Raw genomic sequence first — 72,089 nt, 5'->3', positions numbered from 1 at the left:
CTCTAAGTGCCCATGCACTACCATTGCCTTTGCACTGATCACCTGGCTCTGCTTTCTCTCACCTAAACTTAGTATTGTTAGGGGCAGTCTGGTTTTATTTGGAAGTCTCCACCGCATTCAGGTTGTGTCTTCCTAGAGAGTTTCTCTAGGAATTGTGTTTTGTCAGGGTTCCACCAACTAAAGGGAGATCTATGGGATGAGGCTAAGCCAACAGTCACCAGAGGTGGCCATAAGCCCACGTTGGGCATCTCAGAAGTCAACATGACTTCCACCCTAAACCTTCATTTGCCTTTTTCACTTTCATTCTTCTCCGAGGCTACCCTCGAGTTTCCAGAGACTCAACTCACTGCCTGTCATGTGGTCTTGAACAGATTGGATGCAGAGGCAGCAGAAACGGGAACCCAGCTGTCTTCTATCAAACTGAAATAAAAACAATTTGCCAAAACGTGGAACAATGCTACACTTCTCACTAAATTCTTTAAGAAAGTAGTTGTTTCTGTAACAAGTCAACATTACATGTTAATTTGTAACATTAGAATTCCTTTGAAATAAACTGATAAATACTAAAAGCTTTCTCGGTATTAATTTCCAATATAATATATATTGACAGTTATAGTTTACCTAAATAAAAGTTGTCTGGAGTCTTCAGTAGGTTTTAGATGTCTCTCTCTGTTTGTGTATGTCTCTCTGTGTGTGCATGTGTGTGTGTGTGTGTGTGTTTGTATGTGTGCCCATGAGCATGTACATGTTACTGGAGACAGGATGTAGAGGTTCCTGCACTTTAGGCAAGTATACTATGCTTGGCTAGATTTTTACTGTTTGAGACAGCCTCTCACTGAGTTGAGTTGGCTGGCATTGAACTCACTGTATATTTCAGGCTGCCCTTGAATTAATAATCTTCCTGCTTCAGCCTCCAAAGTAGCTGGGATTAAAGTCTATGCTACCAGACATGGCTAATTTCTAGAATTTTAAAAGAAAAGTTTAAAAACCACAGTCTAATCTGGTGACAGCTGTTGGCCATGTAAGTGACTCAAATTAGACCGGTCAGATTAGATTATGGAAGAATTTACATTCCCTGTCAGAGCAGAACTTTCTCTGTTTTCTCCGAGTGGATGTGAAAGCTTTTAGCTAGCACTGCCAATGGTAGCCAGCCTGTTGCGGTCATGAGTGTCAACATGGACACAGTGGGTAAAGGGTGGTGTCAAATGGTTTGAATGCAAAATGTCTCTTGTAGACTTATGCATTTAAACATGTAGTTTCCAGCTGGTAACAGTTTTGACTTGTGACTGTGGGGTCTAGCTGGCATATATAGGCCAGTAGGCCAGTAGGGCAAACCCAGAGGGTAATAGATTGGCCCCAATTTTCTTCAGAGTCCTTTTGTTTTCTGGTGTGCTGACATGCAAGACACCCAGCTGTAGGCCCCTAGTACTGTGACCTCTACCTCACCTTTTCCATCATAGTAGATTGGACCTTCTCAAACAGTAAGCCGAATGAAATCCTTTCTCATTAAATTCTTTCTGCCAAGTCTTCTGTCACAACAATGAGAATAGTAATTAACACGCACAAAAAGAGAAATGATCATGGGATATTGAGGTATCACCAGGCTGCATGTCCCATTGTCTGAAGCTACCCCACCTCTGCTCTTCCAACATGAGCAAGAGACTCTCTCATCCAGCTGGAGCTGGGTTCTTCATGACTTCCTTCAGGATCTCCCAAGCTGATGTGACCCTTGGAAAGTGAGGAGCTGGTATGGCCATATGGGTCTCACACTTTAGAGGACATTTTACTGTTGTGTGTAACCAAGAAGCCATCATAGTAGATGAGCCCTGGAGGTGTCCCCAAGGCCAGGGACCCACAGGGAATGAAGAAAGGGGCCCTGACAAAGAGAAGGCAACAAGTGTACACCGTGGAGGCCATCCTACATACAGATATAAGATAGATCATGCAGATAGAATGGGAGACAGACTATGAAATGTGGGTGCCATGGTGCTGTAGGCCTTGTCAGTTTTCCAATAGCTGGGCTCTATCAGTGATAGTCCTTCCCTGCACACTTTCTCCAGCAACCCCACTTCACCTTCAAGAGCTGTCTCCTTTGTATAACAAACTGTCCACATGTCTTGGGAAGAGAGGATTCATGGAAGGTTTGCTCCCTACTTGGCAAGTAGGGGACTCAATTTCACAACCCTGGGGCTGAAAAGCTGTCACACCTGAGGCTCATATGGCCAACTTGAGAAGCAAAAGGAGGCCTCATGGGTAGATATCTTTACTGCTTCTCAGGAAACCTCCCTGCAGTAATTTGAATGTAATTGGCCCTCATAAGTTTACAGGGAGAGGCACTATTAGGAGGTGTGGCTTGTTTGGAGTAGGTGTAGCCTTGTTGGAGGAAGCATATCACTGTTGGGTGGCCTTTGAGGTCTCATATATGCTCGAGCTACACCCAGTGTCTCAGTTCACTTCCTGTTACCTGTGGGTCAGGATGTAAGAACTCTCAGCTACTTTTCCAGTAGCACATCTGCCTGCACAGTGCTGTCTCACCATGAAGATAATGATCGAATCTCTGAACTGTAAGCCAACCCAATTAAATGTTTTCCTTTATAAGAGTTGCCATAATCATGGTATCTCTTCATAGCAATAGAAACCCTAAGTAAGACAGTCCCCAATATCTTTTCGGTCTGATGACAATTGTGTTGGCTTCTGACTTGCAGCTCTTTTCAGAGCTATCAAAGTATCTTGTAGGTACACTGAGGTAGGAGGAGGGGAATGTAAACAAAATATAGAATGACTTTGCTGCTTGTTAAAACTAGTCTTTTGATCTATTGGAACAGTTTCCTTCTCTGTTGGAAGTGAATTTGGTGTCAAGGGGCTGCCACCAAGGCCTCTGGTAACAGGGCTCTGAGCTGTGGATGAGCTGAGTGTCCACATTTACAGATGCTTCTCCACTGGAAACCACAAAAAGTTCAAAAAATACGTACTTGGTTTTTGCTTTCATCTTGACAGGCAGTAAGTCCCAAGAGAAAGCAGGAAAGGGATCCAGGGACCTTAAAGAACATTCCAGACTTCTCTCTAACAAGTTGTAAGGAAGACCACAAAGTACCTCTTGCTAGAAGGAGACCAAAGTTGAAGAGGAAAACCACTCGAACTTTTTAGAACAAGAATGGCCCAGAAGACACAAAACACACTATGCTGGGGATAAGACCCTGAAGAGAATTTATATCCAAGTTAAGATCATTGAAAAGAATTTAATCTTCCAGGTTCTGGAATGAAACCAAGGTTATAGTCAGCGATATGTGAAGCCAGTTAAGGCTAGCAAACGCCATGACCATGTTTAGTTGTTGATATCTATTCTCATTCCACTCTATGTGTTTTCATATTTAAAAATGTCACGAGTAACTATTTCTATCAGAGTTTAAAGATGTCATAAGGAACAGAAAAAACATTTTCTAATCTTCATTATTTACTTTTTTTGTTCTCAAGGGTCCTTGAAGCCAAAAAGTGTCTGCTAGAATTAGAGAAAACCACAGATAATTACTCTCTCAGCCTCCAGGGCACCATAAGTTGCTATTCACTGTAAGAATGCTGAGAAGTTGCCACAAAATTAAACCAATTAGGATAATAAGGGGAGAAAGAGAAGATTAAATTTATTTCCATCTGATTTAACTTATTAATTTCTCAGGGGAAAGGGATTTCCCTGCCACTGGCTTCGTGTTTTAACCTTTGAGCTCCACAAGTTCTCAAGACACATCAGAGATTTGACTCATCTCTGCCTCTGTCTGCAGTGTTAGCTTCTGTTATGGGGAAGGCTGAAAAATGGCGGTCAATGAATAAGTCAATACATTTTTTTGAAGCCTTTACTATAGCTAGTCGTGGTGGTACACACCTGTAATCCAACACTCGGGAAGCTGAGGCAGGAGGATTGTCAGTTCAAGAATCGGTCTGCCCAGTTTGGGCATATATTTAAGTACACACGCATGTATATGCATATGTACACACATACATATATATGGATATGTCTGTCTCAAAAAACCCAAATCAAACAAACCAAAGAAATACAAAGAATTATAAGAAAAGCTGGATATGAGTACACAATTGTAATTAATCATTGGGAGGCCAAAACAGGTGGTTCCCAAATCAGAGGCCAGTCTAAGCTACATAGTAAATCCATGTCTTACCAATACAAAAGGAAAGAAAAAAAAAAAAAGAACCAAACCCCTTCTATTTGCCCAGCATGTTCCAGAGTGAATAAGCAAGAGCTCCTGGCCTATAAAAACTGATACCCCAAAGGGGCAAACAAGATCGTTAAACATACAAGCAAATCCTCCAGTACAATGATCAACAAGTGCAGCGGAGAACAATGGAATAGAGAAGGGAGCCAAGTTACTTTCCAGGCTGGAGATGGGGCTCAGTTGGCAGAGTCCATGCCTAGCATGCCTGAAACTCTGGGGTTAATCCTCAGCACCACACAAACCAGATACAGTGGCACACACATGTAACCCCAGTCCTTGGGAAGTGGAGTCAAGAATTTGATGTCATCCTTGTCTATGTGGCAGAGTGTGTCTGAGAGAAGTCCTGGCAAGGCAGGGATGGGGAACATGGAGGTACCGTATGATTCTCCTCTTTCTTTACAGCTCTCTTGTTGCCTTTGCAACCGACATCTCCCACACTTTTCTCACTATAGAGAAAATGGTCAGGGAGGAATTGATCGAATTCTCATGCCTGCTAATCTGTCAGCTTCCCTTTCTCAGCCCCCCTAGGAACCGTGGCTTGAGAGCAGCCTCAGGGCTTGGCCCTGTCACAGTGACCTTGCTGAGTCACTTAGCTCTGCCAGCTGCAGCCAGTGTGAACCGCTCTAGGGTAGGCTGATGGAATATGAGATTCACAGCGTCACATCTGTCCCTCAGAGGGATGAAGATAATGATTCTAGGATGAACACCAAGGAACTGCTCTGCAGTGCAGGGTTCCATGAGAGCTGGCCCCTCTGCAGCATCTAATGTGGAGCACCAGTCCCAGAGGGCTGGCGGTCTACCTCTGCTCCATCTCTTTCAGCTCAGTGGGCATCTCTTAACCTCTCTCCCCTCACAACTCCATTCTGAATCAGAGTCTTGAGTGGTTACTCAGGTCTCAAGTTCCACCCCAAGTCTTTGCTGCAATGTAGTTTTCAGGAGGAAGAGCCTGTGGAACTGGACGGGTGCTGGGCAAGGCAATGGGCCAGCTTGCCACCCTAACCAAGTATGATTACTCTATCTCCACTCAACCTTGGGCCTCCTTCCAACCGCTCTCCTGTGGTGTTTAAGAAGGACGGCTGCAAAGCCGCAGTCAATTTTCTTTAACAGCTTCTGCAGTCAGGGTGTGTGTCCTCAGGCAATATTTGATCAGGACTGGGCTGGTTTCATCTGACCAAGGATGGGAGGAAGGGTTGGTTAAGAGAGATTGTACTCCGAGTCCTAGCTCTGAGGGAAGGACAGCCATAGTTGTCTTTGCTCACTTTTATAGCTGCTACACTAAACATGGGTCTTGACATATAGTAGGCACACGGCAAATATTTATTAAATAAACAAGTAAATGGGTAAAATTAGAATTGGGAGAGAAGCCCTTTGGCATTGAATATCAGGCACGTTCATTTGAGCCCATGTTTGTTTAACAAATGCTAATAACGCTTGCTATGCACTAAGAGCTTCACAAATATTAACTCATTTAATTCTCATAATTGCTTGATGAGATATGTGTTGTTATTAATCCCATTAAAAACACAAGCTCAGAGAAATTGTGTTGCTTGCCAAGGTCACACAGTCATTAAGTGGGAGAGCTAGAGGTGCATGGGAACAAGCGCTTCCTACTCTCTTGAGTTACCCAGAGATTTACTGGTTAACAATCTGGTGTCCTGGGGAGCATCCTGAATGTTGATCTGTAGTGAATTCAAGGTGCATAGGGCTTCCTCTTACATCTCCTATATCTTCTGCTCTGAGGCCTCTTCCAGACACCTCTAGATCTTATCTGCCTAGGTGTCTTCTTCCCTGTTTCTCTTCCATTCCAGACGGGCTATGTCGGCTTCTTGAAAGTCCCATGAGCCCCAACAGCCTCGATGAATTCCACAGTAGGGATGCAGCTGGGAACACCGTACACCTTCCTGGTTCAAAACAGATCTGGGGACTATGTCAACCTTGACTGATACAGCTTCCCCAAAGAAGCTTCCAGAGAGGCCTCAACAGCACGGGGTGACCATTCTATCCCTGCTGCACTGTTTGGTCCAGCAGACACTCTCTTCTTGGGTAATATGAAGGAAATGGATACTTGTAAAGCCAGATGGAGTTACAGCTTTGAGAAAGCCCTGGGGCCCAAAAAATGTGTGTCTGCAAATACTCTGGAGGGTTGATTCCTCAATAGGTACAGTCAAGATAATTTACAAAACACAGCACAACACAAGAGACAACTAACAGTTCTCACAGGTGAGGGGGCCTGTCAGACAGATGGGGAAGGAGTGACAGAGAGGAAGGGTTATACTATGGCTTCAGAGTGCTTCCCCTCCATCCCCCTGCCTCTAAACTCTGTGGCTCTTCCTAAGCTTATACCTCTTCCTGGTGATCGAATGTCCAACTCCATGTGCATCTGCTGCTAATGACAAAGAGTTTCCATGAGATTAGGGGACTGGGGATTTCTGCATCTAGAGAGAGCCCCACAAGGTTATAGCAGGCCTTGGAGTGCTGGACTTTTTTCTGAGTCTCAAAACTACATTCCCTGTTCATCTGTGTGAAGCATAGCTTTTTCTTCTGTGAGTTTTTTTTTTTCTTCTCCCTCTGGTGTTTACATGAACTGGTTGAACCCATCACATGGTGACTGTGTTTATATTTGCAGAAGCACCACCCGGGGGAAGTTCTGTTTGCATAGAGGTCACCCCATCTCCTGGGCTTGGCTGCAGCCCCGCACTGGGGTTTCAGTAGCAGAAGCTGAATGCCTGCCAGGGCCCCCTCCCTGTTCATTGTTCTCTCTGCTCCCTCCCTAGCCTCTCCAGTACGCCTAGAGAGGAAGAAGCAGCAGACTGGGTGTCTCAGTGATGAAATGCCATGACCAAAAGCGACTTGGGAAGGAACAGGTTTATTTCAGAGTATGACATGATCCATCCCTAAGGAAAGTCAGGGCAGGAACTCCAGGCTTCAACTGAAGCAGAGGCCATGAAAGAGTGCTGCTGGCTCAATTGCTCCACATGGTTCCATTATTCAGCCTGCTTTCTTTTTTCTTTTCTTTTTTTTTTTTTTTTTTTTTTTTTTTTTTGGTTTTTCGAGACAGGGTTTCTCTGCAGCTTTTTTAGAGCCTGTCCTGGACCTAGCTCTTGTAGACCAGGCTGGCCTCGAACTCACAGAGATCCGCCTGCCTCTGCCTCCTGAGTGCTGGGATTAAAGGCGTGTGCCACCACCGCCCGGCTCAGCCTGCTTTCTTATAACACCCAGGACCTCCTACTCAGAGGTGGCACCACCATCAAGGGCTGGGCTCTTTAATGTCAATCATAAATCAAGAAAATGCCTAGCCAATCCTATGGAGGCTTTTTCCCAGCTAAGATTCCTTCTCCTCAGATGCTCCTAGCTTGTGCCAAGTATAAAAGCTAGCCAGCACACTGGGTGATGGAAGGGTCACCGTCCTCCATCCTCTCTCCACCAAGCCTCATATCCCAGCTTTTGCATTCCCTTCTTTTGAGCCTCACTGGTCCCTAAACTTGGATGGTGGATGACCCCACCCTATGACCTGTGGAGAGCTGTGTGAGGCCAGCTGGGTTTAAGTTAGGCTGCTGCGTGGTCAACCTTTTCACTGGGCCTGACGACTCAGGAGGATCAAGACCATGGACTAGGCAGTCAGAGAAATGAAGATGGAATCATGCCTTCACCAACTCCTCACTGTGTTGCTTTGGAAATGCCACTAAAGTTTGGTTTTATCATCTTGGATGGATGTTGTATTGTCTCTGTCCCTTAAGATTTGCAGGAGGAATAACCTAGAGCAGAGGTACAATGTGTCTAAGGATGCAGCTACTGTGGCTGGTAACTATGGTAGAAGTAAGGACTGGCACCTTTCCCATGCCTGATCCCATCCTCAGAGAGCAGTTCATCAACAGTTTCTCATTGGCACACCAATAAGGAGCTTTGGTAGTTATTACCTGGAATTATTCTAAAGATGTTGATTTTTTTTAATTCCCTTGGGATGGTTAGGATGAACTGTCAACTTGATAGACTCTAGGATCATCAATTAGAAGGGCCTCTGGGCATGCCTGGGGAGATTATTTTTTTTCCTAGTTTAAAATTCTTTTTTTCCCCATGGTTTATTTTTTTATATTTAAAAATTTCCATCTCCTCCCCTCCTTCTCCCCCTTCCCTCCCCTCCCCTCCACCCATACCCCACTCTCCCTCCCTCTCCAGGCCAAGGAGCCATCAGGGTTCCCTATTCTATGTTAAGACCAAGGTCCTCCTAACTCCCCCCAGGTCCAGGAAGGTGATCAACCAAGCTGAGAAGGCTCCCACAGAGCCCGTCCATGCAGGAGAATCAAAGCCCAGCACCATTGTCCTTGGCTTCTCAGTCAGCCCCCACTGTCGGCCACATTCAGAGAGTCCGGTTTGGTCGCATGTTCCATCAGTCCCATTCCAACTGGAGTTGGTGATCTCCCGTTAGTTCTGTCCCACCGTCTCCATGGGTGAACGCACCCCTCACGGTCCTGACTTTCTTTCTCATGTTCTCCCTCCTTCTGCTCCTCATCAGGACCTTGGGAGCTCAGTCCGGTGCTCCAATGTGGGGCTCAGTCATTTTCTTCATCTATCGCCATGTGGAGGTCTGGGGAGATTATTTTAATTGAGACAGAAGAGTTGCCCTTTGAGGGCCTGAACTGTATAAGATGGGGAAAGGGAGCCAAGCTCTAGCTAGCATTAGTTCCTAGCTGGTTTGTGATTCTGCAGCGATCAGCTGCTATAAGCTCCTGCTGCCCTGGCTTCCTAGCCAGGATGGGGTGTACCTCACACTGTGGTTTAAGAGAAACGCTCCTCCCCTGAAAGTTACCTTTATCAGAGTCTTTTATTGCAACAATGGAAAAAGAACCCATGATCCTGTTTCATAGCTACCTTGCCGCATTGAGAACTGGAGGAGGAGGCTGTGCTTGCTGGGGAATCTGCAGGTGGTCAAGATTAGGGTTAGGGTTAAAGTTTAGGGTTATAACAGAGGGGCTGTAACTCCTGTATAGTCCTGGCTCTCCATAGAAGAAAGGCCAAAGACACTAAATGCTGGTCTAACAGAAGGGACCCACTGACCACAAGGGCAGAGCAAGCCTCTTCTTCCATTATGCCTGTTGAAGGTTCATCTCGGGATAGCTCTCGCTATCAAGAGATGAAAAATCAGGCCCATTGGCTGGAGTCCTTTCTTCCCCTGGTGTCTGAGGTTGTATGATGGCTGTATGAACCACTCTGAGATGGGAAAACAGGAAAGTGAGGCCTCTTTGAATGGAAAGGAGAGGAGGGTTCCTAAAGGAGGGAGGCTCTAACAACACAGAGACTTGGTGTTGGAGGGTGTGTGTGTAATCTGAGAGCAAGGGACAGACAGCTCAACCTGTGGGAGATGCATGGCTGCTTCATTGTTAGTGTGGTTCGCTTAAGAAACACTTGGTGAATGCCACCTTTTGGTATCTCTGTCAGGTAATTTCCAGAAAGAATTAACTGATAGGGAAAGACGATCCTTGTGAAAACTCAAACCTCTGATGTCTCCTCTTTGGAGTTAGGATGCCCACCTGCACAGCTTATTACAGTAGCCAAAGCATCTATTCCTTTTTGGTTTTTCATAATTCTTCAATAGCGAATGGCATGTCACCACAGCTTGGTGTGTTAAGCTGGTGGTAGTCAAGGAGTAGGAGGTGTGTGTGTGTGTGTGTGTGTGTGTGTGTGTGTGTGTGGTGTTGTTCCTTTCTCTGACAAAGAGTGGTAGTGATCTTTGGAATAGCATGGTTTCAAACACTTGGGGTGACCAGAGGGTAGACCTAGATGAAGCCTGCAACAGAGCATCCTGTAAGGATGGATGTAAAAATAATCTGTGTCACTGTTTTGTTTGTTTTTGTTGAGACACCATGCTTTATAGATCAGGCTGGCCTCGAACGCATAGCAATCCTTCCTAGGCACTGGCACTGCAGGTGTGTATTTCCACACAGGTGTGTATCTCCACACAGGTGTGTATCTCCACACAGATTCAACATTTGACCAAGGCCTGCAAATTCCTACCTCAGCCTGTGAGGGGACAGGGAATCTGGGAGGACTCTTGATGGCAGTCTTTTTAGCAGAAGTGTTATAGCTTGCAAGGCAAACAAGTGCTCAGATTCCCACCATTGGCTGGCAGTGTGGATTCTGGCTTTTACTTAGCTTCTAGATGCATCTTTTTAAATAAAAAGAAGTTTTTGTTTTCAGTTTTCAGGTTGCCTTAGCAATGTGGTGCTCAGGTTCTTTTTGGTTCTGACATCCTACAGAATCTACTTGAGACAGCCTTTAAAAAGTAAAATCAGTATTATTAATATTCTTGTTGTTGTTGTTGTTGTGATGGTGGTGGTGGTGGTGTGTGTGTGTGTGCCATGAAACACATGTGGAGGTCGCAGTAAAACCTTCAGGAATGGGTTCTCTCTTTCTCCAGGATCACTCTCAAATTGGCAGGCTTACATGGCAAGTGTATTTCTATTTCCCTGCCGAGCCATCTCACTGGGCCTGCCTGAGGTATTCTTCAGTCAGCCACATGTAGGGGATCTGTGCAAGAAAGTACATGTGCTTTGTGATTCTTTGAGGAGCAGAGCCTTCCCCAGTTTCCCCCATTAGCACTAGAAAGCACACACATCTCACACTCTCTGTGTGGGACCCTCTCACTTTTCCTTTCTTTCCCATCATTCACTTCCTTCCTAAGAGGCATTTTTTTTGTCACAATCCTCCCCTACGTTTGAGCCTCTACCTACCATGTGCTCTGCCGTTGCAGTCAGTGGGAAATAATGCTCATGCCAAGGGAAGAGAGTGAGGAAGGCAATGGCTTGCTGAGGCTCCTGGAACTTGGCACTCAATGTAATGGTGGGTGGGGGGTGATGCTAGCTCTGGCTTGACTTGCCATCTTCCTTTAGTCAGCTGACAACAAGGTGTCTTCATCAGGAAAGGGAGCAAATTCCAAGACAATCATGAGGTCTTCTTCCTTCAACTACTAATATGTGTACTTGTCAGTTTTCTGTTGTTAGTATAAAATCGCTGAGACACGGTGCTTGACAAACAAAAAGGTGCTTACTTATCTTGCCATTCTAGAGAATCAAGAGCATGACATGCTCATCTATTTGGTTCTCTGGAAGCTGTTCTACCTACATCACAATGTGGCAGATGGTGACAGGATGATATAGGAAGCCACAGAGCAGGGAGGAGATAACCTTGCTCTCTGTGCAACAAGTCAGGGACCTGACCTGGGCCCTGGAAGAGGGGTGTTAATCCCTTCTTAGCACGGCATCCTCAGTGACCTCCTTGCCTTCCTGAGGCCCCATTCTTAAAGGGGATTTAGATCAACATCACAGCTTTGGAGACCACACTTCCAGAGTGTGAGCTTTCAGGAAACAAAGCACACCAACATAGCAGCACACCATACTTTTAAAGAAATCAGCAGAGAGAATCAAATCCTGTTGTTATGGCAGGCGTATCTCATTAGCCAACCTTTTAGGACTTGGAAAACACTGTGTCTTTCCAAACTATGATCCACACCGTTCTGAGAGCAAGACTTTGATCTTGACTGGAGCCCTTGTTACAATGCTTCTCTATTGCTCTGTACTCCCATCTCCAGCCCCAACCCCATCTGCTTATCCACTTGCTCATAATCAGGAGAATATTTCCCTATAGGATGCTGGGTAAAGGAAGACCTCAATAACTCGGTTACTGCATGCTGACTCAGTTAGGAAGGGCTCTCCAAAGAAGGTAGAGGAAGAAGGCCAACAATTGATGGTGCCAGTCAGTCCTAATTATTATTGCAAAACTATGAATAAATTCTCCATTTTCCTCCCAGAAGAGCTCTCCACGTCCCCTGTTGGGCATTTTTGGTTCATTCATACATTTCCCTTCCTGCTTTCCTGTGTTCTAAAGGGTACAGCAAGAGAAGCAACTATGAAGTCCCACAGCACTGGATGTTTTTATCCTTTCCCACTCAGCTGGTGGCAATCAATGTCTCCATGGAGACTGGAGAGTGAGAAAGGGCGAACTCCCTTCCATCTTCATCTTTCTTACATCATCCCAGCCTCGCCGACTCCAGAGGTTTTGAATGACAAGGTAATGTTAGCTTTTTAGTCTAAGTTGGGTGAGTCCACTCCCCAGACACCACATTGACCACCACCTCTCCAGAGGTTATTCTTACAAACAAAGCAATGCCCGCCGCACCCAAGAACACCTTTTCCTTATTTAGCCAACACTTTTCTGCCCCACATGTTACACCAAGTTCTATTTTGGCATCACATTGTAGAGAATAGGAAGGCAGAAGCTGGGTTTTGCCAGAAACAAGACCCTAACTCTTGCTAATAGTTAGCTTTTCCAAACTCCCAACTTTAGAAGAAAGGTAAAATTAACAAAACAAAACAGGGTGCTCCCTCAGTGCACCCCAGTTGGAACATTCCCTGATCAGTGAAGGCAAGGAAGAGAGACTAAGTGTGTTCAGGACATGGGAAAGAACAGTTGTGGATGTGGCAACACATATGGATTTGTTTTACAAAGGAAATCAGTTCTTGAAGGACGGTTCTATTAAGTATCGTCAAACGCTAAATGCTTTTGGTAAAGAGGAATCACATCTGTATCTCTTGGCATCCAGAAAGAACTGACCATAATTTACCCCAGACAGAAAGATCCAGGAACCATAGTCGTTTATAATTTACCTTACCAGTCAGCAAAAAATGTCAAATAGCCTCAGTTTTCATTGCTCTTATTTTATTTGGACCATAAAGCAACAGAAAAGATCACCTTCTATGTTGTATTTGGAAGTGGACTCGAAGGAGCTCAAACCAGGTGACCTCAGTCTCCCTTTCCTGGTCGTGAATCATATGGAATGCTTTCAACAATCTATCCTCAAATTGGGCTTCGTCTTATAAGAAGCCTGCGTGGGAAGCATGTGTATGACATGAAGAAACGTGTGTGGTATAACAGGAGAGAAGTGGACACCACTGTAGGAGAAAGTGTGGGTTGTAGGGTGATGAAAACAGGAAGAAATAAGCCAAAATTCCACCTTGATGACATTGCCCTCATCCCACCATTAATTTGGATTTGCAGAACGTGTCTCTGTTGGAAGTGGCACAGGTGACAACCTTCCTGGCTACCAGACTTAAATTATACATTTTTCTGAAAGAAGCATCCCTAGTTGATTTTCTGGTTCTGTACTTGTTTTCTTTTTTATTTTTTTATTTTATTTCTTTTATTTCTTTATTTATTTTTTATTTCTTTATTATTATTTTTTATTTTATTTATTTATTTTATTTCTTGTTTTATTATTACTATTATTATTATTATTTTTGTTTTTTTTTTAGACAATCTCACACATCCTAGGTTGGCCTTGAACTTGCTATTGAGCCAAGGATGCCTTTGAACTTCTGATCCTCTTGCTGTCTACCTCCCCAGTGCTGGGATTACAGAGGGCATCTCTGACTTTTCTCATGTACATATACATGGGTAGGCACACACACACACACACACACACACACACACACACACACACATTTACAAGCTTACTATCTTCTAATTTAAGCTGTGACGAGATGGAGTTATGCCTCTGGGTGGGGGCCCTATACAGAGGCACTATGGAAAGGCCAGCCAGTTGGTCCCAACTGTCCTCTAGTCACTTGAGGTAGGACGAACTCAGTGGCTGCAGAGTTGGAAGTGGGCATCTGCCGGATTCACTGGATGATTGCTTCCTATTCTCCTAATCTAATTGGAGAGAGCAGAGAAGGTAATTTTCCTAAGATTAAGGACTCAGAGGTCCAAAATCCTTCTGACTTTGACTCTACTCTGAGGATTACATTGGGGGAGGGCAGGTGGGGAGGCTCCTAAAGAGGGTGGTGCCAAGGTTGTCCAAGTTCAGCCACATGGCTGCCACCCTTTCTCAGGAGCTGAAGTTACACTCATAATAGGACCCCTGTCTTTCCTGGCTCTGGGCCAGGTGACTCTCTCCAAATTCGCCTGTGACTCCTCCCATGTCACCTGTCCTCAGTCCCACAGTGGTGCAGTGATAAGGAGTCGAGGCAGGAGAAGCCCTCTCGCATGCATGTGTCTTCCTGAGTCTCCCCATTTACAGGCGAATCCTTCCAATGGTCAGGCTTTCTCCCCGGGCCTACAGACATTCTAAATGCCTGGTTTCCTGTATTTATGTGCTTAGTGATCTGAGCAAGAAGGCCAGATTCTGGATCCGTTTGCAAAAACCATCTATCCTTGCTCAGGTCTGTAGCTGTTGGCTGTTGCTTGTGGACTTGGCAGGGACTTTTGTTACTATGTGTGGCCAGTTGCAATGGCAATGGTAGCTAATGTTTATGGAGTGCTTGATAGGCATCAGGTGCTGTCTGAACAATCCACATGCTAACCCACTCAGTCCTCAGCTCTGCTCCACAGGGCGATTATATATTAGCTGTTTTGTAGTTTTGCAGATGAAGAGGCCGAGGCCCTTGCCCAAGGTCCCTTACGCCAAGAACGAGCAGATCCTGCTTCTGAATGCAAGCCACATGACTCCAGAGGCCACTTACCCCTGCGCTTCCGGAGCTGCTACTGCTATGAGAGGGTGGGGATGAGTCAAAGGAACATGCTCCCCAGTATCAGGAAACAATCCTCCAGCATGGCAGGGAGGAAAGGGGCATGCAGCTGGTGTGCCAAGGGAGGAAAGGGGCATGCAGGCCCTGCTGATGTACCAAGCCACCACCTTAAAGCAGCCCCACTGCTCATCTGTGTGTCCCGTTACCAGTGTGAAAGCAGACTCCAAGCACTGGAGACTTGGTTAGTTGGCTGTCTTATTGGGTTGGTAAGTACTTGCTGGAGTCAGGAATAGTTTCTGGCATTCATAAAAAGGTAGGTGCAGGTCTGTCTGTCTGTGGAGGATGCCGAGCATGGGGGAGGAGTTCTGGTTACGGTTCCATCCTTTTATATATCCTTGTCACCCTCCTTTCCCCTAGCACACACATCACCGTTCCTTATGGTTCTGCCCAAGGATGTTGCTCTGGCACTTAGTTCTAATTGATCTTACGTTCTTTCTTCTTTTATGTCTTGGTGTAGTTGGCTTCCCCAACCCATGCTCTGGGACCATCAAGCAATCATCTAGAGGCTCTCCAAGACCCCAGAACCAAGGCTTGAATGTTTCTGTACCCCTATATTACAAAAGAAAGAATGGAAAACCCCAGGCTGGGCTTCCAGAAGGTTATGCTGCTGTTGTGAATGATAATAAGAGTCCACACTCTCAGCTTACAAGCTGGGCCAAGCAGGAGTGTGCGGTGGTGTTGATGAGAGGACTTGGTGAGCATAGTGGGACCTTGAAAGCTGGTCAAATGGCTGGAAACGTGGATGCTTTGGACACCTGGCTTTCTTTTTGCCTTGTGCCAACTTAAACTAGCTGGACTCTATTAAAGGGACCATGACTACAAGCAAAGCAACTCTTACCCAATTTAGGCTGGCATGAGAGCAAACACATTGTCCTGGAGGCATACCCAGGTTGCCAACTCCAGATGATGGCAAGTGGTGTCCAGGGGCCCTGGCCTGGATAAGTGGGGCATTCCGGTTATTGACATGCAAATATGCAGAGTATAATATGTGCAGGTGGGCAGGAACATTGCCTACAGGGTTAGGGCATTCCCTGTGAGACTCAGTTTCTCTTGAAGGCAGTGGCCTATGACAAGGATAGCCTAGCATGGTGAGGCATATATGTGATCTCAGCATTCAAGAGTTTGGAGGCAGGAGGATCTCAAAGGTTTAAGGTTATCCTTGGCTACATACCAAGTTTGAGGTTGGCCTAGGCTATTGGAGACCCTGTCTCCAAAATAAAGGGTGGAGGGGGCGGCAGAATGGGACAGGAGAGGAGAGTTCCAAGAAAAGAGAAAAGAAAGTGGGCAGCAGTGGGAACCAGCTGCTAGGAAACAGTGCTGGCTCATGTTTCAGGGGGATGCTGGAGAACGGACTTGGCTAGACCTCAGATGAAACCTTGGCTGCCCAGGGTGCCCGTCAGAAAGCTGCCCCTTCCCTCTCCAGCTGCTCCCATCCTGGGATCACTGCAGGCACACTCTGGGCCTCCTGTTCCTGCCCCATTGGCACCCAGCACTGTGGCCGCATTCTCCTGGCCTCCCCGTCTTCTGTGGTTGTCTTATCTCCCAGGTCTGTGTCAGCAGTCTCAAGGTGTGCAGCGTTCAGTGGACCAGCAATATGGAGCATGGAGCTACATGAGTGTATCTGGTGACCTTCTTTTGGCCCAATGACCTGAGACAGCTCCCACAGTCTCATTGCTGCCCCAAATATGGCTTTCGAAGCAACTCTCCGGTGGGCCTGTTTCAGTGAGGGTAGGCCAAGCTACCTCACTCAGTGAATGGTCAATACCTTACTCTCAGTGGCATCATATGATAACTGTTTACCCTTGCCCACATCTCTAGAGGAGGCGGTGTAGAATGATAAGGGGTAGGGCTTGGGGCCGGGGGCTTCCATGCCACGGTCACCGGTTCTCCAGTGGATCTTTCCGCGGGCAGCCCTCACGAGCAGAAGCTGTCGTACCATGGTAGAGTGCTTGCCTGGCACACTCAAAGATCTGGTTCCATCCCCAGCTCTGTCACACACTCACACAAAATTGATGCAGTAAAATAAAACAAAACAAAACAACTTAGTTATAGTCCTGAGTTCTGTGCTGGAGTTCTGCTCAAATTGCAGCAGGGTGAGGGGAGAGAGGACTCTCTGGGAAGATGACCTGCCCACTCAGTCCCTCAGCTGGGGCTGGGCATGCACAGCCACACTGGACTGGAGGCTGGAAATGCTGGGCCTCGGAAGTTAGAGACAAGTGTTTAACGATCAGCTGGATCAGCAGTTTTCAACCTGTGGGTTGAGACCCTTTGGGGGTCGAGTGACCCTTTCACAGGGTCACCTAAGACCATTGGAAAAACAGATATTTGCATTATGATTCATAACAGTGGCAGAATTGCAGTTATGAAGTAGCAATGAAAATAATTTTATGGTTGGGGGTCACCACAACACAAGGAACTGTGTTAAAGGGTCGCAGAGTCAGGAGGTTGAGACCTGCTGGCCTAGATGATCTTGAACATAGACACTTGGACCAGTCTTTGGTGTCGGGAAGCCTGGAGGAGAATGGTTAGTCCTCAGCTCTGTGGTGTGTGCTCACAACCATAGAGATGCTGTTGGCTACCAAGGTTAACAACACAAAGCAAGTTACGTGACCAAGCATATGCTCTAACCCAGGCCAGTGTACTGTGTGGTTGACTCGGCTACTTGTTCTCTGGGCCTCCGGTTCTCCATCTGCACGCTGAGGCTAGTGGTACTGGATAGAGTGATTGTTTAAATAAACACGGCACACGGAATGTCACTGTCATCACTGCAAAGCATCCCAGGGTTGTTATGTCTTATTCAACCCTGCAGTGGAAGCTGGGGTCAAAAGGTTAAGCTAAGTAAAAACTAGCACTAGAGGGTCTTGTTGTTTTTAGGGGGAGTTAACATTGCGGCGTTCCTTCATGAAGACCATGGCCAGAGGGCTTGATCTTAGTGTTTTAGTGAGTTTGGAGATTGGTGGCCTCAGTGCAGTGTGCTATGAGGAGAGGATTTAAGAGACTAGAGAAGTGGGCAAAGGCTGTGAGTAGGGCTTAGCAGGTGGGAACGGCAGCAAGCATTGAGGCAGTAGACAGAGGGGCTGAGCTCTTCCTCTCTGGATGATGAGAAATACAGCAGAAGACGGGGCATTAGCTGGGGCTCAGGGAAGCGGCCCAGCAAGTCAAAGTGTTTGCTATTGAGCTGGGTCATCTGTGTTTGAGTCCCAGACTCACATAGGGTGGAGTGGGGGAGAGGACCAACTTCCATAACTTGTCCTGTGACTTCCACGCGTGTGTCATAGCTATTTGTCACATCTCTTGTCCAAAATAAACAAGTATATAAATAAGTGGCAGAGAGACACATAGAGAGACAGAGACAAATACACATACAGAGGGAGAGAAAGAGAAGGAGAGGGAGACAAAGAAGAAGGGATAGGGATGGGGGAGGGAGAGAGGGAAAGAGAGAGAGATAGAGCGGGGGAGAATAGCTACACAGATCAGGAAAACAGAACAAAACAAAACTTGACTTTGGCCTGAAGACATCAGTTGAGTCGTCTTGGCAACCTCCAGTCTTGCCTTTTGCTTCCCTAACACCAGCCTCAGCTTCTTGTCACCTTGAGAACTCTGAAGTCACTCTCCTGAAGTGGGGTGAGGGGCAGGAAGAGGGTGTGTCGTCCCCATGCTGAAACCTTCTAGACAATCTCTAGCTTTCCTGCGCTGCCTCTCACCCTGTTCTTTTCACTTTCTCCAAGCCTTTTGCTTTGCTCTGTTTTCCCAGTGCTGCACACAGTCCAAGACTCCTCCATCTGCTTGGAGCCCTCACCTGACCCCAGGGCCCTGCTTTGTCCCGTAGAAAGAGCCTGAGTGCTTCTTTGCCTTCTCTACGCACACTTCATTTCCTACGTATAACGCGTCTGCCTTCTTTTTACCCCTGCCCTCAGGGGTAAACTTATGTTGATTTCTTTTTCCTCCGTGTCAGAAATAGACTGACTGGGCCCCTACCTGCGGCAAACACAGTGTGTGGCAGCCGGCAGAGCTGTTTTCCACAGATACAGACTTGCCTTTCTCTCCTCACTTGAGCTTAGATGTTGCTGATGGCCCGCTCTGGATAATGAAACGGGAGAGAAGAGATGGATGCCACATGTTGTGACAGCAGGTGTGGGATATTGTCACCCTTGTTCCATTCTGTCCTATCTCTGACACTGGCAGTGTCTGAGCTGATGGGTGTCCCCAGCAGCCCGGACCCTGGACGGGGCAACGCATGCTTTGCAGCAGACCTACCAAGGGAAGGTTTTTTAATCCTTAGAGACTTTGGGGCTGTTTGTTGCAGAGCATAACCCACCTGAATGTCATGACTGATACACCTGGTCATTGATTTGGTAGGCTTCATTATTGGCAGGGGTCACATTCTCTGAAGATAAAGGCCTAGATTTCTGGGCACTGTCAGATGCTTTCTGAGGAGAAAGATGATTATCAGGTGACAGTAAGAAACAGACCTGCTGCCTAACAGGCTCACTGATGGGTGACTCAGGCAACAGCAGAAGCTGCTGTCCAAAGAACTGAGGGAGCAGAGGCCCTGACGGGTTGTCCTTGGATGGCAGCAGCAGGCGCTGCTCATTTCCCACATTCGTGCACTGTCTGTGTAGACTTTCTTTCACCCTCTGACTGTGCCAGGATACTTTACTGGAAGGGATGTGATCTTGGGAACAAACTTTCTGTGTGGATCAAGGACTATCTCAATTTGTGCTTTCATGGTACTTGGAGCAGATGGAAACGGCCACCTCATGTGACTGGAATACAGTAGAGGAGGAAACACAGGAGGTGATGGACTCACCATCAGTGCCCTAGGGCGCTCCAAATTACATCTATTTTGAATCCATCTCTTTCATTTGCTCATCAAAATCCACATGTATGGAGGATTGCAGGCCCTGAGCTCAATGCTGTGGATTTGAAGGTAGGTAGGATGTGACTTCAGGCCCCCAGGAATGCTTGGACAGATATGGAAATTCTTTTACATTTACTTGTGTGGGTTGTGGTGGGAGAATGAACATATGAAAACGTATGGTATGGAGGTCGGAAGTCAACTTGCAGGAAGTGGCTCCACAAGGTGGGTTCCAAGGATTGAACTTAGATCCTCAAGCTTGGTGTCAAGTACTTTACCAAGTGAGCCATCCTACTGGCTGGCCCTGTGAGAAAAACCCTTAAACTGCCGTGTACCCCTGGGACTTCTGCTATCTACAGTCTCGTTCCCCTCCAGAGGAAAAGTTGCTGGGTTACATAAACAGAACCATGGCGTTCACATGCTGTGTTATTATAGTAAGGCAGGTTGATTTGTTTATTTGTTTTTAGTGCAGGTTTCAAAAACAAACTTTGACAGCTGGAGATGGGCAACCCACAGATGAAGCAGATCAGGAGGGGAGGATGGTGAGCTACAGCTTCCTAGAGCTGAGAAAAACCAACCAGGTTCAGGCTTGCATGGCACAGGGGGAAGCCAACACTTTTTGTTTGTTTCTTTTACTTTGGCTTTGATACAGGATCTGACTATGTAGCTTGGCTAGACTGGAACTTGCTGTATAGACCAGGATGGCCTCAAAACTTGTGTCAGTTCTTTTACCTCTGCTTCTCTCGGGGCTGAGGTTATTAGTGTATGCCACCACACCTGGTTTTGAAGCTAAAAGCAAAAGATGAAGAATCTATGTGGATTCTGATTTTCTCATTAAATTTTCTTTTCTCTCTCTCTCTCTCTCTCTCTCTCTCTCTCTCTCTCTCTCTCCCTCCCTCCCTCCCTCATTCCCTTTCTCCTTCCTTCCTTCTTCATTTTCAAACAGTTTGCTGTGACTTATAGGCTAAAGTTTTGTTACCAGATCCAGAGGACCTTGCTTGACAATTAGGGAGGCTTTGGCTCCCTGAGGCGTACCACCAAGCCAGGAACTTCTTTCAGCTTCTGCCTCTGCCAGTCTGGTCTGGTCTGAGCCGGTCAGGCTTACACAGGCTTTGTACCTCGGCCAAGGAGGGACTGGATTGCCTACTCCTTTGGGGATGGTGACTCCAGCTCCAATTTAGGGGCTCATTGAAAACATCTTTCCAATAAGGCAACCTTGGGTTTTGTTTCTGGACGAATTTGGGTGTTTGAGGACGAGAAAACCATTTTTTTTCAAAGCACACAGGAGGATGGGCAGCTGGTGAACTCTGGGAGCTAAGGAACTGAGGATGACTCAGGTTTGTGCTCAGCCCAGAGCCTCCTCATTTCAAGATACCAGGCAGGCCAATAAAATGACTGTGTGCTGCCAATCCGGGCTCACTTTCCGCAGGGAGGCCAGCTGGATTTTCATCAGAGTCATGGGATATTCGGTCTTAGTGTTCTAAATATAGGCTGGGCTCTAGGATAAGAAGGCCCTACACTAGGCCACTCTTCTCTTCAGCAACACCTTCTTCTCTGGGTTCATATCTGTGAAATAACGAGAAGGCTGTTTCCAAATGATGGTATCATATGATTGCTGGAGCCTCAAACTCACTATGTAGCTAAAGATGACCTTCAAGTTCTAATCCTCTTGCTTCTGTTCTTCTGTGTTGGGATTCCAGGCATGCACTACCATGCCTGGTTTTATGTGGTGCTGGGGGTGGAACCCATGGTTCGATGCATGTTAGTCAAGCACTTAATAACTGAACTATATTTTTGGTCCCACTTTTCCATCTCTCTGTCTCTGTCTCTGTCGCTCTCTTTCTCTCTCTCTTTCTTTCTGTGAGTCTTTATAAAGTGTATTTTACAATGAATTGTAATGTTTCAATATGCAATACCATTTTGTTTTTTGAAACAAGACTTTATAGTCCAGTAACCCAGACTTGCTTCAAATTCTTTATCTTCTTGCCTTAGCTTCCTGAGTACAGGAAATATGGCCATAGGTCCATACCTAGTTGTTACATAATGCTTTTTAAGGGGACAGCTTGAAACACTGAAAAATTAAAAATTAAAAATAAGTTGGATTTTAAATGAGGGATGTGGGGAACCTATCCTGAAGGGGCAGTGAAAGCCTAACCACAGCCAGGAGGTTCAGCAAGAGCATCAGGAGTTCAAGGCCATCTTTGACTACATAGTGAGTTCAAGGCTAGCCTAAGATATTTGAGATCCTCTCTCAATTAAAAAAGTAAAGAAATTAATGAACAGTCAACAATCATGGATAATCTAAATAAATCATAATGTACCCTTCCACGAAAGATCATGTTGGAGAAGATATCCATAAATGACAGGAGAGATCATAAGAGAAAAGGAGCCTGGAGTCAGAGCAGTCCAAACAGATTTTACTCAGGACTACTGTTATAGGGGAAAGAGAGCTTAATGCTGAATTGGGCGCAGTCCTGGGGTAATTGTGATTTGTAGCCTAGGAGCCTAAATGGGAGTCGGCTTATGGCAGGGTTGGGGGGATTCTGACTAATGATACATGACCTGGGGCATTGGAAATATTTCAGTGGGTAAAGTGCCTGCCAGGCAAGTGTGAGTTCAAGTCCCTAGACCCAGTGGAAAGCTGGTAGCAGTAGCAAGAGTCTGCGATTTGAGTGCTCCTCTGACAAGATAAGAAGCAGGGACAGAGAATCCCTGGATGCTTTTGGCTTGCGGAGAACAACAGAAACACCCTGTCCCAAAGCAGGTGGGAGGCGAGAACTGACACCCAAGGTTGCCCTCTGACTTCTACCCACACCCCGTGGCATGTGTGCACCCTGCCCCTTCCCAGCCACACACAGAAAATACACTTGGTTGATTCCTGCTGAAGTAGGCCATGGTAGTTGAATATAAAAAATGCTCGAGGACTTTGATTAGCTATCAAGATTCTGGGCTTCTTTCTGAACTGACTTAGTGGAGATTGGCTATAGAGACTGGCCAAGGACTATGGCCAAGGTCAATGTGTCTGGGCTTACAGTATCTTGGATAAAGGTCCACAAAGGGTGATGTCCTTGTCAAAATCTTTATGCGCTGTTTCTACAACACCAAAGCAGGACAGATATTAGTAGATACACTAAGCTCCTGATTATGTTAAAATATTTATAGACCAGGAGAGTTTGGTTTCCCTGTGCCCTTTCTTCATTTTTAAAGTTTCTACAAAGAATTTGTGTTTTTATAATTAAAAATACATTGTTTATTACATATATTTAAGAGATGGAAAATTCTTTGTCTAGACTTTTTAGGATCAAGCTTATTCAAGTTTTATTGAAATTATGCATCCCTTAAAGCAAAAATTAATAGTCTTTGTAGATCACTACTTGAAGAAGGGCCATTGTCTCATTCTGTGTGTGTGTAAAGGTGATGGCGGTCAGCTTTGGCAAGAGGGATGCTGAAACCAGAAGCTACTGTGCTGTTCTTCTTAACAAACATGGCATGAACACAGCCTAGTTGCCTGGTCTCAAATAGAAGAATGGGGCCTCTCATTCTGTGATCCAGCGTACACAGCATGTGTTATTCACTCTTCCAGAGGATTCCTCATCCTGAGCACAGGGAGACTGAGGGGTTATATAGTACACACTTATGAGGTCATTTAGGGGTAGAAACAGGCTAAAGGTAAATATGTCCCTATGAGCAAGGGCATCCCAAGAAGAATACAGTAAACCATTGTTTTAGCACTTTAGGAAAGTATTTGGAAGGAAGCACACCTTATAGAGCCATTAATGCAGCCTTCAAGAGAGGGAACGGATGAGTGACATCAAAATCTTAAGTGAAGTTAGTAAGGTTGGGGTGTGTCCCCAAGTTGGTGGTTTCCACCCGTTTTGTATTGGTAATGTTTTCCTCAAGTCCTCTTGATATGAAACAAGAGTTGAAAGATGGTGCTTGGTGTAAACATTCCAGCTCGGTTGGAAAGGTATCCCAGCAGCTGGGAGCCAAGAAAGACCACAGAGTCACACTGCACAACAAACCTCACACAGGAGATTTATTGGGAGGGATAAAAGCCAGGAGGGCGGCTGCCTCTGCTCAGGTGAGAAACATGAGTGGAACTGAAAAAGGCACAGGGCTTACATAGAGTTTCTTGGGAAAGGGGTAAAGCTTTACAGGGTGGAACTTTCTAGGATAGGAATGGGTCAGATTTCAATACCTGAGTTTGGGCTTTTTCCACTGTGGAGTGGGGGAAGGGTCTAGCAGTCCTAATGGGACAGTAAGAGTAGTCTGGGATGGAACCTGGCAGCTGGAGGTCTGCAGGGGAGGGGCCTGGCCAGTCGTGTAGCTCCAGAGGCTTACACGTAGTGTCCCAGGATTCATAGGGTTCAGGCTCTTGACAAGGAATTTTACCTTAAGGTCTAGCACAGTGATTCTCAACGTGTGGACCGTGGATGACCCTTCCACAGAAGTCACTTAAGACCGTTGGAAAACACAGATATTTACGATTTAGAACAGCAGCAAAATTACAGTGATGACGTATCAGTGAAAATAATTGTATGGTTGAGGCTCACCACAATATGAGGACCTGTATTAAAGCGTTGTGGCACTAGGACAGCTGAGAACCACTGGTCTAGTAGCTATGAAGGCATTCACTTATCCCATGATTGGCTGGAGTACTTGTCAGTGCTCTGACCCTGATGACCTTCAGGGCAGACTCCTATAGACCACTGGTCACGTCCCCTTTGGCGCTCACCTCTGCCCTCTTACCTCTGTCAGGAAGAATCCATTCCAAGCCGAGGTACATAATGCAACCGCTTAAGAAGTCACAGGACTCTCACTGCTCAATTATGTTGCCACAAAAGTCTAGAATGCACCTTTAGATGGAAGACTGCCTTGTGAAGCTTGGGAGGATATTGATTTGGGAGTAAGTCTCCAGTCTGTGCCAATAGAGAGTTTGCTAAGCCTTGGTGGCATCTGCTCATGGGCTGCATGGTGGGGTGACATCTTCTATGCTTCTGCAGAACAGACATTTGCTAAATGGTTGCAGTGTTCATGGTGGTCTCGTGATCAGTGGGTGTTTCCTGTTTCTGTTTCTGGAAATCTTTGAGTGATTGACAACTCATCCATTCTTCTCAAGTTGCATTATAAAATGAAAAAGCAGCTAGGTGGGGACTTGGGGAAGACCACAGCCTTGGGAGCCTGTGTGTGAGCACACCAACAGCAAACACATTGTCTAACTGATGTGCAAACACAAGCATATGAAACACCTATTCCCATGTATGCAAGGCTGCATGAGCACACGCACATTTCTTTTCTATTCCATCTGTTATCTTACCTGAAGACTTTGGCATGAAATCAGGACCACAAAGTTTTCTAAGTCACAGGATTTTTCTAAATAATGGTCTTCACCGACAAAATCTGCCTTACCTTGAAGCAAGATAGAAAGATAAGACTATAGCAGGGAAGTTGGGGGTGGAGAGGTTTCTAAAAGATGTTAAGACAGGCGCTGACTGTGTGGCCCAAGCTGACCTTGAGGCAATCCTCCTGCTGTTGGAATCACAAGTGTGATTCCTGTTGCTGGGATCACAAGTGTGCTCAACTCAGATAGAGAGAATTAGTGGGACATGGGAAGAGATAGGAACCCTTCATCCTTGCTGCCTGAGACTCAGAAGACTCATAAAAATGTAGTATTCTGGAGGTTTAGAGTGTAGGAGAATTAGGAGTTCAAGATCAATCTCACATACATTGTGAGTTCAAGACTAACCTGGACTACTTGACAACTCCCCCCACTCAAAAAAGAGACTCTGACAAGCAAGAACCATACTTACACTCAAAAATATCTTGATTTCCTTGAGTTATATGTATGACAAGTATTCCTTTGGCCTTTTTGGTCTGTAGTTTTATCTGACCAGCCCATCATGTATCTCAGAAACCATCTGACTACCTCTTTTACTGAAGTAAAATTCTTTAGCTAAAAATGATTATACCAGTTAGGAGCAGTGGCATATGCCTGCAGTATGAGCACTTGGAGTCTGCCTCATGTTCAAGGCCACCCTAGGTTACAGAGTGAGCTCCCAACCAGGCAGGGCTACAGAATAAGACTCTGTTTCAAGACAACAAAAACTAGGATCCCGTCACAGGGATCCTTATCTGAGCCCTCAGGAGACAGACTGAAAGATCAAGTGTTCCAGGCTAGCCTTGACTTCACAGGGAATCTGAAGACAGCCTGAGTTACTTGAAACCTGTGTCAAAAATCAAATTAAAAAATGAATAATTATACCAAAAGTATATACAAAATACAAAAATCCTTTTACATAACATATTTGTTGAGAAACTATTTTTCATTCAATATATTCTGATTATGTTTTTGCCCTCCTCCAGCTCTTCCCAGATCCTCCCTACATTCCCCCCCCCCCCACAACTTTACTACTGTTCATTTGAGCTATCTCACTGAAAACAGATGCTAAAAACAAGAAACACACATAAAGACCCCAAAACAGAAACCAAAATATACAAACAAAAGACCAATAAAACAAACAAACAAACAAACAAGCACAACAAAAGCAATATACAAAAAGGCTACAAAAAATATCTGTATGGAATAGACTAAGTCTGCTGTGAGCACTGAGACTCCCTGATGATGAAGGTGCCGTGTAGGGGAAGGGCATATTAAAAGAGGCTTTGGAGAAGAGTTTTAAACTGTGCCTCATTAAATATGCAATTATTATAGGACCCAGGTACTGGCTCATGGACATTTACCATAGAGAAAGGAAGACTCAACTAAACACCAGGGCAAATGTTGACAGGACCCTAAACCCAGAAGTAACCCAGAAGTCCTTCAACAGAACAATGGCTAACCTGATGCCATCCATTCACACAGCAGAGTAATATTACTATGCCATTGAAGAGAATAAGCTGCTGGCGCACGCGATCTCTATTGAACTATGCTGGCGGAGTGGTCCTTAAGATAGGCAAGCAACATGTCCCATCGCTGAAAATGAGCACTCTCGAAAAAATACATGCGATTCTATTTATATTAATAGATATCAGCTCAGAGAAACAGCGCAGGGCTGCAGGAGTGGGCGTGTGGCAGGAAAGTGGATGTAGCTGCATAAGGGTGTGGGAGGGACTGGATGCTGGACATAGTCCACGTCACAGTAAATGGCACTCTCCCAGCTGTGACACAGTGCTGCACAGTTTCAGAAGAGCGTCTCACGGTGTGTGTGTGGGGGTCATCTGTATAATTTTTTTACAACTGTGTGAAAATTTACCATTTTCTTAAAACACAAACTACAATTAGCTATGTAAAGGTTGGTGATTACAGAGCCAACCCTGGTCCTGAAGTAATGCTTCTGTACCATAGAGATTCGAGTTGGTATAAGATTGACTCTGACTTAACATTGTGCCATCTTGGAAATAGGCCCTTTCCTCAGATTTAAATGTGAGCAATGGATTCACTTCCTCCAAGGCCCTGAAGGGTTTTTCTTGTCCTTATTTTGTTTGAGGAAGGGTTTCTAGCTCAGATAGTTGAAGATGACTTTGGACTTCTGATCCCACTGCCCCTATCTCTTGAGTGCTTGGGTTACAGGCATGGGCTGCCGTGCAGGGTTTTAATGAGGTACTAGGGGTTAAACTCAGGGTCTCAGAAGTGCGAGGCAAGCATGCTGCCAATGCAGCTGCATCCTAAACCCTGCTGAAGTTATTTTTAGCATAGCAATATCAAGCTGATGGCTCTCCACAGAGACTTCCCTCATTAGAGGCCTCATCTTTGTGAGACTCTGTGGGCTGTTCTCTTTTGTGCTGCCTCACACCCCACCTTCCTTCCCAGGAGTCATAATCCCTGCCTGGCACAAATCAGCCAGGGCCTGTGAGATGCTGAGTCCAGGAAGCCAGAGAAGGGTGACTGAAGGGTGCGGCTGTCTTTCCCGCTCCCCCTTCTCTCCCCCCCCACAACCACGTGCAGCCTGGGGTGGGAGGCTAGGTCAGGGGTGGAGGAGGGGTGGAACACTTAGGTCAGCTGCACCAAGCTGATTCTGCCTGGCTCCAGGGTTGACTTTGCTGGGGCCAGAGCTGTCAACTCTGCCCTTTAAAAAAAGAGAGAGAAAAACAAAAAGGAGAAGGAGAGAAAAGGGGTGGGGCAGACACAGACAGGGTGGGTGTGCGAGGTGGGGGTCAGCGCTGAGGAACAGGTGGGGACTACTTAAACAGAGGCCCTGACCCAGCCTTTCCTTTCACGGACTTTCTAAAGCACTGTTTGTTTTAGTCCCATAGGCGGTTGGGAGTGAGGCCAGGAGGGGAAGAGAGCCAGGCCTGGGCTATAGAGGAGGAGAACAGGCATCCACTGGACTCCAGACACCCCTCTTCCTGAGGACAGAGTTCGGGGGCCTCCATGGACTCTAGGTTTCTTTGCTGGACTTCTATCTAGGAAATGTTGGGATGGTCGAGGTTGGAGACAGTGGGACTCAGAAAGTGTCCATGAATTATATATGATACCTCTATCCCCATCTGTGAAATAATGACATATTATTCTAGAAAATGTGCAGATAAAAAGGAAAGAATGACAAGGGCCTGAGGGAAGGGAGGATGAATACCTACGCCTCCTGGGCTTGCTATTATAACGCACTTTGATGTTTCCAGAATTGAGTCTTTAGTTAACCCAGTTAAGCTCATAGACTGGGCAGAGATTGGGGTTGCAACTGTCTCCTGGCAAACCACAGCCACAAGCAAGTCTCTGGATGGTGCCTCCCTCCTATGTAGTGTTGGGAGCTCTCAAAACATCCCACCAGCTAGAGCCATGGGGGTTGTCGGTGTGCAGGGCAAGGCAAGGCTCTCCTGAGGAGGGGTGGAGAGGTTTTTCACTTAAGTCATTGAAATGAAAGCTGATGGTTTCAAAATGTTTAACTGGACTGGGTCCCAGTCAATATCAATGAATCAATGAAGCAGTTACAGGATTTGATTGATTTCTCTCCAGGGAGTCAGGCTCCACCTGAACTTAAGTTTAGAACAGTATTGGTCTAGAAGGCCAACCTGTGTCTAAAGCAGTGAGGAGGCCATCAGTCAGAAATTTGCCAGCGTGCTCTAACCTAGTGCAGCCTGAAAGGCTGTTTTTGGCCCCCTTTTTAGCAGGGTGGTCTGCAGGTCTCTGCTCTGTGTTGGGCTTCTTTTCTGCCTCCTCTCCTCTTCCCAACTGCTGTCTTTGCATTCCCCTGCTGCTAGAGGTAGCTCAGCCAGCCTCTGCCTGAGTTTGTCTAGTGTCAGGGGTCAGGGTGTCTTGCATTCCCTGTGCACAGAACCCAGCGCGGGGGCAGGTGAAGATGCTTGTTAATAAATATCTTTTGACTTTGATGCATGGAAAGGGAGCGGAGGGCTGTGGCCGACCAGCAATATTTCACCTGGTTGTTTTGTTGAATGTCAGACCAGAGTCAAAAGACAAAGCACCCGTGATTTTCCATATTTGACTAGATTTTCAATTCACACAGAGAAAGAAGTGTTCTCACATGAGAGTGTATGGGAATTAACATCTAGTCACTCTACCTTTGGGACAGGCACAGGGCACAGGGGCCACTTAATCTCAGCCCGCTGGTGACTCAGCCATGTGGCTTCTCTCTTCTGTTTTTAAAGATAGACAGGCTGGGTGAAATGGCACGTTCCTCTCTGGTTTTTTCCTCACTACTGAGCTACCAATAATCCAATTTTTATTTCATTATATGAGATCTATGCTGTGGGATATCTGTGGCCAGAGTCTTTAAGGATATTGTTTTATATGCCAGGGCTTTAGAATAAGAAGCTTTGCTCTGGAGACAAGTGGGACAAAGCACTTGTCCAGCATGCAGGAGGCCCTACATTCAAGCCCCAGTAACACACAAGCGCGTTCTTGAACACATGGACACACCTTAGTATCCATTAATGTACGAGATAACCAGTGCTCAACCTATAGAATTTATTTAATTCCAAGAAGAAAACAAAGATAACAATTGCTGATTGCTAATTCGTCTTTGAAACTACTATATATCCAGTCTTCTTCACCCTTACCAAACCTGTATGTACTGTATTGTAAGATATAGACGGCTGCGGTCCATTTCCAACGTGAAGCGTGATTAGAGTTTATCAGAGTGCCCGGAGGGGCCTAGCTGGCTGCTGGCGCCTGCTTATCTTAGACGTTGAGAATTAGAAAGTTTCAGGCTGTCCGTTACTTAACTGAGTTCAAGATGGGGAAGGGATTTGAGAATTCACACACACACACACACACACACATACACACACACACACACACACTGTCATGGGCTGAGCGTGGTGGCACATGACTTTTATCCCAGCATTGGGAAGGCAAGGGCCAACTGGATGTATGTGATTAAGACTAACATAGGCTGCCTACGTACCAGGATAGCCAGGAATACACACAGTGAGACTCTGTCTCAAAAACCAAACCAAAACAAAACCCACCATCGTCTTCTGTCAAATAGCATTCTAGTGATCAGTTTTGTTTTGCTTTTTGGCTTTTCTCCATGCCTGCATCCCCTTTCTGCAGAATTGCATATTAAAAACTGGTTTGTTTCCACTAGTCTTCTGAATTTGTTATTGTCTTTCCGCAACATATATTACCATCTTGAACATTACGCCGATTGACTGATTAATTAATTATACTCAGGGTCAGGAAAGTTGATTGCAGAGCTGGGATTTGAACCATGATTTAGCACACTCAAGACCCTTTTCTTTGTCACTAATGATGCTTCCTAAACACAAAAGTGCATTAGCCCTTTTAGTTTGTTGGTTTGTTGGTTTGTTGGTTTGTTGGTTTGTTGGTTTGTTGGTTTGTTGGTTTTCCTCTAAGGATGACATTTAAAGATAAACCTCTACAACTGGCTGATGTGACAGCAAATAAAATGCCCAAAGATAGAGACAAGCAGTAAGAGTTATAATAGATGCACTTTAATTTTATTAAAATTAAAAATACTTACACTTTAAAGAAGAATTTCGTCAAGTTTTTCCACTCACGATCCCGTTTAAGTCATGATATTCATATAATATGGGCATGCAGATGTAGATGCGCAGTCTGAAAACATCTCTCTGTATGATGGCAGGAATCCGCCATGTTCTCCCGCTCGCCTAAGCCCGATTCTGCCATCTGCCCAGGTGCAGGCAGGGAGCAGGGAGCCATTGGCACGGTCTCAGAGCACTCTTCTTCCGATCCCAAGCGGGAACACAAATATCCAGGCCCATAAAAGCCATTAAAATGCTTTAAAGCCAGAGTTGGCGCTGGTGGCACAGCGCAGGAAGCTGCGTTTTAAAATGACTCAGCTTTTTCTCTGTGGCTATTGCCGAAACAGGAAATCTCTCTACAGCAGTCCTAGCAAATAGCAAAAAGCTGTGTTAAACTCTCTCTCTCCTTTATTTAAAGCCCTCTCAGGTTTTTAAGTGGATTTAGTCACCACGTTGGAGCGCCAATCTGTAAAAGGAGTGGCGGGGCTGCGTCCAGCCACCTGGCCGCCGGCTAGCTTTATACCCGAAATAATTACACGGAAACTGTATTCTTTTAAACACTGCCTGGCCCATTATCTGTAGCCTCTTATTGGTTAATTCTCACATCTTCCTATAACCCATATTTAGTAATCCGTGTAGCACCACGAGGTGTGGCTTACCAGGAGAGATCTTAACCTGCGTCCATCTCAGAGAGGAGAATCATGGTGACTCACTATGGCGACTGCCTAAAGTGTCTCCCCAACTCTGCTTCTTTTTTCCCACAATTCTGTTCTCTCTACTCCGTCTACCTAATTTTCTGTCTCTTAAAGGGCCAAGGCAGTTTTCTTTATTAATTAACCAATAAAAGTAACATAGACAGATAACTCTCCTCCATCATGCAGAAATGGGGTTTCTTTCATGCCTTGGTTCTGTTTAATTCCTCCATTGTCCTCCAGGCTTTCAGAGGACAAGAAATAACTCGAGGTGGCAGGCCAGTTTCTGTGGGTTCCTGTAGTGCCAGTGATCACCGTTTGCTTATTTCATTCAGCGAAGTTAGCAAGAGGAAGTTCCTTCTTTTTTTTTTTTTTTTTGGTTTTTCGAGACAGGGTTTCCCTGTAGTTTCTAGAGCCTGTCCTGGAGCTAGCTCTTGTAGACCAGGCTGGCCTCGAACTCAGAGATCCGCCTGCCTCTGCCTCCCGAGTGCTGGGATTAAAGGCGTGCGCCACCACCGCCCGGCAGGAAGTTCCTTCTTGTCAGTCATTTCTGTCCAGCACAGGTATGGCTTATTGTTTATTAATTAATGACTTGTTGTCTTATTCATTTAATAATAATGATTAATCTTAATAATTAACTAATTATCGATCAACTTGCAGTTTAGCCGAAGTAGAAAGGCAGCTGCATCACAAATACTCTTTATATTTTTCCCCGTACTTCTTTTTGTTTCTGTTTTCATTTGTTACTGAGCGGTGCCCCTAAGAGTTCGCTTCTCTTTGTCTTCTTACAACCAGCAGCAGCCAGAGAGTGCATGTGAAAATGGGGTCACATTAACTAAGATGGAGTCAACTGAGCTGGAATGGGTGAGTCAGGTTGCTGCGCAGGTGAGGGGACCCTGAGCCTGCCGTGGGTATGAGCGAGCAGTCATGCCTTTCCTGCGCACTAAAGCAGGTCATTGAGCTAGTGAGAGACGGATGCGCTTGCCGGTGGAGGGAGTCAACAGCTCACCTTGTTCTCAGGAGACATCTTGAGACACTGACTCTGGAACTCAAACCCCATAGAGAATGAATGCTTCACTGGGGTCAAGCTTTGCACCCCCAGTGCTTGTCTCAACGATGGAAGGCGCTATGGCAGAGGACTTTTCTCCTCTTTACAAATGGATTGATATGTGTGGAAGCAGTGAGCATAACTGAGTACGTTTTTTCAAAGATCTGAAGGTGAATTTTGTGGCTCCTATTGTTTTAATTTACTAGGAGAAAAGACATTTTTGACCCTACCTAGATATGAAAACAAGATTTATTCTCTCAGTGTATAGTGCCTGGCACATCATATCCAGCCACAAGAATGGATTTGAGAAACTGTCTTAGATTGTTCTTCATCCATCCGTCTATCATCCATCCTCCCACTTATTCAGTTACAACACCTACCAAGCCACCAATCTATTCAGCAATATAGTCATCCATTTATCCTTTGTAAGTATGAGTGTATTCATTCACCGAGACACCATTCATTGATATCATTCATTCATTTACCCACCAGCCTATCATCTAGTTATCTACCATCCACTCAAACATTCACTTATAAAATTTATCAACATGTTCATCTGTCTACCCACCCACCCATCCATCCATCCATTTGTCCTCCTGTCTATCATCCCTCTATCTACCAATCTCTCATTAATCTAGCTATCCATCCCTGTTGACAGGCCTACTATGGCTGCCTGCCTTTGTACAGAACTTGAGGAGGGCCTTACTAGAAGCTGTGAAACTGTCCATGATCCCCAAAGAGCCTCAAGCATACCTGTTGGGTGGTTCTGTCTGGAGTGTGCCTGACTGGTGAAAGTGGGGTCAGAGAATGTCTTCCTTTCTCTCTTCTCACCATGTTTATCTTTGCAGACTCTGCCTAGTTCTAGTTTCTCCAGAGGTTTTGAACTCTTGACGAATGCATACGATGTGTGCAAGAGGGCCGTCCGCAGAGCCGACACAACCTTCCAGTGCCTGTGTTGGCGCCCTGTTATAGGGCCTCAGATTTTACAAATGTTCAAGAGGCAGCTATATTTTCCCTGGCTGCCAACAGGGGCTTCTATGGCAGGGCCTGAGAAGAACCCTTAAAGAGGGTCTTCAGAGATTTTAGATAGCTATATGGATGGCGGATTAGCACTCCTCATGGGAGTCTTTGGCGTAGAGACCTTCAGTAGATGTGGATGGGGCAAATGTGGGTGAGGAGAATGTCACAGACAGACAGATGCTCAAGCCTAGTGCTCGAAGTTACTGAGCTGTGCTTAGTGTCAAGTCCGCATCCCATGAGTCCTGCCTGCTCGCCTGACTGCAGAGTCCAGACAATCTGCCCCCACCGCCAGCCTGTTCTGGATGCTAACCATGTTTGTCAGTCAGGAGAAGCAGACCAAGTGCCAGCCTTGTTCCCCGCTAGCTCCGTGCCACCAGCAGGCTCTTCCACTTCCTGGCATAGTGGACCATGGTCTTTCCCCACCCTCCTTGTCCCAGATGATGAAGGTTTTCACTTGGTGACTGGCAATGTTGTCAGTACAGGAATTTTCCCCAGAACCCAGGCTTATTATTATTGTTGTTGTTTTTGAGACAGACTTTTGCTGTGTAAACATAGATGGCTTTGAGCTAATTCTACATTATCATTGGTTGGCCTTGGTCTTTTAATAATTGTCCTGTCACAGTCCCTTAAACACCGAGAGAACATACAGGTGAGTGTCCTTGCACCCAGCAAAGGACACGGGTCTAGCTTTCTTAAGCTTGACTCTTTCCAAACTTTTTTATTTTTGATTTCTGCAGTTCCGAGGATAGAACCCAGGACCCTGGGCATGGTAGACACTGATGCTGCCATGGAAGCCACATCCCCAGTCCTCAGAGCTCAAAGACAACGGGGAGGAGCATGAAGGGAGAGGTAGGTGGCCACAAGGTCAGGTGGCAGCAGAATCACCTCTATCTCAGGGTCCTTGGATGCTTCTGGATAGCTGTGAAGGGTCGGTCAAGTTCTTTGGAGGACCTGAGGACAAAAACAAAACCAACCAACCAACCAACCAACCAAACAAACAAAACAAAAAAAAAAAAATCTAAGACCATCTAGTGAAATAAGGGAAGTTTAACTTTCCCCACAAGATATGCAAAGTGAGGATGAGCCAGCAGACAACCATAGGCACCTTGTGCCTGACCTTCAGCTCTCACCCCGGTGCCCACTCTGTCTGGTGAGGGCAGCGTCAATGCTTGCCCCGCATACTTTTGGAGAACAATGAAGATAACACCTTTAGAGTTGTAGAGAGTTCTAGACAGCATTGCAAAGACACAGGCACGGAGTGAGAAGGGGAGGACAGGGGAGTCTAAAATTAGCCAGCAGGGAGGGCTCCTGAGGCCATCTCCCCTGTCTTCTCTGTCTGTGTTGGATAGAGCAGCTGAGTACAGTCATCCTCATGGAGCAGGAGTGAAGGAACTGTGTAGCAGACTGGGAAAGGGTCCAGAGAAGGCATCTCGAGGTGATGCAATGACTGCAAACTGGAGCCGGAGGCCAGGTCAAGCCAAGGGGCTCGGTGCCCCCTGGGGAACTCCCGGTAATCGTGGTGCCAAAGCACCCTCTGCCGTTGTTCTCTGACCCTGGAGAGGATAGTAAAGGTTACCCTGTGACTTTTCTCTCGAGACTAAACCATGGCTTTTTGCAGGCTGGCCTCTCCCAATGGAGACCTGGCCTTCAGATGACCAGGACACTGGCCCTCTGTGGATTTGATGGAGGAAGGCTGACAGTTACCCCACAAACAGATCCCAAAGTCCTCAGAACCCGGAAGAATGACTCATGAGTGGCCCGGTTCAAGCAGCTGGCTCCAGGGACAGTTTGGAACAGGTGGAGGCTTGCCTGGTTCCCATCAATCACCCACTGTTATACTGGGTTGTGGAAGAAATGGAGGCAAGTTGGGTGGGTAGTAAAGACCTTATGGGGAAAGGACTAATTCTATCTATGCAATCAGCAGCTTTTCATGGGTGGCCATGTTTTAGGGATGGCTTATTCTCCCAGTTTTAGGAATTAATAGCTAAAGACAGAAACAGATTAATCAAATGGCCCACACTGGCACGTTCTTTGGTGCTTAGTTTGTTTGGGACATGGACCTGTGTGCATCTAACTCCCCATTGTGGGTGTGTGAAAAAGGATAGTTAACTGTTTCATCCTGTGCTCAGACAACGAAACCCAGAGAGTCCTGAGCTCACTGTCCTGATCAATGTTTGCCAGCTTGACACGAGCTAGAGTTAACTAGGGAAAAGGACTCTTGATTGAGAAAATGTCTCCATCAGATTGCCTGTAGGGAAGTCTGGAGGGCATTTTCCTGATTAATGATCGATGTTGGAGGATGCTGTGCCACTCCTGGGTACTTGGTTCTGGGTAAGAAAACAGGCTGAGTAAGTTATGAGGAGCAAGCCAGTGAGCAGCACTCCTCCACGGCCGGCTTCTGTTTCAGTTCCTGCCTTGAATTCCTGGCTTGGCATGCCTTTGAGATGGATTGTAGCCTGTAAACCAAATAAACCCCTTCCTCTCCAAGTCACTTTTGGTCTCTATTTTATCATAATAAAGAAACCAAACTAGGACCCTCACACTCCCTAAGCTCAGAGAAAGTCAGTGGAGGGTTTGACCCTGCCCATGGCTTGGTTTTGGAGGGCCTGATATGGAGCATCCCCACGGTCCTTCTGTGGCTTAGAGCTGAAAGATGCATCCCCAAGCCAAGATTTTCTCTGGGTATCTGGTTGCCCCAGCCTGGAATCTGAACCAATCCATTCTCCATGGGTGAATAAGTGAAACAATCCAGCTTGGACAGGGAGCACCCTTAACAAGCCTGGGAATGGGCTCAGAGGAGTATGGGGCTCAGGGGAACTGCACAGAGTGGGAAGGGGGAGGTGATGATACACTGGCCTCCCCTTGTCTCACTGCCCTTCATCCCCACCCCTAGCCCTCTCTGCTTGGGAACCTGCTGGGCCGCTGGTCTCTGTTCCCGGCCTGCTGAACGGTGGGAATTTGTTTTGGTGGTAGATTGGATTTTCCCTGGAGACGGTTTGAATTACCTCTACCTCCTTTCATTTAATTAGGCGGAGGCTGGTGTCCATTGTGTCCAGTGGGGCCTTCCTGCATGAATAAATAGTAACATGTTTGTTTTATTTTGGGTGGGGTTCATTTTTAAAACAGTGGGTTGGCAAAAAGAGGAATGAGCCTGGGGGAGATTATGAAGTCATTGGGTAAGAGGTAGAGGCAAAGTTTTACACCCCCTCGCCCCGAGACAGCTCAGTAGGCCTTTTCCCTATTTCTTCTCGGTCCTAGCTTTGCTCAATGCATTCAGAAACTCCTCTGTTCTCACTCCCCCCTGTTCTCTCTCTCTCTCTCTCTCTCGGAATTAAGCACTGCCTTCTTCACACTGCTTGCCTAACATTGCCCTCCTCCCGTTACTGTAGTTTTCCATCTGACCCTTCATCCCTCTGCCCTGTTTTCCCATCTCCTGGCTATTGCAAACAGCAGGGAACTTGTTAAATGCAGTCTTGCCATAAAATGCTATGCAGCCAAGAAAAAGAAGTCAGAGAACCCTCCTATACCAACAAAGAATTGCTCACCTAGAGATGCTATAAAAAAGTAAATGCTATAAACCACTTGTCTTTTTAAAAAAGGCTTTTAACTTATGTACACAGCATTTCTGGAAACATCTGAAAGATCTCTGAACAGTGGCCACTTCCAGAGAAAGGGAATGGAGGCTGAATTTAGAGAGAGAGCTACACTTACATGTTTTAAACACTTACATTTTTTTTATCCTCTCCATCCCTCCCCCTGTGTGTGTTACTGTGACAGGCATCATGTATGTGGAGGTTAAAGTACACGTTTAGGGAGTTAGTTGACTCCTTCCTCAATGTCTGAAGAGAGCCCAGGTTGTTAGGCTTGGCACTGAGCAAGTACCCTTTATCTAGTGATTCATCTCACTGACCCTTTTATACATTGAATATTTAAAGCATAATTTTACTATTTTTTGCAATTTTTAATTATTATGAATGTTTATCACTTTTTGTAACGGAGGCTGTCTTATGAGATGAAAACATTAAACTTGAAAATATGAAACAGTACATGCTTAATCACCAGGCATATTGAGAGCTGGCTCGGAGGATTCAGGTTTACATTACAGTCTGGCCCAGCAAGCAGTGTGCAACTGTTGGCAACTGACTTTATCTTTCTAAACCCTAGTTCCCTCATGTGTGACATGGGAGAGGAACAGCTGCCACTCTCCGAGATATACAAGCTTATACTTTGCTGAGAAGACTGTTGGTTAAGAATGTCACTAAGTGAACTTGCTGTGATGTCTTTATAAAATTCTGCATGAAATGCAGATTCTGCAGATCATTAAAGGTAATTATAAGAGCAAATGTTCCAGTCTTCTGTTCAGAAAGTGACAGAGCCCCTGAGAACAGCTCTGCATCTGAGGTGGGTGAGAAAGTCCACGGAGGTGTCTCCTAGAAGCCGAGGCTTAAGTGAGTGACAGAGAGATTGGATAGGAGGTCCAATCTGATGTGCGGTCACTCTGATGCTGGGCATCACCAAGGGCCAAGTGAGCAGAGGAAGCATGGAGAATGCAGGTAAAGCCATTGGCAGCAGTCAGGCTGGAGATGTGTCCTCTGCAGGTTGATGACCAGTGATAAAGACGCTGATGTCAAGTTATTAAGACCCAGGCCGAAGCATACACTTCAAGAGCTTACCCTGTAAGCAGTGGGAAGCATGAAGATGAACTAAAGGGGCATCTGAAGCTACTAGCATTGTCACAAATGACCTGCAAATTTAGAGCTACAAAGTCGCCACTCTCAAGATCACAAGTTCTGTGTGTCAGGGATTTGGACTTGCTAGGGTGTAGCTGCAGTGGCTTGTCTGTGTATGCTCCCCCTCCCCCAATCTTGTGATACCTCAGTGGTTGTGTGTGTGCTCCCTGGGGCTGTCTCTGCTTCTGTGTTTACCGGAAGTGCTGGCAGGCAGCTGAGTCTTTGGCTGGGTCTGCCAGAACTGCTCTCTCCCCACCCCCACCATTCCTGTTTACCACTCCTCTAGTTCCTCACAGCATGGTGGATGGGCTTTAAGGGCTAGCCACTCCAGGCCTGCCAGGGGACCAGAAAGTGTCTCCTCAGAGAGTTCTGGGAGCCTGGCAGCCCCTTATCTGCAGACCCTTTCATTAAAGCAACTACAAGGTGGTATCTGAGTGGAAGGGTGGAGAATCGCTGAGATCACGCCTCAGTGGAGGAACAGTAGGGGTCAGAGACACTTGGGAGCATTTCTGCAAAATGCATTCTGCTGCAAAGAAGGGTGTGGGAAAAGCCAGGTGTTGCAGATGAGCAAATATCTAACAGATATTTGCTAGATATCTGTTAGATTCCAGGACAGAGGTGGGATGAACAAAATTAGATATAATTCAGATTTTCTGGAGGTGGTAGATGGGTCGAGGAATAGACATTCACTTTCAAGCATGCCGTGTAGAAGACTCTGCCCAGGGTAGGACTGTGAGTTCTTATGCCAGATTCTTGATTTTGTAGTCAGAGAGGGGAGGGAATGTTTCCCTAAGGATGTCTGAGTTGAAGAGAAAGGAGGGTAGAAGGGCGGGGGTTAAGGCATCAGGGGAAGAAGGTGGGTTCTCCACACTTGGGTGCCAAGGCAGGATGGAGTCATATGAAATGATTGTGTAGACCTGGGGAGAGAGTTCAAGTCCATCATTAGCCAGACCTCTCCTTTCTCTGGTGCTTGAAACATCTGGTTGACCACAGTTTTCCCTGCAACAATCCATAGCTTCCCACTGCACAAAGGAAGATGAGAAGGTGGAGCTGAAGCCTACCTCTCTGGTTCCAGCTGCAGACGGGCACACTGGTCCAGTACCAGTAGAAGGTGACAGCAGATGCTTGAGCCACTCTGCAGCCATCTGGAAGCTACTCTTGGGATCCAAGACACACATCCACTTCAGTACTTCTCCGTGCTGGACTCGAGAGGAATCAAGAAATGTATTTAAGTGCCTCATCTCTATGAAAATCAAATGGAGAACATTTATAACTAGGGCAGTCTTAGAAGGAGAGTCCATCTTGACCAAGTTGGTTCCAGAAGCATGAAGGTATTTTGGTTTTATTGCTAATAGCAGTAGATTGGGAGATGCCTGAAGAGGGCTTCCCCAGTCATCTGGGTTAAAAATCATAGAAACTGACTTGGGTGGGTTGCAAAAGTGAGGAACAAAATTCCAGGTGCTTTCCAACATTTACTAGTGTCTGTGGATTGGAATCTAAACCCAGCCACGTGCACAGATGATTGCTCAGCTCACATAGCACCCGATGAGGTCTCTTCAGGAGAAGGTAGTATTTTTCTACCAAGTCTCCTCCACCGGCTGTCTGTACAGCAGAGAGAAAGCAATGCTTAGCAACGTCTTCCCACGTGATCATCGGGGATTCCAGCCGTGCAACTTGCCTTTTCTGTTGACGGTGATGACAGGCACTCAGCAGCTCCCGACTGTTGTTCCTGTTCATTTTGAAGCAGCCACAGTATCCAGGCGTCTGCAGTTTTCAACTGCAGGTACTTGGTTACATTTCCCTGAAGCATGCTGAACAGAGAGCTGGGCATTCTTTCCCCATTCTGAGATAATGTTTGTTGACTTCCCCTTCTTCTTCTTCAAGGGAGGGATGCCTGAAAGGTCACTACAACCTCCGCCAGGTGTAAAGGAATGAACTTACGAGTTCTGTCTGTGTTTCCCCTGGCCTGGAGAGTGTCCAACTCCATGTCACCCCAGTGCTGTGCCCACTCTTATTAGATCATCTCTGCCATAGTTTGACACAGAATGTCTTCAGTGTGGTTCTCCTCTTCCAAAACACTCAGTGTCCCACCTTTGATTATCCCCATGATGCTGGCCTTCAGAGAGACCTCCCGCAGAGACACGCCGGTTCACTGAAACCTGGCAACATGTTCCAAGCTCTGCAGGCCAAAATGACCATGGCAATTTGTGTTTTCCCAGCCAATCTCCAATCACATGGGGCACAGATAGGCACTTTTCTTCAAACTTTTCTCTAAAGCTGAGTGCTTCCTGCTGGCTGTGCTGGGTGGAGCTGGCTTCCATCATGACTGTCCCTGTTTTCCCCAGTTCCTCACTCAGTATGTTCACTTGCTCCATCTCCATAGCTAGTGCCAGGAATTCCACCATCATCCCAGATGATGAAAACAAGGCAGGCACAGGTCCCTTAGCAGGACTGCACATGGATACTGGGCCGTGGAAGGCTGGTAGTTCATCAACATATTTTATGGGATAACTTTCAAGGCAGAATAGCAATAAGTATTTATTTCAGACATAAACAAGGTTGCTTCTTTTGCTTAACATAAAATCGGACCATGTGAAGGCGGAACTGATAGGCGTCTGTTGAAGAGAGAGACTGGGACAGTGAAAGAGAGCCTCTCTGGGACGCCATCCCTTGAGAGCTGGAAAGATGGGGACTGCCCAGCCAGTGCGGAGGGGTGGGGTGACCTTCCTACTCAACAGACCAGAACCCCACCAGGTAGTGGTGGCACACACCTTTAATTCCAGTGGAAGGGAAAACATCCTAGCTAAGTACAGCAGCAAAGACAGGAAGAAACAGGGAAGCCTCCAGATCCAGGAGAAAGAACAGACACTCTTTGGATCCCAACAGGCTGTAAATAGCACATTAGATGTTATATGCACACTGTATCTGTTAGAGGCAACAGGAATAATGCCACACTGTTGCGACTGCCCCATCTTCTAGAGAAAAACTGATATGAGTTAGGGAGCAACTGTCAAGGTCAGACCACAGTGTGACTTCATGTGGAGACAAGAATCCACACCAGTACCCCATGTCTGGTGATTTACCTAAAGAAATGAGGTGACCCTAAAATGACTAATAGGTGGAAGAGTGCTTAGAGGACCAGGTGTGCTTTTAGCTGTGCCCCAAAAACAGTGGAGCCTTACTTTACCATGGAAATGACTTATTTTAGAGTCAGGCATTTGAGCCAGGTCTTAAGCTGGCCTCTGAATATCCTGGGAAGTTGCTAACAGCCATGGTGTCTGAGACTGTAGGATTGTAATTCATTGTTGAACTTGCCTTCCTCAGAGTCCTTATGTGGGGGCAAGCCTTAATCTCATGAAAAAACACCTGTTTCCTATATGGCCACCACCTTAAGGGAATCGGGAGGACCAGTTTCTGAGTTACTTGCTGCTGTGCTTAGTACAGGTGTCTGTTCCCAGCTACTGCCTCCAAAGTCCTTAAAAACATTGAGTGAAATGAATGCACAATTCAAGCACCTCCTGGTTGTGGTGGGATGTGATCTCTCTGCCTCAGAGTTTAGATGTAAAAACATGAATGAAATTTGTGCCCTGGCAATGCTGAAGCCTGCACAGGCAGCCCATATATGGCGACTCTGATTAACTTGTCCATACTGGGTTTCATGGTCTAAGTTGTTGAGGATGACTGACAAGGTCTCTTCCTCAAGAGGTTCCTCATTACAGATGGTTGTGAGCCATCATGTATTTATTGGGAATTGAACTCAGGACCTTTGGAAGAGCAAGCAGTGCTTCTAACCACTAAGTCTTATGTGTAGAAGGCTTGTTCTCCAATGCAGTGTTCAGAAGTTGAGACTCTTGGAAGTGGCCAGATCATGAGGACACTGACTTAATGGATTAATCCATCAATGAATCCATAACTGAATGGCATTATTGCAAAGTGACAGAGCTAGGAGGCAGGGCCCGGTTGGAACAAATGTGCCACTGGGTGTGATGATTGATCTTGACTGTCAACTCGACTGGGTGAGGATCACCTAGGAGACACACCTCTGGGAGAGTGAGTTTCCAAGAGCCCTTCTAGAGAGGTTGGACTGAGACAGAAAAATTTGCTGTGAAAGTGGGTGGTACTTTCCACGGACTGGAGACTCAGACTAAATTAAAAAGGAAAAAGGAAGAAACCAGCACCAGCATTCCCTTCTTTCGCTTCCTGACTGAGGACCCATTAGGCTGCCTCACAGTTCTGGAACCACAGCTAGCCCTGCTTTTGCTACCATGTCATCCGTGCCATGATGGCTGTGTCCCCTCAACTGTGAGCCGGAGTGCACTTCCTTCCTTAAGCTGCTTTTGCCAGGCGTTCTGTCACAGTGAGAAAAGCCCCTCAGACACTGGGTGCACCCTTGAGGGCTACACCTTGTCCTTGGCACCCCCATCCCCTTCGTGTCACTTCCTGAAGGACAAGAAGGAAGAGCCAGGCATGGCGGTGCACAGCCAGAGGCTAGCAGCTTTCCTCTGTTATAGCCTTCTATTCCGATGTCTCGAATCTTGCCTCAGGCCCGCCACAAGGGAGCCAGCCACGACCCAAACTTCCAAATATGGGAGCCAAATTAAAGCTATCTTCCTTTAGATTGTTATTCCTTCAGTATTTTGTGACTGCAATGAGAAACGGCAAGGGTCTGACCTCGAGTCTTCCCACTTTCTGTGAGCTCTCGGTTGGGTCTCAGTTCCCTCATGTAGACACTGGCATAACACTTAACTCACAGGACTGTGTTTGTTGAAGGAGGGCCACAGATGCTGTCTGTTAATATCACAGTGCTGTATGTATGTAAGTTATGAATCAGCTCGGTCCACTTAGAACTCCTCATAGAGTTAAGTAAGATGGTATCTCTCCATCATTCTCTCTGTCGCAGGGAAAGCCCTCTAGACTGGTTGATGAGTTTTGGTCTGTGATCAAAATCTTGCCAACCTTCTGTTTCATACAGTCTGTGAAGGAAAGGGCAAGTTTTACATTCTTATTTTTTAAGAGTCATCTTCCTCTTTTATTTATTTATTTATGTGTGTGTGTGTGTGTGTGTGTGTGTGAGAGAGAGAGAGAGAGAGAGAGACACTACACACATTTGCAGGTGTCCTAAAAGGCGAGAAGAGGACATGAGAACTGGAGCTACAGACCGAGAGCCACCTCATGTGGGTCCTGGTAACTGAACTCAGGTCCTCTGCAAGATTAGCAAGTTCTCTTAACTACCGAACCATCCCTCCAGCTCTGATCTTTGGCATTTTAAATGACTGTTAAGAAGAATACTATTTCATGACACATGGCATTCATACGAAATTCAAATCCTCATGTCCATAAATACGAAGTGTTATTAGGAGGCAGCCGTGTCCGTCGGTTGGCACTGGTGGCCACTTCTGTCCCAGCTCCTTTACCGCATACAGTTCTTGTCCACTGCCCCAGAATAACAGAGGTCTCAGTAAACCCGGTCCTGAGGCATCGCATGGGGTGTGTCCACGGCTCTCAAACCGCTGGGTCTGTGGTAAATTCCTGCAGACCCGGCTACTGAGAGGATATCAGCTGGGTCTGCTCTTGCGTAGGCAGTGCTGACAAGACCCTTGAGAGAGAGCCCTTGTGCCCAAGGCAAAGAGAAATGCCTGTCCCCTTAGGGTGGAGGCAGCTGTCTGACTGAGTCCAGAGGCACAAATCCCACTCTGCCTGCTGCAGTGGAGCTATTGAAGTTGCCTGTGTGTCAGCTGGCAGAGGGCTTTGCCTGCTGACAGGTCTCCCATTTAAATATAATCACCTTTTTAAATCCACGGAGCTCTCTGAATGCCTCTCCCCACCCAGAGCTTTCCCGATGACTGAAAAGAGCTAATCCAGCGAATGGCATTATCTCCCCTGAATGGACCCCGTTTATCACCTGGAGGAGCCCAGAAACTTCAACCCCAAGCTTCTCTTTGTTGTAGCAACAGGTGCTCCGGAAGGGAGTGTGGTTGGGCGGGGAAGGATGTGCTTAATGCCGGAATGGGAAGAAGGGGGCTGTGGAGTGCTCTTTAGGGGAGACCTTCAGAAGGGGAGTCAGCTTCCCTCTACCATAATGGTCTGGGACAGAGTCCCTGGAGCACTCAGGGTGACAGGTGACAGAACAAGAATCTCACAGTGTTCTGAAAAGTGCTCCACGGCTAACCAAGTGTTCTAAAAAAGGAATGTTTCCTAAAATATACCAAGGGAGCAAAAAAATTTAAGGGAAGATTGATTTTTCTTTGTTTTCAAATTCTGTAAGTGAGTGTCAGTATGGCTTGAGCCAATTTAGTGACTAGAAAAAAATTTTTCAAAAACGGAGGAATAGCCAGGCATGGTAGTGCACACCTGTACTCTCAGCTCTTAGGAAGCAGAGGCAGGAAGACCAGGGTTCAATACCAGCCTGGGCTACATGAGATCTTCTATCAAAAACAGACCCCCCCCCCCACACACACACAAAAACAGAAATAAAAAGAACGAAATAGGAAGAAAGAAAGAAGGAAGGTGTAAAGTGGGAAAAATAAATGCATGAATAAATTCATTTAATTTTTTTTGGTGCAGGGAGTGCTAGGGATTGAACCCAGGACCTTGTGCATGCTAGGCAAATGCTCTACCACCAGGCTACATACTTCTTGCTCCAGTGTAATCCTGCATGTCTTTATGTCTATTTTTTATTAATTAAATTTTTAAAAAATTTAATTTACATCCTGACCACAGTTTCCCTTCCCTCCTCTCCTCCCATTTCCCCCACCTCCCCTCTGGCACCCTCCTCCTAGCCACTCCTTGCTTTGTTTCTGTTCAGAAGGAGCGGCCCCATGGGTGTCAACAGAGAGTAGCATATCAAGTTGAGGTAGGACTGAGCTCCTCCCTTTGTATTAAGGCTGGGTGAGGCGACCCAGTATGGGTACTAGGTTCCCAAAATTCAGCTCAAGCGTTAGAGATAGGCCCTGTTCCCACTGCTAGGAGTCCCACAAATAGACGAAGCTACACAACTGTCACACATACCTGCATGGTTTTCTAGTTGCTTTGTGATGTCTTTTCTCCCAGGGAGTTGTGTTTTTCTTGAGAGAAAGGACAAAGGTTATAACAACCATGATCACGCACAAGCAACAGAATTGTCATGACCAGCTGAAGCTCAAAGGGGAATTGTTAGTTTCTGTAACTGAACCAAAGGCTGACAAGTAGTGCTGACTTCAGGGGCAGCTGGGGACACAGAGGGGACAAAATGGTAGGACTCACTGCTCCTCTTGTTTCTGCTCATCCACACATAGGCCTTTCTGTCTTAGACTGGCACTAAGGGTGCCCATGACAACTGAGTGATAACCTGAAACCTCAAGGAAGACCTGCCCTTTTCTCTGGGGTCGAATTCAGAAACTCTCAAGAGAGCAGTGGCTCATGTACACATCGGTAGTCTGGGCAACAGAATTTCATAGTTGGCAGCTTCTAGTAGAATACAACTGGCATTGTGTGGGAGGAAGATGTCACTAGAGGAGAAGGGTGCATTTCTAGAAGAAAGTGGTTTCCCAGGCAGACAAATGAGAGGTCCTCATCTAAGTCTCTCCCTCTTTTGAATAGCCTTCCTCTAGGCATGGTTCGGAGTTGAGCAGAGATGCACAAGACATACTGCGAGCCATTTCTTTCCATGCTACCATCTGCCATTCCTTGTTCAAATCTGTCTCTAGGCTGGGACTGCCGAAAAACAGCCTTTCTCAGAGTGCACTCCCTCCTATATCCCCTGTAGATCAAGAAACTTCTTTTTGATTAACACAGACAAATGTCACAAGCACCGTGGTTTTCTTTTTTTTTCCCTCTTGATTTTAGAAAGTTGCATGCATTGAATGTACAAGGTCCAACCTTGAAGCAGGGGACTGCTTTTCACCACTTTGACAAAATACCCCAGGGGAAAAATTATCTTAAAAGGCAAAACAAACAAACAGAACAACTACATTTATTTTGGCTCATAGTTTCAGAGGTTTTAGTTTTTGAGTTGCTTGGCTCCATTAGTTTTGGGCTTGTAGTCAGGAGCGTGTGGTGGAGAAAAACTGTCACCTGGAGGAGTTCAAGACTCAGAGGCAGAGAGGAAGAAGCTAAGATCCCCTTCAAGAACTTGTAATACCCTTACTTCCTTCCCCTATGCCCTTACCATCAAAATGGTAACAAACATCCATGCAAGGGCCATCCAGCTCAGACAGAGAATTTCTCCTCAGCTCTTGTTGTTCATATATGAGTGTGCATTAGCTTTATTTGGCAGATCATGTGTGCTTGACCTCACAGCTCTGGAACACATGGATTTTTATCTTGCTCTCAGCTGAGGAAACTAAGAGAAGCTTGTCTGACATTATATGGATTTCAAGCAGTCAATCTATGATGCGGTCATGGGATTTTGTGGGGCATGCTCAAAAAGCAGAAATTTTCAAGACAGGAAGCAATGGCTCTTTAATGGTAGCTTCCTATGGCTGCATTAAAAGCTTGGAGAAATTCTAGAGGCATTAAAAGGTTTTGAAAATCCTGAACTCAGCAAAAGGACCAGGTTCTTTCTGCCCACGCTTGTCCAAGTCAACAATCTTGAGTCTCCTCTGGTTCTTAGGAGTGAAACTGACAATTTCAAATAGCTAGTAAATAAATAAGTAAACAAACACACACACGCACAAATAAATTGGCACAGACATATGAATGAAATGAAAGCAGAAAGGGACATGTGAGGGGTCTCCTGGGAAGAGGGGCGACAATAGAAGAGAGAGGGACACATGTGTCATGAAAGCAGAAGGGTGGGTTGCTTGGAAGGGCAGCAGCAAAGTTGTGGGGATGAGAAAGAGCAGAGGGGAAATGAGTAAGAAAATGTCATGATGTATATGTATGAATATGTCACAACAAACTCCATTTCTTTGTTAAAGAGAAAGTTAAATTTTAAGTGATTATTTTTAAAAGCAGGGTTTCTCTGCATAATCCAAGCTGACCTTGAGCCTGTAGTCTTCCTGCCCTCATCTCTTGAGTGAGCTGGATTGTAGGCATGTGCCCCATGCCCCCTCAATGATGGGAATCTATCGTGAAGCCCTTCCCCAGCACTGAAGTCAACCTTCTGACTCCTCAGTGCCAATGCCCATTTCATTGGTACCAGTTCGTCAGGCTACTGCTGTAGCCCAGTGTGGGCATAAGGGGAGGGAGCTGGCACAGCTCTCCAGATGCTCCTGGGTTTTCCTCCTAAGACTCGTTCTCATGCCCAAAGTAGTCTTGTGGCTCAGCCCATGGGGCCATGAGGCTCTTATTCCTGTTTCTTTTTTCTTTGTCTTCAAGACTTCCCAGCTCTGGTCTCTCTGGGTTTTTGTGTATGTAGGCTAGGAGTATAGAGGAGGGCAAGGGCTGGGAGGGGGAACTGAGGAGGGTAGGTGGTAATATTTTCCAGTTCTTCCTCTAAAGTGTCTGCCTTCCCTTAATGGACATGGAAGTGAGCCAGCCGCTGACGATGCTGGCTGTAAGATTGGCTACCGCTTACATCATCTGGGCAGCCAGACTGGGGACAGGATGGGGGAGGTGGGGAAGAAATTGAGTAGGGATTAATCCATCCCTGACTGAATTTGGTGGACAAAGGCAGTGGTGATCAGGTAACTTTTTTCCCAAGCACATGTCTTGGGGAGATGGAGGAGAGCCAGGAAGTGACATTAGTATACGCATGGGGTAGTTCCTATTGCTCCACCCTTTGCCAGCATCTGAAGTCCATTGCATGCTACTCTATGGAGCTCTGTTCTGTTAGCTCAAGTTCAGACTACACCATGAAATATATCTTGAGTGACATCAAGTGGTCCAACATTAGTGGCTCTCTTGGTATGGGAGTGACATTGCACAGATTAGATTCTGCATGAGGATCTGCCCCCACAGCTGGGGATGGGTGGTAACACTTCTTCATCCTTGCCCAGTCTGAAGACCAGTACCAAGGCCAACTAAGTTGGGCAGGGCATCTCCGATCTTGGTTGCAGGGGCTTATATGCTTATGGGCTGCATGGTGGGTTGCTTGGCTAGACAAGGGTAGCCTGGGCCATTTATTCATTCTACCCCACATATACTCACTCATCCTCCTGCAGGAGAACTTGGGTCTGTCAATGCGGCAGGGTTAGGGGCCCAAGAAACTGAAAGGCGCTGTTGCTTTGAATCACACTCTGTTGCTCAAGAAAATTACAAAATAGTCTGGTTCAGGAGATGGGAGAAGATGCTCCATGTCTTTGTGTCTCTCTGTGTGTCTGCATCCATGGAGGTCAGAAATTAATATTAGGTGTCTTCTTCAGCCACCCTCTACTTTATCCTTTTGAGACAAGTTCTCTCACTAACCCTGAAGCTCTATAATTCAACTATCTTGGCTGGCTAGGAAGCCCCAGGGAGTTTCCTGTTTCTCCTGCACAGTCCTGTGCTTGGTTTTGACATGGGTGCTGGGGATCACACTCAGATCCTCATGTTAATGGGGAAAGCACTTGACTGGGGGAGCCTTCTCAGTTGCTCCACAACTGTTTGCCATCAGTGCTGCTGTCTTTACCAGGAGGCAAAGAAACTTCCCGCCGGCCTGACCCGGATTTTTGTCAGTTTGTGACATTCTCTTCCTGTTTTTCCTCTTGAGTTCCATCCCCACGTCTCCCTTTCCCACTGATGTTCCTGAGGGGTACGGATCTCTGAGAGCCAAGAAGGAAACTCTACGTCGCGCTGTCCATTCTTTCGGTGCCAATGGAAGACAATCAACCTTTGCCTCTTACCTTGTGGTGGCCACACTGACTATGGCATCCTTCATCCGTGGAGTTCATACACTTGCTCAGTACTGGGCAAAGGATGAGTGATAAATGCATTGTTGCAATTATCGTATCTATATCTCAGAAGACAGTGTAGATAGAATGGGTTTCATTCTGTGTCACCTTGGTGAAGTGGCATAAAGCTCAGAGGACAGGCCCTGGCCTAGACAGATGTGCTGAAAGGACCACTCAGCTCTGGGTCTGTCATCTCAGAACTAGGTCATTAGGCGAGACCTCAAGGGTGGCTTGGACTCAGACTCACTGCAGCCGCTGCCCTCTGTGGTCCTAGGTGATGGGTTTTGATTTCTCTGTAACTCACAGTGAAGCAGGTAGAACGAGGCTTCTTTTCTTGTGGGAGACTTAGAAAAAGAATAAACAATGATCAACAAACCAAGGGAAATAAATAAACAACAATTACTAGTCTGTTAAATTATACTAAATGATTTAATTGCAAAGCAGGGAAGAAAATGAAAAGGTTAGGGGGTAGAAGATACAGAAACACAAATAGAGAGGTCAAAGGAATGGGCTTTTATTAAAAGGAAAAGACAAGCTTACCCCCATTCCTTGCCTCTGCTTAACAAATTTTGTTGCATTCTTTCAGAAAATTCAAGAGGGAGGGCTATGGCCAATAACTCTTTCACCTGCAGATGTTCCAGCACCTTTGTTGTCTGGTTCTTTTGGTTTGTTTGTTTGTTGTTTGTTTGAGACAACAAACAAACAAACTTTTCTTGGAGCCCTGGCTTTCCTGGAAGCCTCTGCGTAGCCCAGGCTGGGCTCAAGCCAACAAAGATCCACCTGCTGAGTCCTGGGATTACAGGCTTGTACCACCACACCCGCCTGTCTGGTTCATCTGTATCTGCAATTGTAAGGACATCAGCAGCAGAACCCAGGATGCCAAGGTACAGAACCTAATTTCATTTATTCATCAGCCAAGTTCTTTTGAAGCCATGAGGTGGGCATCTGATGGCTGGAGGGACGCTTCTTCTGTGCCAGATGTCCCAGTGAGCAGGGAAGTCTTGGGAACGTGTGGAGAATCCAGGCTTGGTAACAGCTTGTGTATTAAGGTTTCGTGGATGTATGTGTGTGCATGCTTACTGTGTGTCTCCATGCAACACTGTGCCATGAACTTGGCTGTACTTCCCCTCTGCAGCAGAACGGGATCTTGGCCTTGGCAGGGAGTGGGCGTACGTGTGGACTTGAGTCACGCCAGGCTCAGAACTGGGCTCAAGCATCTGAAGGCCTGTCACCTGCAAGGCTCATTATAGAAGGGACCAGGTGCTTGGAGTGTGCCCAAAGCAGTACCGACTGCACTGTCATGAGTTTGAAAAATATTCCTGGGAGAGATATAAATAAAGACTCCGAGCTGAAGCCAGGGTTTTAGAAAGCCACCCTTAAATGCAGGGTGATTTACGGTCCCTGCTGTCTCTTCCTGTGGGTGACTCAGCTCTCCAGCCCAGTAGGCCCAGCCTGGTCCAGTAACCTTCAGGCTTGGCTGAAATGGTAGAGCTGAAATGAAGCTGGGCTTAAGGACCCCAGTGGTCCGACCACTCAGCTACCGAGTAAGGCTTTTCTACGTCTGTTCCCTTTGGGGAAACTCTGAGACACAGATGAACAGACCCTGTACCAAGAGACAGGGACACAGACATTCCCAACTGGCTGACCCCAGAAGCCTGTTCTATGCCTCTGGGATCATGAAGGATTCTCTGATTCTCTGAATGGAAGGGCTCACATCCCATTTTGTCTGTTCCCCAGCGTCCGGCAGTCCTAGTCCTCAGCCTTGGGAACGGCAAGTTCAGAACAAGTCCTGCTGCGCCTACAGCTTTCCCCACCTTCCAGGGCTTGGGCCAAAAGGAAATGGAGAAATGATAACACTTTTCATTTTGGCTTAGGAAACAATTACCTGAGGTCTGGAGAGATGGCTCAGTGGTTAAAAACACTAGCCGCTTTTTCAGGGAACCCAGGTTTGGATTCCAGAGAACTACCAGTCTGTAACTCTACTTCCGGGGTTTCTGATTCCCTCTTCTGGCCTCCGAGAGTACCAGTCATGTATGCGACGCATAGAATCCATGCAGGAAAACAACCAAACGCATAAATCACTTGAGTCTAGTGCCCAAAAAGGCTGAACAGAGGGTCAGACAGCAATAGACGGGTTGTAAAGGTGTCCCGGGAGGCCATGGACTCTCTGGGCACCGCCTTCACATGCCTGCTCCTGTTCTCTCTCACTCTGTCCTTAGCAGACTCTCCAGTCATCTGAAGAGTCAGATGAAGTTTCAGAGGGGCGTGGAAAGACCAAACATGGTTTTTGTCCTTTGCATTTCTCTTCTTTACGGCTTCCAGGAGTGTGCAGAGAGCTGGAGAAGGTGGATGTCTTTTAGCCATAGGCTTTTCCTCAGCTTGGAGATCACTGGTGTTTTTATGCCAAAGCCCATCTACCTGTCTATCCAAGCATAGGAGGAAAAAATCTATCATTCGGGATTGTTTTAAAAATAGTGTAGCTCTTTGATTAAGTGGCTAAGTAGTCCCAAATCAAACTTTCTCTGCTCTAGCCTGTGATTTGTGCAACTGACCTAATTTTAGTAAGGCTCTAAATAAAATAGGTATGCAATGATTGTTAAATATATAAACAATTCCTTAAATTGGTAATGAGGTGTCTTCATTCAGTGTGGTTTGATTAAGCCAAGGTGTGTGTGCGTGCGCGCAGATATGTGTGACCCTACAAATGTGTGTTCTCAAGAGATTTTTTTTTCATGCAATAACACTTTATGCTGCTGTGGCCTATATTTTGGGTACATGTTGTCATATGCTAATAGTAATACACACACACACACACACACACACACACACACACACACACACACACACACCATCGTACTCCAAACCCACAGAAACCAACTTTATAAATGACAGGAAGCAGAACGTCTCAGTCACTGCCTGCCTCAAATCATGACATTTCTGCCTGCTCTGGCCTGGCTTTGTTGGATTCCAAGAACTTCCTCTAGACCAGTGGTTCTCAACTTGTGGCGATTACACATCAGATATCCTGCATAGCAGATATTTACGTTATGATTCATAACAGTAACAAAATTACAATTAGTAAATAACAATGAAATAATTTTATGGTTGGGGGTCATCACAACATGGGAATTGTATTAAACAGTCATGACACTAGGAAGGTTAAGAACCACTGCTCTAGACATTGGCCCAGGCTTGGAAATTTCTATGCTCTGCTGTTTATTTTTGATCTTTACAGCCCAGGAGACTTGGGGGTCTTCCATCTTATGTTCTGAAACACTTCTAATCAACCATGTCCTTTTTAAGTGATCAAAATAAGACAGACTGTAATCTATTGCTGGTAGCTTCCGTGAAGTGGTTTGCTTTAGAGACACCTGCATGCTGTGGAAAGAAAATGTCCAGATTTAAAAAAAAAAAAGATTTGCAGCTTTGTATAGGTACGAAAGAGCAACATCGCCTCTCCTCATCTTTACCTGACGGAGAGTAATTGCTGCCTAAGAGGCTCAGACAAAACCCCAGAAGCCTGTCAGTCGGGACCATGCCCCTGAAGGTGGAGCTGGGGCTGGGACAAGCTGATGTTTCTGCATTCTGGCCTCTGACTGCTGCACTTAGGTCAGTACCTACTTGCATCAGCTTCCAGCAGTTTCTTCTTGGCCGAATCCATAAACCTGGCTGACTCTGCCCAATGCCATCTGCTCTCTGAAGTTTTCAGGTGCTAGGGAGAAGAATCCCAGATGCGCCAACTCCCTTCTTGTTTTCAGAGGATGCAGGAAGGTTGTTTAGTAGAAGTGCAACCTTGGTGTTCTGCTTCCCCTTCAAGATTGAGATGGGTCCCTTTTGTCGGGCTGCAAGCTAACTGTGGGCATCCCACCCTGTGCGTGCACCCCCATCACACACAGCTCATTCCTGAACACGAAGGATACAAGCCACTGCCTGGGGTGCCACAGGATCTCCCACAACCCCCAAGACACAAAGCTTCCACCTCACTGGCTAGCGCTGGGAGGAAGACAGGTACACACGAGTATTCTGTTGCTCAAACAAAAAGGACTGTATGCACGCACATGGAAGACTGATGGCCTCTGGCCAACACAACGTAATTGTGACCTGAAAGACTTGTAAGATGGCCTGCTCACGTGTATCCCAGCCTAGGCCAAGGTCACGGTATACATGACAAGCCTGGGAAAGTCTGGAGTAAGAAAATTTAAATTAGTGGGGAACAGGAGGAGAGAGAGAAAGAGAGAGAGAGAGAGAGAGAGAGAGAGAGAGAGAGAGAGAGAGAGAGAGAGAGAGAGAGAGAGAGAGAGAGAGAGAGAGAGAGCTCACAGATATCTCCATCTCTGGGACCCTCCCCCAACTTCCCCCAAGTCAGAAGAGCCCATAGCATGAGACAGCCAGGGACAGCTGCCTCTGCACTGCGCATGCCCTGTAACTAGAGCTGGCGCTTGCAGAAGCTTTCTGACAGCTGCGGAGATAGGAGGCTTTAGCCTCTAAAGATTGGATGACCTGTGTTGGCGCCCATTTAGGGTGGGGGTGGGGAGCTGAGCCCATAAATTTCTCAGGCCAGTGGATGGGAGTGGAAACACGAAAAGGAAGCCAGGTGCTAGTCACAGCTCATGGCGTTAGACTTCGGGAACATGTGTGCCCACTGATCTGCTCTGAGTGGGTTCCTTCATAAAAGTCAGAGGAGGAGAGATTTCTATGTGTTTCCGTAGACTGCTTCTCCTCACCCTTTACCTCTGTCACCACAGAAAACAGACAAAACACTTCGTGAGGCTCTGGGTCAGTCAGGGCTCTAGATCCTGCCACCTACCCACCTTCCCGCACCCAGGGCATCACCTCTTATTTCTGCCCCAGGCCTCCCTTCTGAGGATAGCCTTGTCTCTCTTCCCAATTGGGTCTCCACAGACCTGGGAGGCAGAGTCAGGATCTCCTTCTGCTCATCATGCCCGTCTGTCCCAAGAGGCGAGGACACAGCTCTCCTAGTCTGGCTGCTGATTCTGATACCAGCTCAAGCCACATGTTCTTCCGCACACGGAAACACACCGTGTAGGGACCTCACTCCGAATTCCAGATTTTGGTCCTTCCAAGTCTCTCTCTCCCTCCTTCCCGTCCTTCCTTCTGGTACTTGAGATGGAACCTGGCGATTGGAACATGTGAAGCAAACACTTAACTGAGTGTCACTCAGCTGGATTTTCAGTCTTTTTTTTTTCTTTAAAGGAAAAAATAGAGATGAGATAGCCTTACAATTTTGCCAAGTCACCAAGTAGGAGAGGGTGGCTGGCTTTCAACTCCCTCTACTGTCCAGGCAACCCTGAACTTATCCTCTAGCCTTAGCCATTAAGTGGGGTATAGAGTTGCCCTACCGACTACACTCAACTACTTCCTTTTTTCTCTCTCCGGTGACTTTCCATCTGGTGACCGCTTCTGCCTGTGCTCTGGCCCCTGGTCCTGGGTGTGGAAATACATCGCGTCCTGGTTTGCAGTGTTCACACCTCTCATGAGATTTGCACGTGGTTAGACTCTTCTTTCTGGTGTCCTGCGCCCCACCACTTTGGCAAGAGGAGGGGGGACTTAGCTCATGCTGATGCCTGTCCTGTGTACTCAGGCTGCCTGCCAAACAGCTCAGACTGTCCCTGCCTGTCCCCGTTCTAACGGCATGGCAGCCTTGACAGGAATGGAGACAGAGATCATGGAACTTGGCTGAGACTGCTCAGCAGCTGCTCCAGACAGACCACAGAGTATGGCAAAAACAACAATGCAATGAGAGATCTGAGTTCAAGACCATCCATGGCCACTGAGTAAATGTGGGACCCCAGGCTGCTCCTCATCACTTCAGTAGGAATGGTGAAAGAGTCATGCCTCAGGATGTGGATGCTAGTAGTGGCACAACGGGGAGGAAGATGGATGGTTGATGATTCGTGGTGAGTGTCAGCAACAAGGAAGAAAGGGGGAAGGAGAACTCAAAGAGCTTTCTGGATCTCTGCTTTTCAAGTTCTGTAAATGGAAGCTAATTAGACAAAGGCTCCGGAGTTTGTGTTCTGGCTCCATGTCTGTGTCTCAATTTTGCTGGTTCTTTGCTGATGAGGACTGTTTTCTTTCTCTCCCCCTTGATCAGAGTCTCAGGGAGCACAGATCCATTTTCAAAGAGATGTTGGCCTGTGCTCCTCCTTCTCTCCCATGTTCTCTGCATGCCTTGCTTCCATCTCATGATAACTTCTTATCCTAGCCCCTGTTTTCCAATCTTTCTTGGGAGCCTATCCCATGGGAGCCTTTGCCAGGTCTCGTCTGTACCTGTAACACTGTCCGTGACAAATCACTTTTAAGACCGTCACCTTTCCAGAGTGACCTGAATAGGTCACTGAACCCTTCTAGGATCTCAGTCTACTCTGTAAGGAACACATCTGGCTTGGAGTGTGGTAAGGGAAGTATTTGTACCTTACTGGAGATGGGGACAACAGCCCTGTTATTTTTATTCCTTACAATAGAGCCTCTGCTCTCCAGTCTTGGGAGCAATTGCTTTCCATCCTATGCTCACTCTGCTTCTCCCTCAAACAAAGTGTGACTTTAGGGCGGGAAACTCTTCCCAGCTCCCATTTCCGCATAACCACCAAAGTCAAGTCTGCTGTCTCCTTCCCTACTTGATCAGATCTCTGCTTTATTAAATTTGGGAGAAGCTGTATAGATCTCAGAACTGCACACAGTGCTGCTAGCATACGCCCGATGGGTAACTTTCCTGTTGCTCCCACAACTAGGAGTTCTGTTGGATGTTTGCTTTATGTTTGACTTTGTGTGTGTGTGTGTGTGTGTTTGTCTATGGAGGCCAGAGGACAGCTTTGAATGTCCTTTCTAAGGTACTTTGTACCTTAAAAAATTGTTTTAGGATAGGGTTTCTAACTGGCCTGGAGCTTATCAAGGGTAAGCTGATGGACCAGCAAGTCCCAAGGATGTGACTGTCTCTGCTTCCTCAATGCTGAGGTTATAAAACCTAGCTTTGAAAAATGTGTGTTCTGGGGATTGAGCTCAGGTCCTTCTGCTTGCAAGGCAAGTACTGTAACAAGCAAGCTATCTCCCTAGCCAGACTTGAAATACAAAACAACTCCCTCCTCTTGTGCATTTATATACTAACAGAAGGGCTGCTCACAGTTAAACACTTTGAAATAGTTGCATGTGTGACAAATGCTTGTCATGAGAGTAACCGAACACAGCAGTGACACACACGAAGAGAGGCGGGGGAGTGTGCAGATTCGCTCCGTGAGTGGAGCCCACTCTTCGCAGGTATGCACTGTCCATGGCGCGGATGGCGTGATGCAGTGTTTATCCATAGTTTTCACTGGTGTAGTAAACTGTCTGTAAGACCAGCCCCCACTTCTTGTTGTGCGTTCTTTTTCTTCCTATTCCAAGAGTTGAACCAATGCACCCTTAGCAAGGTTGCAGGCGGCTTGAGTATTTCTGCTTTAAGTTTCAGTGTCTTCAAATGTCTCCCTCAGTTCAGAAGAGAGCTGTGATTCCTGAGTGTTTTGTTCTGAAGATGAAGCTTTTGGTGTCAGAGGGGCCCATTGCCATCTGGCTTGGCCATTGCACTTCCTTTCACTCAACCATTCTCTTCCTCCTATTGTCATGGATTTGTCTTCCCTCTCTGTTCCCTATCAGGTGCCTCCTCCTGCTGGTGGTGGTGTGATCAGGCTTGCAAGGTGGGGGGAGCAGGACCTGGCCCCAGGCAGCCAAGGGGAGGAGTGTCCTCCTGCTTGGATTTTTCGTAGCACGACTGTAATAATCTAGCTCTGAGAACTCTGGCCTACTAGACGGCTGTCTTTTAGCAGAAGTGTGTAAGGGGGGATGTAGCCAAGAAATAGATGGTTGATAATGCTCATTCTTTGGAGGTCTATCACAAGCAACATCTGATTACTTTGACCCCGGGGCTGGGAAAGCAACAAGAGATTTTCTTAGCATTGGTTCCCAAATATGAGTGTGCAGAAAATCACAGCGATGTTTCCTTTAAAAAAATCAATTGACATTTCTCCCCATCTCCCACATGGATTCAGCAGGTCAGGTGAGGTGCCCAGAAACTGTCCTTTAACAACTTGGTTAGGGAACCCCAACCATAATTGTGAACAATTGAAAATACCCCTTGTTCTTCCTATTATTGCGTAAGACCAGGCTTGTCCCATTGCCATAATTAACCACAGCCATACTGCTGAAGCATGGTTTCTTAGTGATGTTCCTACACACACACACACACACACACACACACACACACACACACACACACACACGTTAGCTTAATGTTTGCTGTATGTCCTAGCAGGTGCTCTGGTCTACCAGAGTAGATTCATTCTAGGTAGAAACCACACAAGTCAGGAACCCGTTACCCTTATCATCAGTACCAGGCAACAAGAACTGCTATTGGCTAAGGGTAAGACACAGGGCTGTTTAGGGGTCATATGGCATAGCCTCCACATCAGGCCCCTATATCCTCAGCTTTGTGTCCCCTTCAGAGCTCTTGGCTATTCTGCATATTGGGATTACCTTTAGCTTTACAAAAAGAATGGGTTTCTTTTATTCTTCATTCCAATAAAGAAGCCACCAAACTTACCTGTAAAAACCCACTGCACAGATCAGAGAATTCGTGGCCGTAAGTGTGATCAAAGGACTTGACACTAAGGAGAGCCACCCAGGAAGCCACCCTCTGCTGGACTTATCTCCAAGCTTACATTTCTGCTTGACTTCTGTCTGACTCAGCTCTTCCTCCAGTCCCTTCAGAGCTGCTGGGGTAACAGGGATCCTCAGGGTCCATACTCCCAGAGGCACAGGTTCCACATACAGATTTCAAGATCATCAGAGACTGACTCAGCATGGGAGAAGAAATCTCCATCTTAGCACGTACACTAGAGGGCATGCTGTCTGTGGCCCTGGTGCTTCCTTTTGGAAACCACCTTTGCAGCTGCTTGGAAATTAGGAGTGAGCAGCTCCAACCATGGGTGGGTTGTCTCATGGGTTCCTGCAATCCTAGGCCTGCCGTGACATCTGCTGACCTGACAAATTCAAGCTGCTTGGCTTCAACCAGGAACAAACTGCTGCCGCGTGCGGTCCAGCTGGCACTCTCCTGGTATTAGGTTGACCCTCCAGGCCAGGTCAGCTACACCAGGCTACAGCCCCAGTGGGGTACTATTCGGACCCACATGCTGAGTGAGTAGCTGAGACCCACAAGGCCTTGAGATCCATTCTTCTTTCTGGCTCCTGGTTTTTATGTTCTTGTTTCTGTCTCTCCCCGCCCTGCCTCTTACATACCCTTCTTTGTCTCAGATAGGAGACTTGGAAGGGTAGGACAGGACTCTGAAGCAGCCCTTTCTGACAATCCATTTAGAAGTGACATACCTATGCTGTATTGTCATACTTTACACACGAGCAGTATTTTTACACTTCCTGCGGTGAACCTAGATTCCATTCCTAACCGGCTGGGAAGCTGTGGGCAAGCTATCCTTCCTGTTCCTAAGGAACACGCCTGGCATTTAGAATGTTCAGAGAACACTAATTTATCCTATTGTACAGGAAAAATCCATCTCCCACCACGGCTGACAAGTGCCTTAGAGATGGACCAATGTTACTTGTGCTTTCCTGCAAGACCTGGGGATCCATCACTCAGGGGTCCCTGGTGATTTTATTATCTCCGTGTGTTCCCTGCAGGTGGCAATGGGGAGATGGGAGTAGAAGCAAGGTGAACAAACGCTTTGCAGTCCTTCGTGGCTGTGTCTGGACAACACACACACACACACACACACACACACACACACACACACACCTTTGACTCGAGTGCAGCCAGGGAACAGGCAAGTGGCAGGATTTGCACAGGAAAGCTTTGCCTGTTGAAAGGAGCGGCAGGCTATGTCCCGCCACCCGGCTAGCTTTACCCAAAATAATTACACAGAAACTGTATTCATTTAAATACTGCCTGGCCCCTGGCCCGTTATCTGTAGCTTCTTATTGGTTGATTCTCATATCTTGCTTTAACCCATATTTAGTAATTTATATAGCACCACGAGGTGTGGCTTACCAGGAGAGATCTTAACCTGCGTCCATCTCGGAGAGGAGAAGCATGGCGACTCACTATGGAGACTGCCTGAAGCGTCTCCCCACTCCTGCTACCCAGCATTCTGTTCTGTCTACTCCGCCTACCTAATTTTCTGTTCTCTTAAAGGGCCAAGGCAGTTTTCTTTATTAATTAACCAATGAAAGTAACATAGACAGATAACTCTCCTCCATCATTTGCCCTACACAATCTCATGCACACACACTTTCTCTTACACTCAGGAGCACACACACCACATGACTCAATCATCACCTTCTCACGCACTGCTCTGCACAGCTGCACATAAACACATCTTACATGTATTCTTATACATACAAACCTTACCATGTGTACATCCAAACACACATGCTGTTTTTTTAAATTAAATTTTTATTATTTAAAATAGTTATAAAACTTAAATATATTTTGGTCATATTCTTCCCTTTCCTGAAGTCCTTTCAAATCCTCTCCCCTCCCTACCCACTCAATTTTAAGACCTTTCTCAAAACATAAACAAAAACTAATACAACAACTCTCTAAACCAAGAAAAAGAAATAAAACAGCACCCAAGGACAAACAAAACAAACTGTAACCAAATAGAGGACAAAAGAAACTGTGTAGTCCATTGTGGAGTCCTGGAGTAGCTGATATACCCAGTGTCACTCTACTAGAGAAAACTGATTTTCTATTTCTCGGTGGGTATGAGTGATACTTTCGTTGTTTACTTTATGCTAATGTCTAGGTTTTTATTCAGTAATTGATTTAAAAAAATATAGTAAAATAAAATGATAAGGTAAAACCGAAGCTTTCATAATGAAGTTGGACAAGACAAACCAACAGAAGGAAAAGAGCTCAAGAGAGGGCACAAGAATCAGAGACTCATTTGTTTGCACACTCAAGAATCCCATAAAAACACATATGCTTCTTTTCATATTCTCATGTACATATGTATACAGCCCTGTACTCACATATACATGTTCACATTTATACACACTTAGGCATTTCCATACTCTCAATGCATATAATACACTCTTAGTGCACACACACACACACACACACATGCACACACACCATTTTCTTATAGACCCATTCCTGAAGATCTTATACTCATATTCTCTCATACAAATAGTGCTCACAAAGGCACACACAATCGCATGCTCTTACACATTTTCACAGAGACACTCATGTTCTTGGGCCACACACACACACATATACTCACACACACACATACACACACACACACACACACACACACACACACTCTTCTCACATATGCCTCTTCTATAGTCTGAGAAAAAAGGGCTTTGCTGGGGTAGTGGAGAGTGGTAGGAACTAAGGAGAGATAGGCGGGAGGAATTCAGTGAACACGGATGCTAACCCACTCTGTGCTCATCTTAGAGAGGTGCCAGGTAAAATCTGACTTGGTCTTGGTGTCATCTGAGTGAGAGCCCCACCAATGAAACCATGCTGGTTCTAAAGCTGAAGACCTCAAAGGCAAGAGGTGGTTGACTGGATTTGTTGAATCCCGCTTGGAATATGGCAAAGAACAACGCCGCAGAGTGTGCAGATGCTGTGAAGCTGGAGTTATAGGCAGCTGTGAGCTCCCACGTAGGTATGTTCTGGGACTAGAACCCGGGTTTACTGCAAGAGTGGGAAGCACTGTTAACGGATAAGCCATCTCTCTAACTCCCTTTTATAGTCTTTAGATTTATTTATTGGAATTTGCCTTTTTATAAGTTTTTTTTCTAGCATAGGGAAGAACAGAGTTTTGTCTGAGGAAGATATTGTGATGGGATGGGTTGGAAAGGTGACAGACAGCCCTGAGGAAAAGACCCTCTGATGAAAGACCCATGGAGAAAATGGGAGGAAAGACATGGCGAGAGTCTTGTAACAGGTGGGCACACTGCCAGGTGGGATGTAAAATGTTTCAGGAATGCCGTGGACAGGTGTTCTGACTGTAGGAAGTGGCCATATGCGAGAAGAAAGAGGTACCAATTCTGATGGGCACACTTGTAGCAAAGATGCTAGAAGGATGGAGCCTTGCAACCTAGGTTAGGCAACCCTAGAGGAGGATTGCAGGGTGAGGTGCTAGCAGCAAGGGACTGCATGCAGCCCATACTCCTTCGGCGAAGACCCAGGGAGCAGGAATGGGGGTACACAGCTCTGATGAAACTTGGGACATCCTGGGGCAGGCACATGGGGTAGTGCCCTGAGGGGAATGCTTATGTGGGAGGCTGGGAGAGCCACCAGCTCTGGACATCAGAAAGGTCAAACAGAATATTCCTCTGGAGAAGAATGGCCAGTGTGTGTGTTTGGAGATGGCCCTTGTTGCCTTCCTCCTAGAGATCTTTACCTCCCCCTATAGAGAAGGGTTCCGTGTCCGCCTGCTTGGGTTGACTTCTTATCCAAACACCAACAAGGCCAGAGCCCCTATTTCAGTTCTGAGCTCTTTCTAATTTCTCACTCTGGAAGAAAGCAGGGGCCCTAGGTGGTCCTTCTTGAAGGACAGAAGCCCGAACATACAGGGGTACCAGAGTTAAAGCCCACTGTGAGAAGGAAAGGCAACAGAGGTGTAATCTGTCCCTTAATCCTGAGGGGGATTGAAGTGGAGGGCAGGCACGGGCCTCCTCTCTTCCAAGTTCTGGACTCAGCCCCAGAATATAAACATAAAACAGGACTAATATCTACGCATGGAGTCATAGTTAGCCTTGAGGAAAGACGGAATGCCTGCCATCTGTCACAGTATGGATAATCCAGAAGATATCATGCCATGTGAACAGGTCTCACTCACACGTGGAATTTAAGAGAAGCCAGAGTCAGACAAACACAGAGTGGGATGATGCTGTGCCAGGCTAATAGTATGGCACAGGTGTGCCTGCTAACTGGGATGGGGGAAGGAATTGACTTCACAGGGCAGCCTGTGGCCTCTGGAGGAGGGGGCTGCTGCAGTCTGGGTGTGGCTTGTTCTCCAAGGTTTCTGTGTTACAGGCTTGGTCTGCATGGCTGTGCTGGGAGACGGTGGGCCCTTTAAGAGGAGGGAGGTCCTTGCGTCACTGAGGGTGCTGCCCTTGGACAGTTTTAAGCTGGTTGTCCCAGAGTTCCGACGTCTTGTGTCATCACCTGTTGCCCTCCTGCTTTCCAGTGTGATCTGCTGTGGTGCCATCCCACTGCGATGACCACCAGAAGTGAGCCAATGCCGGAGCTATGCTGCGAACCTCTAGAGCCTGGAGCCGAACAAACTTCTATTTCCTATGAAGTCAACCTGAGCTTGGCGTAGTAACACAGGCCTCACGTCTCTGCTGTCTGGAAGACTGAGGCAGACAGGAGGATCACAAGTCTAAGGCCTGCCTGAGATAGAGGGGGAAGTGTGAGAAAATCAGTGAAACTCTAATCTCAAGTCAAAATACTGTAAAAGGGATCAGGCAGGGTGCTACCTGCACATACCCTGCACTCGGTCCTCAGCAGTGCAAGTGTTAGCCTGCTTCAGCTCTTATTAGAGAACACACTCACACAGCGGCCAGTGGATAAAGCATCCCCTTTCCAACCCTCTAGCAGGCTGTTAGGAGGCACTTTCTACATGATGTTTCAAGGACGCCTGCAAAACTGAGCCTCAGTTTCGCATGGAGGTGGTGGTCAGCTCATGAGGTAGCCTTGTGTGGGTTTCTCTCCCTTCCTCCCATTTCCCTGCTCCTGCTTCCTGGGTCACTTCCAAAACTAAGCCACCTGCATTCCAGCCCTCGGCACAGGCTTGACTCTCTGGGGGCAAGATCAGGTTAGGGGAAGCTTGGAAGAAGAAACTGAACCTCAGAGCTCCATAGAATTTTAGTAAATTTGATCTGGAAGAATACTTAGACTGTATGGCATACGTAACACATTTAACAGATCTGAACCTGGGCCAGACACTTACCCCAAACTCTCCCTCCAAAGAAAATTGGGAATGTGTACTCTTGATGAAGCAAGGTAATTTATACAAAAACACAGCACGTAACGTGCAGCAGGTGCTTGGTAAATGGAGAGATAAAATCGCACAGGGCGAGGAGTGGATAAAGGTCAGCTGCGGTGTTGCTCCAAACATTTCCATATGTCTGTGACAAATCTCTGTCTCCAGAGCAGTGGCTCTCCTCCACCTGCTGCCACCCTTCCCAGTCGGGCTGTGCATATAGGAATGAAGGAAACTCTAGACAGTGGCTCTCAACCTCCCTAATGCTGCAACCCTCTAATACAGTTCCTCATGCCGTGCTGACCCCCCAACCATAACATTGAATTCTTGCTACTTAATAACCATTGTTTTGCTACTGTTATGAATCATTATAAGTATTTCATATGCAGGATATCTGATACACAAAGGGGTCACAGCCCACAGATTGAGAACTAGGCAAGAAGGATACCAGTAAAACTCAAATAAAACTCAATGGAAATTTATTATTATGATGATTATTATACTACCAGAACTCGGGAATATAGACAAATGCAGCAAAGCTTCATGAGAATTGCATAGTGCCTCATTTGGTCAATCCACCTCAAAGAACTTAGTTTGGTTTCAAGGCTATTTTTGTTCTGCAAACTTGGTAATTTTGAAGACTCTGGAGATGGTGGAAGCTGCTGGCGTTGGGGGACACTAGAGAGATACTATCCTTCCTTAAAAAAGGCTTCTTCCTCTTCTTCCCATAGTCTTTTCTTCCTTGCTTAGGAACAGGAGAGATGCTAAAGAACATTCTACTGAGAATGGATCCTTTTCATTTGAGGACTTGTCTACCACCATGGCTCTAACTCAGGGGTGTGAGGAAGGGATTCCCTACCCTCCTACCCCCAGCATATGCAAACAGTGAGGTGCCTTTCTCATGGCCAAAGTATTATCAGCTGTGAAAAATAACACAAGCAACTGGCTTGGACCTAAACCAGGGAGGTATGGAGATTACAGAAAACCCCCAAAGTAGGCTGGGGATTGAAAGAGAGAAGCTGATCCAGAGGAAACTGCCTTTTCCTAGGCCGCAACAGTTAAACGCTGGCAATTTCATGTAATTCCACCTGTAGATGGCAAAACATTTAAGAGACCCAGAAATGGGGTAGGGGAAGAGTGAGAGAGCCAGTGTGAGAGAGGTGTTGCTGCCTTAAATGGGGCAGAAACACTCTCCGTGCTGACAGAAGGTGAAAGAAGAAAGTCCTTGACATGCTGTGGATATGAAACGTTCCCCAAAGGCTCTTGTGCTGAGGGCCCGCTTCCCTGTGCTGCTTCCATTGAGAACTGATTGGATTAGGAGGGTGCCAACCTCGTCAGTGGACTCATCTGATGAACTCAGAGCTGAATGGACTCCTAGGAGGTGAGGAGGGAACGTGGTCTATTGAACCACGCTCTGCTCCCATATCTTGTTCCCAGATCCTTTGTCCTCCTCTATTTCCCGGATGCTCCCTCCTCCACAACATGTTACTGTTACCATGTCACTCGGATGCGCCGCTGGTCACAGTAAGGAAGCCAAGTAACCATGGACTAAAACTCTGAAACCACAAACCAAGACAAACCAGTAGTTGACTTGTTTCTCTCAAGTATTTTGTCACAGTGAGGAAGAGCTGACTGACACATCTCTCGTGGACATCCTTCCAAGTGACGAGTAATGAGCTTACAGTTCTATGAAAGATCTGTACTCATGGCATAAAAAGTGGAGGTTTAGGGACTGGCTCATGGGACCCAAAGTGGAAGGGCAAAGGTGTAGCACTGGTCTCTGGACCTCAGGCAAGGGGAGCCGCCTTTGCTAAGTACATCAGTCACATGGATGTAATGACTTAGCCTCCACACTGCCCCAGGCCTTGAAGCTGTTCTACCAATGAGTTGCATCCCCACCCTGCTTTAGTGGCTCAGAAACAAGGAAGAGGGAAATAAGGAGTGGATATTGTTAGAAGAAAATAAATTGCATGTTTTGAAGTTGTGGCGTTCTTCCTCAGTCTTCAGCTTTTTCCTTCACTCATTTTCTCCCATTAATCCCAGAAATGCAAAGCGTGGCCTATCTAGTAGGGCTAGCATGGGGTGCATGGAGAATTCTGACTGGTGTGGCGGGGTGTGAAGCTAGAAGTCATTCCCCATTCCCTCACCCAGGCTTTTGAAAAGAGAAGTATAACTGTTTTCACGTTTTTATAACATTTTACCACATGCAAAGCAGCCTATCAATATTCTCTCATTTATTTTCATTGTCAAACAACCCAGGAAGAAGATTTTCAAGATTAAGAGATTTGGCTCAGAGAGCAAGTTCCCCCAAGGAATGTCATGGACAGAATCAGGTTTAAACCTGTGCCTTTGAACTCCAGACAGAATCCTGTTTTTGACTTCCTGGGATGAGAGGGAGTGCATCAAAAAACCAGAAAACTCCAATGTAGAAGTTGTTGTTCAGGTATGGATGGGGCTGGGAAGGTAAGCTGGTAGAGTGAGGCTGGTTGAGTATAGCCCAATGGGGGGCGGAGGAAGCCCATGGTGCGGGACTGGTAAGCCAGCAACTTGATTTTGGGAATCCCTACAGGTTGCTGAGATGCCAAACTCAGTTTTTTTTTTTTTTTTTAGAATAGAAGCTAGGAATATAATTAAACAGATATTTATTAAGTGCCCACCGTGTAACAGACACTGGGGAGAAGCTGTGAATAAAAGGGTGGGAAAATCTCCAGATTCGATACAAACTTATCCAACCCTAAGTGTCAAGAGCTAATATAAAATTTAGAAGCATTGTTCGGGCCAAACCAAACACATCTGTGAACAACATTTGGCTTATAGGCTGCTACTTTATGACTTCCATCCAAAGGCTTTGATGGTGCAAGCCTTCTGTGAAGAGGCATGTACTAGGATCAGGAGGAAGGTGTTAGCACATCTATGCATATTTGTTTAAAAAAATCTCATCAGTGAAAATTTTTGTGCATGCTATATTATAACATGACATTCATAAGCGCTTTTTCATTGCATTATGAATATTTAAGGAGACTACTTATATACGTTGGGATATGTGACTGAAATATTTTTACTGATGGGGCATAAATAAAAAGGAGCTGAAGATTACTGGGATAATCTTTGGAAAGTCTGGAATTGTACTTCTGCTGGAAACAAGACTGATGTCTTCCACTCAGTACTCAGAGGCCTTCACGGAATGGGAGTTGGAGCCGAGGGTCTGTTGCAACTCATGCCACGGGAGCAGTATTGTGTGAGTGAAGGAAACATACAAACCCTTCTGTATTTGGGTGACCGGCCCAGTTCAGGATGGACCAGCATCTGAACCACCATGGCCAAGGCTGCTGGGATGTTACCGTAGTAACTGATTTTATAGATAATGACTTCTGACATGTAGTTGTGCGAGGTAGGAGCTGTGGCTCAGGGCTGCTGAGCCAATGTCTTGCTGATGGGAGACCCTAGGGCAGCATAGGAGATAGACTGCGATATAGTCACAGGATGCACTTCTGAAAGCAAATTTGTGTGAGTCCTGCCCTAAGGCCTGTTTAAACACAGTCCTTACTGTCTGTTTGCAGAGGGGTAATGTGCTCTTCTGAGGAAAGTACTGCACGCATAGCCAGGAGATAAGCGGTCCAGGCTGCCAATGTCCCTTAACCTCTGGGACTTCAGGCAATGCTGGATCTGTCCTTCTGACCTCATGATTTTTAATAACGAGGAAGGGCTTTTTCTATGGTGTCTGAGAAGTTTCTACTTCCACCATTAGTTTTATGCCAAGTGTCAGTGATGGAATGGATGCTTTTCAGTGTTTCCTTGGTCCTAAAAAAGTTGCCTCTAACCTATTTTAGCTATGTCAGCAAACAAATCTCAAAATACATAATGCCTTATGCATGGTAGAAGTATCTTTTAAAAAAGATTATTTTTGTTTTTGTTTAATTATTCATGTGTGTAAACAAAGGCTATGTGTTCATTTCCTGGCCACCCAGATGTGAATAATCAATCATACAGAAACTAGATTAATTACAATACTGTTTGACCAATAGCTCAGGTATATTCCTAGCTAGCTTTTATATCTTAAATTAACCCATTTCTGTTCATCTATGATCACCAAAAGTCTGTGGCTTACTGGAAATGTTCCAGCATCCTTCTTCTTTGGCAGCTATATAACATCTCCCTGACTCTGCCTTCTTTCTCTCTATATCTCTTCCAACCTGGCTATATTCTGCCCTGCCATAGGCCAAAGAAGCTTCTTTATTATCCAATGATAATAAGACATATTTATACCATACAGAGGGGAATCCCACACCATGTGTTAGTGTGTGTGTGTGTGTGCCTGCCACATGTGTACAGGTGCCCACAGAGGTCAGAAGAGAGTGTCATATCTCCTGGAGCTATAGTTAATGCTATTTGTCTGGAGCTCAACATGGATGCTAGGAACCAAACTTGGGTACCCTGGAAAAGCAGGATGTGCACTTAACTGCCAAGCCAATCCTCCTGCCCCAGGAGTTTATTTGTCCATAGAAAATGTCAGGGCATTTTCTTCCAAATGGTGACACAGGGATCCAGGATCTTTCAACCTTGAAATTCTCCCATTTTTGATGCTTGGTGCTCATATGGACATGCTCATTGGTGTCTAGAAAGTGGAAGGGGGAGAAACATGGATGACTCAGCAGGGGGGATTTATGGACTGATGGGGAAAAGTGTGCAATAATTGGTTTCAAATTCTGCTGACCACGCATTAGTCATGCACAATGCACAGTTACAAAGGAGGCTGGGAAAAGAGACACAGCTTAGCTGTGTGGCCTAAAGAAAGAAGAAATGGTTTCTGTCAGTGACAGCCAATCTGTGCCAATGAAAAGAGAGCTGGGAGGAAAGGGCTATGTGCGTGGGGAAAGCCTGAGACTCAGGGGAGTGAGCTCCTTTTTAAAGTGCTTGAGAAGACAAGAAAGTTGGCCTAGTCAGTAAGCATGCTTGCTGTCAACTCAACAGCCTGAATTTGAGTTCCAGAACACACAAGGTGGAAGGAGAGAATGGATTCCTGCAAATTAACCCTTGGCATGCTGTGGCTTTTATTGCAGGCTCCAACACCCCTACCTGTACTCACCTTCCTCATCCCATCCCAACGCTCCCACCAAATAAGTAAATGTCAATACAAAGTAGAGCTCATGAAGTCTTCAGCTAATGAGAATGGTAGGATCTGGGCCTAAAGGGCTGTTCTGACCCGCAGGTTAGAACCTTGGGCTCGGACTCAGGCCATCCTAGGTTCTGGTCTGGGCTGCGTTTGGCCTAGTTCTGTGTCTGAACATAGTTTACTTGACCTTTATGCATCGACTTCCCATTTATAAATGGCAAGCAAAATGCTAATTTTGTTGTTTACCTTCCGTAATTGTTTTAAGAGTCAGGTATAACTGCATCACATTTTAAGAAAAAAAGGAGAGTTTAAAATGGGGAATGAGTCAAACTGTGGTTAGAGGAAGTTATGGTAGATTTTTAAAAAGAGAGAGAAAAGGGAAAATTTCCCCACAGTGTAACAAGAAACAAATTGTTTTTGGAGAGTGTACGTGTAGCCAAGAAATCAGCGAGAAAGGCTTTTGAGAAGAGTAGAAAGAAGACTCAGACTCAAGGAGCCCGAGACACAGCTTTCGGCTCTAATTCTACAGGTAGATTGCTGTTTGAGGGCAGAAGACATAGCTCAGTGATAGAGCACTTGCCTAGTATGCCCAAAGGTTCAAGTTTTATCCTCAATATTGCAATAAACAATGAATGAACACATACATAAATGTATTTAAACTGTTGTTTGATCTTCAGGGAGTACTAGAGTTTTAATATTAATATGCACACTTAAAGTTGTAGACAAGGAAAGTCTGGTTTTAAAGAGATCAGAGCCTTTAAAGCAGAAGCTCAAGTATACTTTATATCATGGAAACAGAAAAAAATGCCTGGAGTCAGTAAGACCCCAGCTTATTGTAGGTCTAAGGGCCTAAAAGTATGAACTCCAAAAGACTTTCCCTCTAGAAGCAAATCCATATAGGGCTGTCTATGGGATTGCTTCTCTGATCAGACACCCAGGCCTTTGGAGGCTGAAGCTATGAAGGGTTTGGTTACTGCTTGAGCCACTGGTCATATTTGGCTGTGGTTTTGCTGACATTACAAGTGAAAGAGCCGTGAGATCATGGAAGCTTCCACCCAGATCATGATGGCCGGATACAAAACTGCGAGGGTAAAATTTAAGGTACGGTGAAATCCTGAGGAAGTTTAAGATCCCAGGACCATGAAACATCAGCTAAGAGGAGCAGCTTAAGAGAAAACCCATGTGGGCTGCGACAACCGAAGCCGCAGGGGCTGGGCTGTCACGTCTTTCAGAATGCACACCATACTGCTGCATGACTCAATGGTGGACAAATAGCCGCGGGATTTAAGGTTTCCCCTGTTGGGGTTTGGTCATCCTTCGGTCTGGTCTCTCATCGCTCCATGCTCCCTCTTGGAATTCAAATGTTTGTTCTGTGCCATTGTATGTTGGAAACAGATAATTTTCCTTTCTTCCTTTGTTGCCTCAAATCCAGGGACTAATATCTCACATGGTAGGCAAACACTCTGTTACTGAGTCACACTCCCAGCACACACACATACACACACACACGGACTATCAGTAGACTTTAGATTTTTACTTTTGAACAATATTGGAACAGTTAAGACTCTGGGCACTTCTGGAGATGGGTTAAATCCATTTTACATTATGAGATACCCATGAGTTTTTGGGGGCCACGGTTAGAATGCTGTGGCTTGAATATGAAATGTCCCCATGGACTCACGTGTTAAAGGCTTGGTCCCCAGCTGCTGTTGCTATTTTGGGAGGTGCTAGAAACTTCCCAGGGTGAGCTCTAGCTGAAGTGGATCCCCGGAGTCGTGTCCTTAACTACATCTTGCCATGGCTCCTTCCTATTCCTTTCCTGATTCTCACCTACCACGAGGCAAGCAGCTCAGGATGCCTGATGCCACAGTCCTCTGCCTAATCACAGGCCCACAGTGATGGGACCAACTGATCCTGGACGGAAACCGAGAAAATCAGGAGTCCACATAGGTCACCACTTTATGATGGATGATTCTGTAAGGTCTTGTCACAGTGACAAGCCATCTGGCTGACAGTGAGTTACTTTGTCTCTCTCAACTTGTTCCCCCTTGCAAAACAAGATAAATTTTGAGCAAAATAAATTTTGTCAAAATTTGGTTCTTACTTTTTATACATTGGAGTATATGTTTGCTTCTGTGTGGATACAGGGATCCAAAGACTGTAAACATTTATGCTAATAAACTGTGGTGACTGCCCAGTTAACATTTCCACATGAATGTCCAATAGACATCTCACCCAGATGTTACTGTTTTCTTTTCATGCAGTTTTCCACCACACATCAGGAACAAAGACAGCTGCTCTAGGCATCTTTTTACTCCTGGTGTGTGTGTTCATGTGGGTGTATGCCTGTGTGTGTGTGTGTGTATGTGAATGTGCATGTATGCACATGTGTGTGTGTGCATGAGAGAGAGAGACACACACACACACACACACACACACACACAGAGAGAGAGAGAGAGAGAGAGAGAGAGAGAGAGAGAGAGAGAGAGAGAGAGAGAGAGAGAGAGAGAGAGAGAGAGAGAGAGAGAGAGAGAGAGATTCTGGGGGCCAAACACAGATGCTTACACACTTGCAAGGCAAACCCTTTCCTGCCTGAACTGTCACCTCAGCTCTACAAGTTTTCTCTTCCTCTGTCAAACAGCTGACATCTCATTGGCTACAATGTACTATTGCTCTACTTTCAAAGTACTCCCCATCTCTCTTGCCCTTGCCCACACTATCCCTCTCGTCTACACAGAGCCAGGTATCCTGAAGGCTTTCTGGGCCCCCTCTTTCTTCTTACTGTCTGTCTCAGTTAGGGTGACCATTCCTGTGATGAAGCTCCATGATCAAAGGGACTTGGGAGAAAAGGGTTTATTTGGCTTACACTTTCAAATCACTATTCCTCATTTAAGGAAATCAGGACAGGAACTCAAACAGGGCAGGCGCTCAGAGGCAGGAGCTGATGCAGAGGCTGTGGAGAGGTGCTGTTTACTAGCTTTCTCCAACCTACTTTTTTGTAGAACCCAGTGGCGTGGGAGGTCCTTCCATCTGTTGCTTTTATTGGTTAATGAATAAAGAACTGGCTTGGCCTATAGTATGGGACAAGAAGGGCAGAGTCAAAGAGACACTATGAAGTCACCACCAAAGTCAGACATTCCGAGAAACTTTGCCAGTAAGCCACTGCCATGTGGCAATACACAGATTAATGGAGATGGGTTAAATTAAATGTAAGAGCTAGCCCATAAGAAGTTAGAGCTAATAGGCCAAGCAGTGTTTTAAATAACATAGTTTCTTTGTGATTATTTCAAGTCTAAGCTAGCCAGGCTACTGGGAACAAACAAGTGGAGCCTCTCCTCCAACAACCCAGGACCACAAGCCCAGCGGTGGCTCTACCCACAATGGACTGGGACCCCTCACATCAATCACTAATTAAGAAAATACCTTATGAGTTTGCATACAGCTGAACCTTATGGAAGCATTTTTTCTCAGATGACTCTAGCGTGTGTCAAGTTGACATGAAACTATGCACATCATATGTTTTCCACTAAGAGTGTGCACTTTTTTCTTCCCTTCCCTTTACCTTTCTCATGATATTGGAAAGGAAGTCAAAGTCCTTGCATTGGCCTGCAGGGGTTCTGCTCTGGAGCCGTTCAGCTCACCTCCTGCTGGTCCTGTCCACTACCTACCACAAGGCTGTGGTCATTTGGGCTGCAGCCATTTAAGCTATGTGTTCACATGCTGGGCTCATCTTAAGGTCATTGCCCTTCTGGCCCTTTTGCTTGGGGGTACTCTTCTTCTTAATTTCCTTTGGTTATTTCCCTTTCTCCATTCAAGTCTTAACTCACAGGTCCCTTCTTTGAAGGAGTTTTTCTGTCCCAATGTATTGATCTTTCACCTCAACTCCAACTTGACTTAAAACACTCTTATTATTTGACATAATTTTGTACCTTTTCTTGGGAACTTGTGAAGACTTGTCATTCTCCACTAAAATAATGGGCTTGTAAGTGTGCAAACTTTTCCTGTTTCACTGTATTTATTGGGGGGCTGTGTTTACAATCATTCAATAAATATTAACTAAGCAAATCAAGGTA

At 46.2% G+C, this 72,089-nt stretch overlaps 1 pseudogene; it reads right to left on the bottom strand.

The window, feature by feature from the left end:
- Positions 1 to 34,668: 34,668 nt before the first annotated feature.
- LOC119821973 lies at positions 34,669 to 40,491 on the bottom strand (annotated as a pseudogene).
- Positions 40,492 to 72,089: the final 31,598 nt, after the last annotated feature.

The sequence above is a fragment of the Arvicola amphibius genome, chromosome 8 (genome assembly GCF_903992535.2).
Source record: "Arvicola amphibius chromosome 8, mArvAmp1.2, whole genome shotgun sequence".
Classification (NCBI taxonomy): Eukaryota; Metazoa; Chordata; class Mammalia; order Rodentia; family Cricetidae; genus Arvicola; species Arvicola amphibius.
Note: the sequence above shows the minus strand (reverse complement) of the source record. Positions and strands in the feature narration are given on the sequence as shown.